At 38.4% G+C, this 72089-nt stretch overlaps 2 protein-coding genes across 3 annotated transcripts in view; both read right to left on the reverse strand.

Moving 5' to 3' along the window:
* Positions 1 to 9849: 9849 nt before the first annotated feature.
* On the reverse strand, positions 9850 to 43918 carry npffr1l2 (neuropeptide FF receptor 1 like 2). The gene is made up of 4 exons (XM_058374562.1): positions 43678 to 43918; positions 22094 to 22487; positions 16356 to 16455; positions 9850 to 14523 (listed from the first exon to the last, which is right to left on the reverse strand). The coding sequence occupies exons 2-4, from the start codon at positions 22461 to 22463 to the stop codon at positions 13536 to 13538; spliced, it is 1458 nt and encodes a 485-aa protein (XP_058230545.1). The 5' UTR covers positions 22464 to 22487; positions 43678 to 43918; the 3' UTR covers positions 9850 to 13535.
* An 18919-nt stretch (positions 43919 to 62837) lies between these two features.
* The window catches only part of tet3 (tet methylcytosine dioxygenase 3), a 42762-nt gene continuing 33510 nt past the window's right edge, over positions 62838 to 72089 (reverse strand). For both annotated transcript variants that reach the window (XM_058374422.1, XM_058374424.1), the window contains exons 6-11: positions 70337 to 70545; positions 69195 to 69345; positions 68993 to 69082; positions 68509 to 68646; positions 67853 to 68180; positions 62838 to 67619 (exon numbers count right to left, since the gene is read on the reverse strand). In XM_058374422.1, coding sequence (XP_058230405.1) covers positions 65914 to 67619; positions 67853 to 68180; positions 68509 to 68646; positions 68993 to 69082; positions 69195 to 69345; positions 70337 to 70545 — 2622 coding nt within the window. In that variant the 3' untranslated portion in view covers positions 62838 to 65913. The remainder of the gene's footprint in view (positions 67620 to 67852; positions 68181 to 68508; positions 68647 to 68992; positions 69083 to 69194; positions 69346 to 70336; positions 70546 to 72089) is intronic.

A 72089-nucleotide genomic window follows, 5' to 3' on the forward strand; every position in this document is an offset into this window, starting at 1 on the left:
AATTGGATTATTTATTTTAAACAGAAAACGTATAGAATCAGGACTGATAGCACAAATCTCTCACCTAGAGTATATACACTGCCATATATATTGCGAAAAGTATTGGACACCCCTCCAAATCATTGAGTTCAGGTGTTGTTTTTCAGGGGTTGGGCTCGGCTCCTTAGTTCCAGTGAAAGGAACTCTTAATGCTTCAGCTTCATACCAAGACATTTTGGACAATTTCATGCTCTTTGTGGGAACAGTTTGGGGATGACCCCTTCCTGTTCCAACATGACTGCACACCAGTGACCAAAGCAAGGTCCATAAAGACATGGATGAGTGAGTTTGGTGTGGAGGAACTTGACTGTCCTGCACAGAGTCCTGACCTTAACCCCATAGAAAACCTTTGGAATGAATTAGAGTGGAGACTGTGAGCCAGACCTTCTCATCCAACATCAGTGCCTGACCTCACAAATGCTCTTCTAGAGGAATGGTCAAAAATTCCTTTTAAAAATTTTCTGTGAATAATTATGATGCTAAGTACAATCAATAATTACTGTAAAAAGCATTACTCTGGAATTTAAACACACACACAATAAAATGGACATTATTCATGTTAGAACACCATGTTGATAAAGGACAAGGTGCTGGGGAACCTCCTCACTCATCCAGTTACAGTGTCCCTGCTGGTCATTTCCTGAGCTGAGATATGATTAAGCTGTTTGCTTCAGACTTCATACAGATTTCCAATTTTCTGAGTCATAGAGCATTAAGGGAGATGACCACATCCTCCCACTCAGGTACGATGTGTCATGCATGCTTTTGACCGCTGAAGCGTCTCCGTTTCCTACTCGATTAATTGAGGTTGGGTTAGAGAGCTGTGCCACACTTCGCTGACATTTTAATCATTCCTCAGAGACTTTGCACAGCAAGCCCTAAGATCTTGACACCTACTTTAATATTTTGTGATGATGCTGATGACACATCTGTTAGAAAGACACCTGGCACTACAGTCTGCAAGAGAGACACCTTGTTCCAGCAGCCTGGACACAATATGGGCCTGAGCACATCAGGGATAATAGTTTATTTCTTCTCAGTTAAATGAAAAGACGAATCACTAGTGCTTTAGATCAGGACGGAGTCTTAAGAAGTCAAGATCCAGTCCAAATAAAAACAAGACCATGACAAGAGACCATCGACATCAAAAACCATTAAATCCTCCTTATCCAGAGCCATGTACAAAAGTGCTTTGACGTCTCTATCAATGAACACATCAATACTGGATGCTAGGTTGCACACCAAAGATACCATGAGTCTGAAAATTATTTATTTATTTGGCAAACAAACTGAAAAAAAAAAAAGAAGTACTTCAGCGAAAGGGTAAGTCTTCACCCGTCATTTAAATATGGCCAGTGACTCAGCTGTTCTGAGAACTTGTAGGAAAATCTAAGAGAAGTTCTATCCTTCACCTCGGTGCCGGATGGTGGGTCCAGTTGAGCAGTGCTAGAGGATCTGAGAGAGTGAGATGCAGGGCTGAGGAGTAATAAGAGCTCAGAGGTAAGATGGTGCTGGTCCATTTTTGGCTTTGTAGGAAAGCATCACTGTTTTAAATCTGATGAGTGGAAGCCAATGGAGGAGTGCAGCAGTGGGGTGGACTGGGAGAACTTCGGCAGGTTGAAAACTAGTCATGTAGCTGAATTTTGGATCATCTGCAGAGGTCAGATTGAGCTTGGAGGAAGATCTGCCAGAAGAGAGTCCAGTCTTGAAATGACTGAACAAGCACCTGAGCAGCCTGTGTGGATAAAAACAGCCAAATTCTTCTGCTCAGGATGTTTTCTAAGAGAAGGTATTACTTTTTGTGAAAAGAAAAGACAAACTTTTTTCCCAATACCCAAAACTGGGACAGCCGGTCTCAAGATATTCTGCACCCAAAATGTTCAGTTTCTCCCCCAGTGTTTGTTTTTGACTGATCCTCCTTCAAATACTTTTGTAGAGCAAGAAATACTCTGCATACAATTTCATGAATAACATACCATTTATTTTATGGTTATTGTGCCTCTCCTTCCCTCCCTCAGATACCACGGCTTCTGCTCGGATCTCAGAATGTCTGAAGGACATATCATTATGGATGATGGCTCATCAGCTGAAACTCAATCCCAGCAAAACTGAACTGCTGGTCATTCCAGGTGATTCACCCCAAGCCCAGGATCTTGAACAACTCTCTGATCAACTCTCTGATCTCCCCTTTAGCCACTGCTTGCAATCTTGAGGTAACCATGGACAATCAACTGTATTTTCCCTCCCATGTTACACGCTCATGTCAGTTTCTTCTGTACAACATCAGAAGGATTCAGCCATTTCTATCCACACAGGCTGCTCAGGAACTTGTTCAGTCTCTGATCATTTTGAAACTGGACTACTGCAGCTTCCCTACTGGCAGGTCTCCTTTTGAATGCATTTCATCCCTTGTGAATGATCCAGAATGCAGCTGTGTGACTTGCTTTCAAACTTCAAAGTTCTCCCACACCACCCCACTGCTGTGCTCCTCCACTGGCATCCACTTGCTGCATGCATTAGATTCAAAACACTGATGCTTGCCTAGAATGGACCAGCACCATCTTACCTCAAATCTCTTGTTACTCCTCACACTGCACCTTGCTCCCTCAGATCTGCTAGCACTGCTCAACTGGGCCCACCATCTCCCAGGGTAAGAGGTAGGTATAAATCTGGTGGAATGAATTTCCTCTAGATGTCCGAACAGCTGAGTCACTGACCGTCTTCAAACGCAGGGTGAAGACCTACCTCTTCCTGAAACACTTAAAACTTGCTCTTATTTTCCCTGGTTGTTTTATGTATTGTTGTATATTGTCCAAAAAAACCTACCAACACAGTTTTTAGGCTGATAGTATCCTAAGTCTGTGACCTATTGAACCAGTGTTTAATGTATTTATTAATAAAGCACTTTACTACGTCGCTCTGCATCTGCCAAATGCCAGAAATGTTTTGTACAGCAGACCATTTTCCATTTGAGTGGAAAAATTCTGGTCATTCTTTTAAATCGTTTTTGGATATTTTAATGTTTTTTTGTAGCTCACCAGTTTCTAACTGTTTAAGACTTCGCAATCTGTTCAATTCTCCTTAAACATGTAATTCATAATTTAACTCTTGTACAGCAGAATTTCTGCTCAGTGAAGATGAGATCAGCGGAGGAACCAATGAGCATTAACATGTGAACATTAAAATGCACACAGTAAAATGAAATGCATGAATCTCTTAAAAATCAGTAAATACTGACAGACGCAAATGACGACACAGACATACGGATCGCAAAAACTCATTTCTTTTTGTTTTATTTTCTTTAGTACGAACACTGTGTTTCACAATCACAGATACTTTCACACACATGATCAGACACCACAAAACTTTTGATCAGACAAAAAACAGCTGGATTACATTTCCTACCTCATGAAACAGACAGGAAACTAATGAGATTTGAATCAATAGCAAAAGTTTAACTAAAGAGACCAAATATTTTCTTTGCTGGTGCCATAGAGAAGAAAGCAAAGTAAAATGCACTGGAAAAAACTCTTTTGAAGGTGTTTTATTCCAGCATATTTGTTTGGGAAACTGTAGCAGGAAGTAAAGGTTTTTATTACAGATCTTTTCCCGAACGTAATAATAATAATTCAAAACAATAGAAAAAAGCAGTTGTGGTGTTTGGGGGGAAAAGCTTCTCGATATAGAAAGGTTTTATAAAAGGGATCACAGAGCAGGAGGGAGTTATGTAAGAAATAAAGCACTGAGTCTCATGCTGGGTCTCGAGGAAGATAATCAACAATAGAACGGTGTGAAAACTGCTGTTTTAAAACAACACCTAATAATATACGATCTATTTACAGGTAAATTTCATGTTTATGAAACAAGTTAGGTCTCGTTCTCAAAACTGACAAAAAAACACATCTGGTTGCATCATGCTACAGAGAAGATGCAGTAACAGCTTCACCTCTGACACTGGAGACTCCTTCTGTAAATGATTTTTAACGTTAAATGAATTGATGTGGACCGTCAACCATTCAAGTCTCTGCATCTGAGCTGTTACTATGGAAATGATAAGATTGTAGAAGTGTTTGTTGTGATGCCTGCTCGATCCTCCAGCAGGGAAATTTTGCATTTAGAAAGAAAGAATTGATTAAACAAACATGTTTGTCGGTTGTTTGCGTGCATCGAGTCTAATTTATAGTAGAATAAAAATAATAGTGTAGAAGTCGAATAATATCTGAACATTTGTTTGGTTCTGTTCTTGTTTCAGGTGATTTAATGATAACAGAATAATACAAATATATCGACTGCATTTAATAAACTAGTATGTAGTACAGAAGTCAACCTGTCAACTCTTTCCTCATGTTCCTCCTCTTTATTTCTCTTCTTTTATTTTTGATTAAAAAATTTGATAGAATAATTCCACCACTTTTCAGTGTATCAATAACATACAGTGGAACCTCGGTATATGAATGCCCTCTCTTACGAATTTTGCATCGTCATATGAAGCATCTTCGGCATATGAACAAACCAAACTGAACTGAACGCCGGCTAAGTTGCGTGTACATCCGGGAGCCATTCAAAACTTGTTAGTGTCAGTGGAAAGCCAAGCGAAGCCAACTGAAGCCAGTTCATGAATTTTACGGATTTATTTTCAGTCAGTGAAAGCTGTTTGGAGTTGACCCACGATACCGGTGTTGCCTTCGCAATGCGTTCAAAAGCTAGGTGATTTTTCAGGTGTTTTTTTGTTGACAGATTGGTGGCGTGGGCGGTCTGTTCTATTTTTAGCCCAAGCTTGGTGGCACAACTTCCTGTGAGGAGCCTTGACCTGGAATGCTTGGCTTGGGTCAGTTCTTTGTAAACAGCCATACAGTTTACATTCGCTTCATATTGGGAATATTGGTCATATTTTTGGCCGGCTGGAACGAATTATCTACATTTACATTTTTTTACATTGTTTAAATACAAATTTTCACCTTAAGAACTCGCCTCCAGAACCAATTAAATTCCTATGCAGAGGTTCCACTGTATAATTTAATATAGAAAACACAGAGATTTTATAAAGATTAATGTTTATATTTATGTTAATATTAATAATATTAGCAAATTTTGGAAAAATATACTTTGCAAATCTAAAGTCACGTAATTGAAAAAGACCAAATTATTTATCTAAGTGAGCGAAGAACTTGCATAAAGACAAGAAAGTGCTTGTGTTAATCAGCTGCAATCAGCAGAAACTAGTATCCTTCCTCATATTTCCTGTGATCTGATGTTTCATTACGGTTTGATCACCGTTTCTGGGATTAAACAATACGACAATGAGAGCAGTAATTAAAGAAAACCTGCGAACTTAACCGCTCATGCTCAGATCCTAATGAGACAGTAAACGAGTGTGTTATTGATGGCGGATGCGTCTGGAGAATAAACGGCTGTTAATTAAGTGATACACACAACGAGTCTTAACTGTGACATAAATACGTTTCTCTTTGTATAGAATAAACATTGCTTTGTATACGGGGAAAAAAACACTGGTGGAGAAACATGTAGTGCTCTAAAGTTGATTATTTTCCTTTAACAGCACATCCTGTCGTGAAACCACAGCAATATGCTAACAGTTATAGTATTATATTTATTAAAGAATAATGCATCATACTTTTTACTTGTTTCTAGTTACAGTTCGTTTTGTGAAATGACATTCTGTTCTCACTTCCTCTTGACAACAAAAAAAACAAAAAATGTCAAAACACGCCAAAGAATCTGGAAAACGTTACTGACTGATACACAGCGCTGACGTCACCACATCAACAAATACACAAGTTTGTTTGTTTGTTTAAATCCGTTTTTTAAAAACGATAAAATACACTGAGAACAACGACACTGAGCTTTTATTCCTTTTTTTTCCCTCTAACAATAAACCTGATGTTGCCTCATGTAAGCACAGCAGCTCTCAGGTCTTTCATGCACTTGTACTCATTATTCACTGCTTGCTGCTTCAATTAACAACTAATTAAAGACAGTCCTGCTTTTGTCCTGAGTTTGACAGCTCTGTGCTATACAAAGCACAGCGTGACATCTTGAATACTTGCAGAGAAATTAAGGGAATCGTTTAATTAAAAACAACTTGGCTCAAAAAAGAAACTGCATTTTTTTTTTATAGTGCGCTACATCCACAACACTGTCATGCATATAATTCAACTTCAAACCCAGTTTAATGGAATTTGAGAGAGAAGAGAGACTGTGTGACATTGCTGCTTTCCGGCTTCAGGGTTCGATCCTGAGCTCGGCTAAATGTCCGTGTCGCTTCTTCTCCCTGAGGCTCTGCAGGTTTCCTCTGGGTTCTCCAGTTTTCTCTCAACTCCCAAAAACATGCCTGTTGCTTCCCTAAAGTGTCTGTGTGTTTGTTGGTGCCTGCAATAAACTAATGTCTCATGTTGGATATGTTCCTGCCTCAAGCCCAGCATTCTCTGGATAAATTCCAGATCCATTGCTATGCTGACCAGCATAACCAGAATTTTCTTTAAAAAGACCATGCTACAACATTCTAAAAGCTCATGGGGTAAATTTGATTCGAAGATATGTAGAAGATATGTACACACACAGTGTCTCCAGGGATCGTTTATTTTCAACCATAGCTGGTGACACAAGCAACTAGATGTGGGCATGTCTGGACACATTTCATTTCAATTCAGTTCAACTCCATTTTATTTGTATAGCGCTTTTAATAATGGAGATTGTCTCAAAGCAGCTTTACAGAACAAAAATACATAGTACAAAAGTTCAAGATTAATGTTAGACTTATATGTAAATTTAATTTGTATTAATCCCTAATCCATGACTTGACAAAGTTGAGAAAAGTTTAACTTTATGCGACTTTATGCGAATATGGAGTGACTTCATGCTAATATGGAGCGGTGCAGTTACTACCAATGGAATTGAAGACAGTAGAGCTCATGTGATCATATGTCGCTATTACTATGGCAACCAGTAGCAGGAATGCCTACTACCACTCCATAAACATAACATTCGGAGATGTGGAGATGACATTTATTATTTGTGAAGTTTATTCAGTTTAATTTATTTGTCATTGTCTCAAAACAGATTTACAGAAGTGTAGAAAAATAAAAAAAATTATAAAGTTTAATGTTAAGTTACTATTTATCCCGAACATTTAACCCTTACAGTTATGAAAAGGACCTCGCTGAAGCTCATCAAGCCAGTATTTATAACTAGTTTTGATTTGTTTAACACTTTCCATATATGAATAACAAATTTAAAATAAAATTGTTTCATAAAAGTTTAGTTTAAAGCAGGCATTGTGTACAGACACAGTAAACACATTTTTATAAATGAATCTCTGTCAAAATATTTTAATTATTTTTTTAAATTATAATATATGATTCCTGTAGCTCCGGGTTGAAGTTGCATCTAAATAAATATAAAACTTCAAACTCGTTCTTCATATGTTTCCAAGTTGTAATTAGCTTCTTACTAATAGTTCTCTTAAATTCCTCATGATAATCAGATCACTGTGTGTGTAGAAAAATCACGGTATAATATTATGCAGTTGTGCAGTAGTTTATCAGTAATGAAACAGCTTAATTAACATTAACAGTAATCACTTTTTTCTTCAAGGTTGTGCTGGATCTGGAGAGGAACACTGGGTGGAAAGTGAGGGAATACACACTAGTTGGAAAACCTGTCCATGTCATAGCACCACAAAATCATTCCCAGCTTTAGGATCTACCTGCTGGTGGGATTTCTGATGTAAGAACCTTGGAGAACTCTGAGAAACCTCCCACAGTCACTAGGAGAACATGCAAAGGAGCTTGAGCTATTTCCAAAAGCTGCAACAATATATGCAAACAGCCAGGTTAGCAGCGATATATATACTCACACAGCTGCATGCTAGTCAGTGACCTGGTCTCATGCAGATTACCATTTCCTCACCTAGCAACCTGACGTGGTCTCTTAAACACATGCCTACATGTTAAACGAACAAAAAATAGACACTTTTGATCATAAACTCAAATGAAAGCTAATTCATGTGCATCCGTTTGTCAGATGCGTTTAACCATAGCAACAAGTACTGCAAGCAACTGCAAGTACAGATGAAGTTGCAGGTGAAGTTTCAAAGCCTTGCTCAAGGGCACAGCACTGGCTCTCTCGACTGTCAAAAGCCATGGTGCACCAAGCAGATGTCTAAAAACAAGCACCAACCAGGAGTAAGTCTCTCTCGTGAACAGTTGTGAAGGTTCCATCGTCACAAAGTCAAAGGGTTTTTGGTTAATTGCCTGAATTAACTGTCTGAGGTTAACACAAGCTGAAGATCTTTTCATGTTTTTCGACAACTTTATCAACTTTTTTAACGTTTTTAAAAAGCCTGTTGCTACCAAGTGGCTAAACAGCAAACACCATACAGGAAAACTCCTGGTTGTGTTTATACTAATAACACAATCCTGTAAACATCCAACTCCAACAGTTCATTCCTTCAGGTTCCTCCACAAAAAGATCTCAGTGGTTCCTTATCAGGGGACATCATGTTTTAAATAAAGACTGAATAAGTCGGAAGCTTATTGGTAGTGGTGGTGACGTTGAAGTCATGTGACTGCATGCTGTAGTTCATTTATAGTCTTTATAACTTCAGCATTTCTATTTCTGTTCAACATTTGTGAAAGTTGTGCAGATTATCTTGAACAAAATGTGTATGAATCATCAACCTTTTGAGTTTATTTATTTTCTGAAGTAATCCAAAAGCTAGAATAGAGAAATAAATACTGACTTTTTATTGACGGAACCAGAGAGATGATCACTTTGGGTTGGTCTACAGAAAAAACATCATCCCTTCAGCACTATATTGTGTGCCTATGTGAAAGGAGATAACTCAGCATGCCAGCAGGGGGCACTGTTCTGTATACGTGAAAAAAAAAACAATCGAAAACATTTTCACAGAAAAAAGACGTTGTCACTAACCACACAGTGGTGCAGTTATTTTCTCTCTTGTTATTCGGCTTGGGATGGAATCGTTTTGACACGTATAACATGCTGTACGATTCTTTATAAAGATGGACTACAAGGGATGACACGTCACACCCTAGAGAGGATGGAAATTTAGTACAGCGATGCCGATTTCAGATCTCCATTTTGAACAGTTATATCAATATTTATAAGAAAGTTCCCTGTATTCAGAATCGGGTTACGCATGCAGCTTCACATTCAGATGATTTAAAATGGAGGGACTCTGCATCTACATGCCTTTCAAGTTTGAAGGATTTTTGCTTGAGTAGAAACGTCTGAGTCGTTGGTTTCTATAGCAGAGTTTTCATCTTAAAGCCTGTAATCTGGACTGGAGAAAAAAACTGAAATTTTCCTTTGCTGTCAAATATCATAAAGGCAAGTTAAAAATAGAAAAGAATATTAACTAATTAGACTAATTTGTTTCTATATGAATGAGAAAAGCATTTCAATAATATACCCAAACCTAGTCTCTTAACATATTGGCAATATTTTGTGACATGAATAGTGCTAGTTGTATTTATCACATTAAAATTCATTTAATTGTTAGGACTGGGGGTCGAGTGTGTTACCTTGTCATTTACCTTGCCATTAATTTTAGTGGTGTCCATGGCTTGGTGTGTCAGGGCTTAAAACGCCACTGCCCCTTTCGCAATGAAGCTTACTCTATATATACATATATATATATATATATATATATATATGTATATATATATATATATATATATATATATATATATATATATATATATATATATATATATATATATATATATATACACTATATTGCCAAAAGTATTCGCTCACCTGCCTTGACTCGCATATGAACTTAAGTGACATCCCATTCCTAATCCATAGGGTTCAATATGACGTCGGTCCACCCTTTGCAGCTATAACAGCTTCAACTCTTCTGGGAAGGCTGTCCACAAGGTTTAGGAGTGTGTTTATGGGAATTTTTGACCATTCTTCCAGAAGCGCATTTGTGAGGTCACACACTGATGTTGGACGAGAAGGTCTGGCTCTCAGTCTCCACTCTAATTCATCCCAAAGGTGTTCTATCGGGTTGAGGTCAGGACTCTGTGCAGGCCAGTCAAGTTCATCCACACCAGACTCTGTCATCCATGTCTTTATGGACCTTGCATCACTGGTGCACAGTCATGTTGGAAGAGGAAGGGGCCAGCTCCAAACTGTTCCCACAAAGTTGGGAGCATGGAATTGTCCAAAATGTCTTGGTATGCTGAAGCATTCAGAGTTCCTTTCACTGGAACTAAGGGGCCAAGCCCAGCTCCTGAAAAACAACCCCACACCATAATCCCCCCTCCACCAAACTTTACACTTGGCACAATGCAGTCAGACAAGTACCGTTCTCCTGGCAACCGCCAAACCCAGACTCGTCCATCAGATTGCCAGATGGAGAAGCGCGATTCGTCCCTCCAGAGAACGCGTCTCCACTGCTCTAGAGTCCAGTGGCGGCATGCTTTACACCACTGCATCCGACGCTTTGCATTGCACTTGGTGATGTATGGCTTGGATGCAGCTGCTCGGCCATGGAAACCCATTCCATGAAGCTCTCTGCGCACTGTTCTTGAGCTAATCTGAAGGCCACATGAAGTTTGGAGGTCTGTAGCGATTGACTCTGCAGAAAGTTGGCGACCTCTTCGCACTATGCGCCTCAGCATCCGCTGACCCCGCTCCGTCAGTTTACGTGGCCTACCACTTGGTGGCTGAGTTGCTGTCGTTCCCAAACACTTCCACGTTCTTATAATACAGCTGACAGTTGACTGTGGAATATTTAGGAGCGAGGAAATTTCACGACTGGATTTGTTGCACAGGTGGCATCCTATCACAGTTCCACGCTGGAATTCACTGAGCTCCTGAGAGCGACCCATTCTTTCACAAATGTTTGTAAAAACAGTCTGCATGCCTAGGTGCTTGATTTTATACACCTGTGGCCATGGAAGTGATTGGAACACCTGATTCTGATTATTTGGATGGGTGAGCGAATACTTTTGGCAATATAGTGTATATATATATATAGCCTCTGATGTACAACAATACAACAAACAAGTTGGCTAACAGCTGATGATAGAAAACTTGTGAGAGCTTTGAACATGAAGAGAAGCCCAAAGATGGCAGTCAGTGACCTCAACAACCACAGTGCAAGGGTAAGGGTGAAGTTCTTTCAATTCAGCGTTCAAAGAAAACTTTCAGAGCAGAAATATAAAAACCAGAACACAAAATGAAACTCTGCTAAAATGTGAAGAAAGAATGAAAGGATCTAATACAAAGGATCAAAAACATATGAGCTGATCTGTGAAGCATGGTGGTGGTGGGGTCATGGCTTTTGCTTGCATGGCTGCTTCTGGAACATTCTCACTAGTCTTTACTGATGACAGAGCTCATGATGGTGGGAGCCAAACGAATTCAGACGTCTAGAGAAACGTTTTGTCTGAGCGTTCACAGAGAAATGAATCAGAAGGAACTTCATCATGCAGCAAGACAACGTTATTTACTTTAAGACCCAGATACTTCCGATACTTTTGCAGGGGACCGTAGGTGTCTGTGCTTCAGTGTGTATAAGCATATAAGGGATATTTCTTCACATTCTAGCTCAATTTCATGATTTATACCTGAGTAAACTGTTGTTGTTGTTTTTTTGTATTTTTTTTGTATTTGTCTGAATAAACCAGATACAAAGGCATACACCAAATAACAGCTGTAACTAATGATCACTTGTGCTGCCATTTCCATTGTTAGCTTTTTCACATGATGGACGCGAGCTCTATAATCTACATACAAGTAAATGTCAGCATATTGTGATGCACCACAAAGCTCTTTAAAATGTAGAAAAATAGAAAATACCACACAAACTTCAACAATGCTCTCGCTTTTCTGTTATTCTGAAAAGATATGTTTATACCATCATGCTCCTGACAAGATAGTTCAACATATATGAAGACTATCTCTTTAAGTTAATGAATCACTTTAAAATGTGATTCCTATGTATAGCTGATGTCTACAATATTATACCTTTCTTTTAGCATCCGTTTCATCTTTTTGGAATATAATTCAGAATTAACCAGCTGATTTACCTCAGAATTGCTGCCATTTGGCAAACAAATCTCTGCATTTGTTCAGTCTGCTTGCTGAACTGTGAAATTGGGTCCTTTACTGGCTCCAAACCTGACTCGTGGTCACAGCAATGTGAATGAGCATGTCCAGGTTTCTCCATCTGCAGTCCTGTTTATCACACAACCCCTTTTGTCTTTCTGGACACCTCGGACTTGGCATCATCCCTGCCGACGGAGCCGCTGAACCCGCAGCTGCCGCTTTCTGCCAAGCCGTCCTTGTTTTCTAGTTGCTCAGGTTACAGCTGATGTTTACTGATGGTCTCTGAGCTGATTCGTGGTCATGTTAATTACATCGATCTTGTAAAGGGGCAGTCTTTACAGAACCTTTTTTGCTTCATGACCTTTTAAAAGTAGAAATGTTTGTGCACACTGATAACGTTTACTCATCCCAGGAATGAGGGTCAGACAGCACACTGTCGCATACATCCTACAGTCTGAATGGGGTGGAAAAGGTGAAGAAAATTGTACTTAAGTAAATGTATAGGCACTGTATCAAAAATGGCGGCAATTCAAATTATGGAGGCAAACTTGATAATCTACTCCAGCAGCAGGCTCCTGCGCTCTCATTGTCATGGCTCAGGTTCGATTCCCAGAAAGGGAGATAACCCAGCCACTAAAGAGTTAACCCTCAGTGCAGGCCCTAAGCCGGATAAAACGTGAGGGTTGCTTCAGGAAGGGCATCCGGCATAAAACCTGTTCCTAAATATTATAATATTTTCCTAACTTGGACAAATTATGATAGCATTTAGCTTACTGGTTAAATAATATTTAATAATCCTGTTGGAATGAAGTCTAAGAACTAAAGAACTTAAATCTAGCTTGCTTCTTTATATGTGATTGCAAATTTTCAAAAGTCAATATTTCTTTTTTACATAGGAGGCACAAAGGAGTGAATTCTTTAATCAAGCCAATGAATCACTGATGCTTGATCAAAGACACAAATTAAGCTTGTCTGGTTTCTTTGTGTCGATTGTAATTTCATGCAGCTGAGTGTAAATATCAATATCTCGATATCTCATGGCTTTTTTCAGCAGTGCTTTAAGATCAGACTGAAAATGCAGGTTTTATAAAATGTTTTTGTGTCTTGAGTGTTTACTAATATGTTTATAATTAAGAATCCAATATTTGCCTGTTTGGTTTTGGTTCTGTAGTTAAGCTTGTGTCTACAAAATATAAGTAACAGGCTGAATACTGAAATCATAAAAAATTTCCATGTGTGACTCCCAGTTATGCCAATGGGATTGATCTTAGTGGTCCTTGATCTCCAGGCCCTTGTGGTTTGCAACCCTGTTTGCATCCTGGTGATGGCTGTACACAGTTTTAGGCTTTAGTTGAAATATAATCTACAATTTTAATGCTGCATACTGGTCTCTACTGGTCCCAGGCCTGACTCACGGTCATGCCAATGGGACTGATTTTCTCCAGGTCTTCCATTTGCAGTCCTTTTTGAGTTGCAATCCCTTTTGTCGGGATGGCCATCTCAGATCTGGCATCATCCATGCTAGCAGAGTTACTGAGCCTGCAGCCACCCCTCTTTTGCCCCTCATCCATGCTGGCTCTGCAGTTATTTAAGTTCCCATCTGTGTAAACCCTGTTTCTGGCTCCAAATGGCAGAGTGTTTGAGTTCCCCAGAGTTTCTCTCTGGTCTTCCCTGCCTGGTCTGTGAACCCTTCTGTTCCCTGTGGGCATGATAAAACAGCAGCAGCATAACGAATGGGTCCTGCAGACAGCCTGGAATCCTCGCTTGAAGTTCTCATTGTAATAGCCGTAGATGATGGGGTTGACGCTGGAGTTCGAGAAAGCTAGCCAATGTGCGAATGGGAACACGTAGCCGGAGAGGAGCTCGAGCTCATCCTGTTCCAGACCTCCATAATCTGTCAGGAGCATGAGGATCCATAAGGGTAACCAAGAGAGTGTAAAAAGGAGGGCAACCACAATCAACATTTTGATCACTTTGATTTTTTTCTGCGAGATCAACGGCCTGGCGGCGTTCTGACCCCCACCGCTTTCTGGCTGTTCGTTCACAGAAATGACTGATGTGGTGTAGAGCTTGATGCCGATGCGCCCGTACATGAGCGTGATTATAGTAAGAGGGATCAGGTAGATGTGGGCAAACAGAATCGTGGTGTAGACTTTCCTCATGTGAGGATCAGCCCAGTTCTCGAAGCAAGACAAGAGCGGGTATGTGTGGTTGTAGTCTAGGTTGTGCACCATGAAGTGATCCTTGACATGTTCCACAGTCAGCGTCGCTGCAGATGGACACATAATCACCAATGCCAGGACCCAAATCATCGCTATGGTCACCTTGGCGACCAGCAAGGTCAGTTTAGGCTGGAAAGGGTAGACAATGCAGCGAAACCTGAAGGGAATTATAAAACACACCGGTGATTAATAAGATGTTCTACAACATTCTTATGAAGACAGACAGAATTCACAGTTCAGAGATTATCTGGATAAGTGAAATATGAATAAGAAGCGAAAGTAAGCATTTCACCCATAGTGACAGAAAAATAGAAATGTTTTACGAGGTGGAAAAAAAAATCTTGCAGTAACCTGGTTGTAAAAGTATGTCCACTTTTTTTGTATCAGGTCTGACATTTGACAGTGTTCAGAATAAATCTATCACATTCACCATCATGCTCAAAAAAATAATAATCCTACACCAGTCACCAGGTTGGTGATCCTGATTAACCCCAAATACAGTTCAGCTGTTTCTTAGTTTCATATGACGGCTGAAGTCAAAGATCTTATGAAACATGTACAGCACTAGTGTCCACTCTTATCAGCATAGGGCCTATGTGGTGCAGGTTTTCATTCCAACCGGACAGAAGCCACACCTGAGTCTATTGAAGGCCAAGATCAGTTGATTAAACAGGTGGAATCAAGTGTGCCTCCTGCTTGATTGGAATGAAAATCTGCACCCACACCAGTCCTTATCCACAGCCCTGTGGATATGATTGGACACTCCTGTTGTACAGGATCTCACTGTTGTTAGGCATCAATCAGGAGAGGGATTCATAAGAATTCCTAAAACATTAAAAACACCATGAAGGCCTTTATCAGCAAGTGGAGAAAACAGAGCAGGAACATTCCTCAAAAGTTTACAAAAGGATAAGAAGGGATCTAATCAAGGAGGCTGCTGAGAGACATGCAGCAACATTAAGAAGCTGCAGGAACTTCTGGAAAATACTGATCTCTCTCTCTGCATGCTCTCTAATTCTTCACATGGCTGGAGTTACTAAAAAAAATCTTTAGCTCAATCACCTAAACCATGCGATAAAATGTGTTTGGGTCTGAGGAGGGCATCTTATCAGAACAGGACAGGAACAGGACAGCTCATCACCCAAAGATCACTGTTCCCATGGTGAAGCATAGTGGTGGCAGCTTCACGCTATGCATTTACTTCTCTTCATCTGGGACTCGGGTCAAGATGGAGGGAATCACAAATAACTCGGAATACTAACACACAACCTGCAAGCCTGAGTTAGTTGAAGATGAAGAAAAATGTCACATTCCAGCACAATAATGAGCCAAAGCACAAATGCAAATGAGTAAAGGAATGGCTTCAGAAAATGATTTGGAATGGCCAGTTGGTAGAAAGAAAATGCTGAGTGCTTTATTGCAAGCAAAAAGTGCTTCCAAAAATGTTTTAAGAGTTATTTTAATCTCTGGAACCAGGTTAAGTTTTCACATTTTCCCCCCACCATTTCTAATACATTTCTACTTGTTTTCATTTAAATTTTTTGGGTTGCTTAATGTTGCTTGGGTTGCCCCGTCTCCACCCCTAAAAATTTGCATAGACTTTTAACATCTACTGTATGGTCCTGTATAATTTTTGTTTCTTGATTTTATTACACCACCACTATACCATCTGCTCTTCTCTGATTTCCCATCATCAGCTGTTTTTAATAATTAAAACCCTCAAACTGAAACAACAAGGAACCTGGTGACTCATTACAGACCTTAGAACGTTTGACAAATAACCTTGCTAAAAAATTATTATGCATTTTCTGTTATTGGAAACGTTTTGCAGACCTAATCCAATTAGCTTTAAGGAATGTGTGATCTCAATTAGGTGCAAATATTATGGTCATAGCCCCCCTTTTTGTCCTAGTTTCCAACCTCTTTTTATTATTTTAATATCAAGAGCAAAAACTTGTCTGAACTTGTCATGATGAAGTCAGAACAAACCTGTCCACAGCGATGGCAACTAGTGTGAAGACGGAGGCTGCGACGGACATTCCCTGCACCAAGCCACTCAACTTACACACCATGTTGGAGAAGGGCCAACCTGAAAAGGAAACATGAAAGAACATGGAAATATAAACAGGCTAGATTTTGTTTCTGGAGAAAACAGTTTTTCAAAAGACATGTTCTAGCAGAAGGTAAAAGCACGTGTTTGGAGATTGCAGTCTGATGTTCTTCCACTTGTCCTTTTATCACTTCTAATAAAGACACACATGGGATGGAGATGAACACTTGTATGAATCGTATTGTATAAATCACTTGTGTGATTCAGCAGCTGTGGCTCGCTCTGCACTACATCATCCATAATTTTCAGTTTAATACCAAGTGGAATGATGTTTCTTACCTCTCAGAAATAAACATACTGGTCATTCGAGTTTGTTGACTTCTGCTGTATGCTACTCATTGGCAGTGTTTACACCGGGCAAATCAGATCATCAGCCAATCAAGACATTTACAGCATTTGTCAGTCTCCCTTTTCCATGGTGACTTATATTTTATCCCATTTTTATACATTTGATGGTTATGGACCCAGCAGTGACAGCTTGGTGGACCAGGGATTTGAACGCACTTACGATTGGTAGTCCAAGATCTTAGCCAACAATATCCCCCGTGTCATGATGCGTTTACACTTGTCAACATCATGTGGCTTCTGTATCTGGATATCTGATCAGATCTGTCTTTCCTGTGCAATATTTAAATAAGTCTGCAGTGGAAAAATAGTTCCGCAAACTATCCGCAAAATAGTTTCGACCTGAACTTATGGAATGGAAATGGAATGAGAAATGGAAACAGAAAAAAAGAAACCTATGGGTCCTGGATTGTTGCCAGCTGTGGTGGGCAAAATGTGCGTACTTTACAGAGAATGAAAGTTTCTGCAACTTTCGTGTGCGAAAGCAAACTTTTCATTATATTTGCAATTTACTCCACTCTCTATCGCATCGTTCCACAAAAATATAAATGTGCGAGTCTCAGAAATGCTCCACAGCCTCTATCTTTCTGACAGTTCGGGAGAGAGGAGGGGGAATAATGATAGGGGGCGGGGTTTCGTGTGACATCGACATGTGAATGCAGACAAAACGTCTGGATTGCATTTACATCATACTAAAATCTGATCACAATGTGTCCTCGACTACCTCTGAACCATGACATTACAGTCAGATAACTAATCCGATCACTAATGTGTTTACCCTCGAATGTGGAAACTATCCAAACACAGGTCACATTTTAATGCCAAGTGTAAAAACAGTCATTGGAATTTGACACTTGGTGGTCAAAGAGAAGAACTTCTGAGCTAGTCAAGATATCAAATATTTTGACTCATCAACCAACAATCCAAAATATTACATGCTGTGATTGAATTTTTTTGCCTCCATTAGATAAGTGTCTGGAATATGAACTATTTCTTCGAGGTCTTCATTTTTTTTTTTTATTTAAATGAAGTCTTACCTCTACAGTATGAAATGCAGCATTTCTTTGTACAGAACTCTTCTCTGCACTGAAGGTTTTCTCGGGTTAGACGATTAACTCTTACTTGTCTTTTCAGAACGTTATAAAAGAAGTGCAAGAAACTCTGAAAAGGCCTTTGAATGCTTAGATCTACGATTCCTTTGAAAAAAATACATATATGTACATGGACTAGCTGTGGAAACTGAAAAACGAGGAAATAATGAAGCTGAAGCTGACTGTTAGATGTAAGGAAGTTGTTTTTTTCGGATGTTGAAAATTATGAATTGTACAAACAAAAGTGGTGAGCTAATATCTTCTTAAATAGATTACACAAACAGTTCCACAGAAATCCAACGTATTCCACAAGCCATACAATGTAAAAATATATATATATATATATATATATATATATATAATTAATTTACAAAAAGAAACCTTATAAATGCCGTCTTACATCAATAACCTTATATTAATGTCTGCTAGCATATTTAGGTGGAGTTATTATACCATGTTATCATGTTTGAGTATTTTTTTTTAGTATTTGTGCAAAGAGTATAAATTGTATAAACTGACACTTTTACAGCTCTTTCATTTGAAAAAGCTTGTTGAAGTGTTGCTAGTTTGCTGATATGTATTGACTGAAGTTAGAATGCTTTCTTTGCTAGTGAAGTGTTAGACTAGCATCCATTCAAGTACAATAATCGGATAGGCAGCAAGTCAAACTTTAGACAATGATAAATATTGGATATTGACATTAATCAATTAGTCCTACACATGACCAGCAAATCTACAGAGATAGAATGATGATATCAGGCTAATTAGTGTTACTTTGAAATAAAGATTTTGACACATTAACTACTTTCACCTTAAGTAGAAATTTTGTAGTACTTTTTTCCACCATCTAAAGTGAACCTAGAGATACTTAAAAATTGTAAACTTTCTCATAGCTTTTAACCAGTATTTTACAGCACACATCATTTCCTCATAATTTTAAAGGCTTGTGAAATCCATTTAGAACAAGAAGAAGAAGAAAGAAGTGAACCTCTGAGAAAAATGGAAATAAAAGCTGTAATTCATTATCAACTAAGTCAGTCAGAATATTCTCGGAGGAACGTTGAAGTGGCTTGGAGCTCATCTTTTAACAGACAGGTCGCTTATTCATGATGCCTCAGAACAATAATTGGTCCTAAACGTCACCAGAAAGTGACACAATGTTCTCAGGTTAACACCATCACATTCTTTCCATCGTTTCTTTTGCACTTTAATTGCTTTGGAAAGTTTGAAAAAGTGAAGTTTCTCAGTTTTACACAATATGGGTCGATAGAGTCAGACAAATAACACCTCTTCCACATCAGGAAACAAGACAAACAAACTGAGATGAAATTAAGACTGAAATTGCGCTAATTACTATAATTTGTATTAGTGGTGTGTCAGCGCTAATCAGCTGGTTACCACCGAACTCCTACAAACGTATTATTATGAGAGAAACCAACAGAAGAGTTTCTGTTTTGTGAAACGATTACCAGTAAGGCACGACGGGAGAATAGGGTTATTTATTAAAATAACAGATATCATAATTAATCTTTTTTTCCACATGTTTTATTAAGTAGATTTTGTATTAAAACTTTTGCAGCATGGATGCAAATGAGGACTTTAGAGAACATGTTAGAATTAAAGAAACTATTTCCTTTCATTTTTCCTTAATAATCTATTCAACTCTATCTTTCAGTCTAAACTCTATTGCAAACTCCAAAGAATTACTCTGTAAAAGGTTTTTAAATTTGCTGTCCGGTTTCACCCATGGATGAGGTTCCCTTCTGAGCCCGGTTCCTCTCAAGGTTTCTTCCTCATATCATCTCAGGGAGTTTTTTCCTCGCCACCATTGGCTCAGGCTTCTCATTAAGGATAAATATTCAGGAAAAAAATTAATTTAATTTTAAACTTTGTAATTTCTACTCTGTTTTTTTTATACGTCTTTAAATCAGACAATATCCATTGTTAAAAGCGCTATACAAATTCATTTGAATTATGACTGTTGGCCATCTACAAACTTGGATATATTTCTGGTCCTAATGTGGAAAACATTGATTCTATAGTATGAAAAATACATTGGGACATATAACATCTTTACCTAAAGCTTGTAACTTTCAACTTTCAACTATGGAAAAAAACCAAAGTGTACATCTCGATCAGTTCTCTAGATCAGTAGTCAGGGCATTGTCCAGGAAGTCGGCCATTTTAAGGGCTGTTTCTCTCTCAATCACAAAATCCCTCTAGTGCACTAAAACGTTCGATTCCTGAAGAAATCCCACAGTGCCCAACTAAAACAAAACAGGAGCATCTATGACCACTAAGTGGAAATGACATATCTTATGAAGCCTCTTAGCTCTTAAAAAAAGTATCACAATCATCCACAAATGTATGTATATTGTTGTTGTTAAGTGATTACTGATATATGTTTTTTTATATAGATTTTTTTTTGTTGAAGTTTTTTAAAGTTTTGCTAGTTTGCTGATATGATCTGACTAACTAACTAACTAAGATTTCTTCGCTAGTGAGTTGTTAGGATAACATCCATTCAAGAAGCTACCATAATCGGCTAGGCAGCAGGTCAAACTCTAGATAATCAGTTAGTCCTACATATAACCAGCAAACCTACAGAGATAGAATAATGATATCAGGCTAATTTTAGAAATATCTAGTAAGATTTTCACACGTTAGTACTTTTTCCACCAACTAAAGTGAACCAGCTGATTGAGACAAATCCTCAGAGAATTCCAGCTCCAAACATCGGGCTAGTGTCTTCAAACTCAAATAGCATCAGTAGGAAACAACAATGTACATCTTTTCTTATAAATGAGTTTTGGTTTTTATTTTGCGAGTATTTAATTTAGAGCAATTATCATACAACTATATTAGCTTGTAAAATCCTGATCACTCACTATAAGTTGTTGTAAGCTGGATAGGTTTTTTGCTGCCAAATTATGAACATCCATGTTTTTCTTCCCACTTTGTATCTTATCGCAGCGTAATTGTGCCTAGAGGCAAAAAATAAAGCCATCTTCAAGATGGCCGAGTTTCAGAAAATGTGATTAGACACACATGGATAAAGAATGCTGTTTATAAGAAGTCACGCTATTGATGCAGTTTATTCAAAGAATTTAAATGGAAAAAGTCATTAACAAGATCAAAATATTTATGTTTACCTTTAGTAGTCTAAGCTGCTATTTACATCAGACTGATTAAAGATTAGAATAGCATCTATCTAGGCTTACTCATTACTCCCAGGCTGTTAATTGTTTTTATTTCGGTTTAATAAGTGGTGTGTCTGAACGTTGGAGATGAAGCATATGATAATCTTTCAGCTTTTCAGCCATTCGATCTCTGAAGTGCTTTGCCCTTGAATGGGTTTGATGAGTGGCACTGTGTAGGATAATAGTGTTGAAATTATTCACAAGCTTGTCACACAGCAGGATCTGACACCTGCAGTTTGCTGTTTCTCTCAGTCACACATTCTCTTACCCAAGCCCTCACTTTATACTTGCCCATATTTAGCAAGTTCCAACACATTTGTTCTACAAAGTGTGCTAAAAAAATCCTAAAGGAGCACTTTTCCTTTAGAATCGGTGGAATAAGACTCGATTTGAAGGCGTCTTGTGTAAGTTTGTAAATCGTTTATTTGTACAGCCTGAACTCAGAGAGGTCATGATTAGTTTTTAACCAAAGCTAGCAAGCTTCTATGTAATTCTGTAATAAGTGAAGTAAGGAGTTTGAGTTCGATTTTAAAATTCAAATCTTTGGAATTCTTGATTCTGATTGGTTGTTTTCAAATCGTTCTAATACGTTATCGTTTGTATTGCAGTGGATTTAAATAATGTTGATATTTTCTGTAACTTTTATGCAAATGAATCTCCAGGACTCAGGACAAATGATTTTTTTTTTTATCCTTAAAATTATTAAGAAATAAATGGTAAGACAATGACTGTTTATAGCTAATATTTCTCAACTAATAACATTTACAGCTATAGACGAATAAATAGTATGTTTATAAATAAAAGTTAATCTTGTAAAATCGTTGTTGTGGTATGAAAGGAATAAAACACTTCAGGAAATGTAACTGTATCCACGCTTCACTATGCCGTTGATTATATTCCTGTGACAGTGGGTTTTTGTTTGTTGTTGAAGTGTCTTAAGTGGTTAATTCTAAATATTTGGGATTATTAGCCGAATCTTACCTGTGATTAGATTATCCACCAGTGTAGTCGGGATGCAGAAGACCCCCACCAGCAGGTCGCTCACAGCCAGATTAAAGATGAACAGGTTAGTGACTGTTCTCATGCGCCGATTCTCCAACACAATGAGGCACACCAGGCCGTTTCCCACCATGCAGAGCAGGAAGATGAAGAGGTAGGCTATGGTCAGGCTGGCTGCCACAGGCAGGGAGTGCTGGTAGTATGGGTAGTAGGTCACACTGGTGAGGTTGGTGATGTTGCTGGTGGAGGTGTTTAAGAGACTAGAATTCATATAGAGATCTGTGCGGTCTGATAACACCTCAGTTTCTGTGAAGGCCAAAGGCATGCTGTCCCAGATATCCAGCGAATTCATCACTGTGTGTGTACCAGACAAGACCTGACAACACACACACACACACACACACACAGATCATTCAATAATAATATATATATATCTGCACCAGTGCTACTAAGAAGTGCATCTCACATATGCTTTGGTGTGGAAATTTGTCCTGACTGAAGTGGAGACAGACAGTGGTCTCTGAAGAACTCCTGCCCTTGATGTATTCATGTTGTAGAGAAAGCTTCACAGCTTTCCAATAAGAGTGAACCAGTCTGTCAGTGCTTCTAAGAGACCTTTGACTGAATTTGTCAAATTTTAGGATACTTTGAAGACCAATAATTCAAACCGTAAAGGCATGTTTTGGGGTCTGTTTTGGGTCTGATTTTTGGTCCTTTTTGTGTTTGTTTTGTTGTCTGTTTTGGGTATATTTGGGGTCAGGATTTTGGGTCTGTTTTTGGGTCTGGTTTAGGGGTCTGGTTTTGTTTCTGTTTTGGGGACTGTTTTGGGTTTGGTTTTGGGTCTGATTTGGGATCTGGTTTTGGGGACTGTTTTAGGTTTGGTTTTGGGGTCTGTTTTTTGGGGTCTGTTTTTGGATCTGGTTTTGGGGACTGTTTTGTGGTCTGTTTTGGGTTTGTTTTTGGGGTCTTTTTTGGGTCTGGTTTTAGGGGGCTGTTTTTGGGTCTGTTTGGGGGCGGTTTTGGGGTTGTTTTTGGATACTTGGAACTTCCTCTTTGACAAACAGCCCTCAAACCTAAACATAACCAGTTATACCCCATAAATTATATTCTTACAGCATCCTCTATACCGCTTATAGCCAGAAACAGGCATGTGAAAAAAAGGTTGGTCACATGGATAAAAATATTTTGGTCATCATGTGTTAACTTTTTTTTTTTTTAATACTCTGCATTGGTAAGTAAATTTGTTCTCCCCATTTTGATACTGAGTGTTTACAACAAAAAAAATTAAAAATGTTAAAAATTGGATTTCACACAAATTTGTATCTTATGATTATTGTTCTTAGCACACAAAGACACAAAACCACCAGGTCTAAAAACTAACCAGTTTTTGTTATTCAGAGCCTTCACTGAATTAAAAAGCATTCCCTTATACCTATGGAGCCTACGTGTAGAGCTAATCTAGCTCTTCAAACGTTTATATTCAAACCTCCGAAAACATCAGGAAGCTGAGGAACGTACACACAAAGCCACCTCAGGCATTCTGCCCAGTTCTGACCTTACTGTAGATCAGATGTGATGAATAAAACAGAGCAAATCCCGCTTGACTGACAGCGCTGTCAACTTACATGAAAGATGGGAAGAAAATGCAACAAATACGAGAGTAAACTAAAAAGAAAGGATTTTGAATGTGTTCCAAAGGGCTCATTTGTGTTCAATCTGCCACTCTAGTAAGGATCTAACAAACAGTCAGAAGTGTTTCATGGTTAAAGGTTATTGAACATACCAATCCATGAATGCGAAAGCAACTGAAAGCTACAATCTTCTTCCGGAATGATAATTGGCTTATTATGAGTTTCCTTTCGTTGTGTCTAATCACCTCACTGACATTTCACAGAAGCTCAGATAAACAACTCAGACAGATGATCATTAAGATTTTTATAAGATTTTATACAGATTCATGAGCATCAGTGTCTCTGAAGGCTGACAATTACCACATCAACACTAAGAAAAATAAAAATACAGCTGCTGAATTCATTATGTAGCCATACATCAAGTGTCATTGAATGTCCTTCTCTGGAGTATTGCAAATGCTAGCACGTCTATCGCAAAAATTATGCAGCAAATATTGTCATTTCTGAGTCAAACATTTTAAGTGGAAAACTATGCATTTCAAATCCACTGAGTTTAAGTTCATTTATTTCATTTGCATAAACAATCCAAACAATTTAAATTTAAAAAAAGGACATGCTGATATTTGTAGAGTGCTTCTCTGGTGATCCGTCCACTCAGCTACTTATTTTCAAAAGTATGTGCACCCCGACCTTCACACCTTTTGTGTGTTTGTTGAAGATCCCATTCCAGAGTTATTGTCTTCTGGAAAGCTTTCCACTAGTTCCTTTGTTGGACTGTGGCTGTGTGGATTTGTGATCATTCACACGTTCTACAAGAACATTAGTAAAAAACAAAAAACAAAACTGATGTTAGGATGTTAAGGAGACTCCAGGTCTCAAAGGTGTTCAGCGGGGTTGAGTCAGAGTCAGGGCTCTGTGCAGAAAACTTGTGTTCTTCCACACCAACCTTCACCTCCATACCATGTCTTCATGGAGCTCAGGAGCTTTGTGCACAGGGACACTGTCATGCTGGAACAGGGTCTGAGAGGTGTTTTTTGGCAGTTCTCCGGAATTCAGTCATTTACAATGGATTTTCCCAGGATGCCTTACATTCAATAAAAAATCCCTGCATAACATTAATACATAATTACAGGCTACATTATACCGACATAAGACACTGCATTCGCTTGTTTCCTTTTACATCATGCCCTTGGAACTGATGAAACATTTGTGAGAATTTCCACCTGTAAAGTTATGAATGCTTAATGGAAGGGTAAGATGAATGAATCTTAAGGGTTAGTTAGCATTCATAGCTTTTCTTAAGACTTATGAAGCTTTATTTGAGTTGGCTGTCATTCCTGTCACAGAGACGTCTGCCTTAATGGGATTTAGAAGATCTGAAACAAATCTGATTGGTGTATAAAATCTGAGAAGATGTGTAACAATAAAATGAGACACTGTTGACTGGAGCTGGAGAAATGCTCATGAAGGGTTCTTTTTAATATATATATATATATATATATATATATATATATATATATATATATATATATATATATATAATTCAATTTGAATTTTCTGTCCTAATTTTACCAGCTGTCAGAGTTTCTACATATTTAAAACTGCTGGGTTCAAAAGACTGATGAGATTCTTAAGTTGTACCAAACTAATTAAGACTGCAGTCGGAGACATGCTCATCTTTCCACACCTATCAAATCTCCACTGTTGCTCTTCACAACATGAAATCTGTGACTTGTTGGCAGAAAGAAAAGGAAAGACAAAAAGTTAAATATAATATTAATCTCTGCTCAACTAAATCATTCTGTTTGATGTAGGCTTTTACCCGAAAGTTCTCTACAGGCAATTTTTTTTTTTGTTTCACGAGTTTAAAAACTGTAAATGTTACTGAACCTCAGAGATACATCCGTTATCATTAAGGTCAAATTATGTGCATTTTAATTATATTCCTCTAAAAGGACAAAGGATGTAGCTTTTAGTAGAAAAATACAATTTTTTTTAAAGACTGGACATGCAAAGAAGAAACATCAGAGCAGTTGGAGGGTATTAGCTCAATTAGCATAATTGGCTTCACAAGAGTAGCCCTTCAAGACACTAATGCAGATTTCTGAACCTCCACTGCTTCAACTCAACTTAAAGAAATGACAAAACCTTTGTCTGATTTTACTGAGAAAGTAAAAAAATGGTGTGCTATAGAGGGTTTTTCTTTTCTTTGTTTTAATATATATTATTTATTTATTGCTAATAGCCACAGAGTTAGGATGTAATAGAAAGTTCCAGAAGTAATTTTACATATAGTATATAATGCTGACTAAATTCAGTAAGACATGACAAACATCCTTCTCAGATATGAAATGAATGCTTAATGAAGCAGTCTTAAGACCGTGTGTATTTACTGAAGTAACATTTGACCATAAGCTATAGGAAATTTATCAATCAATGTGCTAAGTCCTTAATGATCTTAGAATTTACGCTGACCTATTAGTTCCTAAGGAGCTCTTGGTTGCACAATTCCTCGTGACTATAAACTGTTGAAGAAAGGACATTATTTACAGGTACATCATTTCCTGTCCAGTGTCACCCAAATGACGATGAGGTTCCCTTCTGTGCCTGGTTCCTCTCAAGGTTTCTTGAGATATATATCATATATACATATCATCTCAGGGAGTTTTTTCCATACCACCAATGCCTCAGGTTTCTCATTAGGGATACATGTTAAGGACAAATATTAATTTAATTTTAAACTTTATCATTTTTATTGTATGTTTCTATACTTTGGTAAAGCTCCATTAAGACAATGCCTTTGGTTAAAAACACTATACAAATAAATTTTAATTCATTAGTTAATATTTAATTCATAAATAATCAATAACAATAAATAAATAAATAAATAATTACTTTAGTTTGTTTCAATTCACAAAAACAGGCTTCCATAAACTTTTATACCTGACATTTAGTTGCACAATTTTACACATATACTCAAGTTCCCAAAGCATCACCATTCCCAGATGGACGTTGTGTTCTTTCTACACAGTTTTGTCCCTAATTTGGTCACCTGAGAGTTCCTTCCTACCAGCCAGCTCTCATAGCACAGCATCACAGGATGACATGACACATCCTGATGAAAGTGCTATCTATTCTTTTCTGTACACATAAGCTGATAAATGCCCATGATTGACATCATCAGGGGATTCAACCCACTGAACGCATCTCCACGGTAACCCAGTACTGATTAATATTGATTTAATGGTCTCCAAAAGCTCTTACCATCTCTGTGCAAGACATGGCCAAAAGTTAGCTATATAAATTTCTAGCATTTGGCAGTCACTCTTATCCATAATTGGCTCATTTTATACAACTGAGGGTTTAAGGGCCTTGCAGTTGCAGACCTGGGATTTGAACTCACAACCCTCAGAGCACTAGTCCGACACCTTAACCACTAAGCTAGTGACCCGCTATATCATGTACTATTGCATCAGTGGACATTATGGAAATGCCTGATTTTGTAAGTTATTTTCATTAATACAGTTTTCTAGAAGAGATTTATAGTCTTCATTGAGTTTGCTTTGTGCACAGGGGCATTGTCATGCTGGAACAGATTTGGGTCTCCGGTGGGAAGCTACAGCAAACAAAGATGTTCTATACAGTTGTGTGCTTCCAACTTTGGGGAAGTTTGAGGAAGCACCAGCAGTCAGAGGTGCACATACTTTTGGCCATATAGCGTCCACCCAGACTTTCCATAAACTTTGATATTCTTTACACAAAACAGATGCAGCTAAATTAAATTTATATGTCCACAATATTACTTAATACATCAATAATATGTGCATTATTATTATTGTTATTATTATTGTTATTGTTATTATTATGTTTTCACTGTAAAACTCCGTACTCTGTAAAGTTATTAATCAGATAACCTTCAGTATTCATCCTGGTTACTTTTCTCTGCTCTTTTGATCCCTGCCATTGAATTGGATCATAATTGTTTTCTTTATAAATAACCCCCCTGCCGAGATTTATTCATTTCCATTTCTTCATCAACACATGGCATGTTATTAAGGCTCTGCCTGACATGTGACCTCTGATTGCGCGTAAGGTAATCAAATGATTGTATTGTTGTAATCTCGCTCGCTTTGACAGCAGACATTACATGAAATTGCTGTTTTTGTAACATAACTGTGTTTCTAAGGACATTTTAAAATGGTGTGTAATTTATTCATCCAAATCACTGTATTTGGAACCGAAGACCTATTGGAGATCTGTCGGTCACAGTGAAGTGCTTGTTTTTCATGTTGGAGCTACTTGTCTGTTTCGAAAAGAATAAAGTGCTGGGGAAAATCAATCTGGTGCATATGCATAAGCATCCACCTGCTGCATATTCCTCTTCATAAACCCCTAGCAGATTTATATTTACTTATTTAGCAGATGGTCTTATTCAGAGTGTGGTAAAAGTGATGGAGTCCAAACCAACCACATGGCCAACAGTTCCAGGGTTAATTAAGGATGGTGTATTGATATTTATAGTGATGTTGAAGTACAAGTTATGGCCAAAGAAACATAACCCTCACACCAAAGCACAGAACTGCTAAAGGAATATTTTTTCCTCCATTATTTAGTCACATGCCAGTTTTCACTCACACACTATTATATTAACATGGTGTATGTTAACATGCTTCCTCTGAGACACGTGAAGCCAGCCAAGCCTCATCTTTTCAATCTGTTGCTCATGCAAACTCATGCATACCTGAGCTCACAGATGCCCATGATTGCCTAGGATCACTGTGATTGGCAGGAGAGAAGGTGTATGCTCCTCCCACCCAGAGAGCACAGCAGGTTGTGGCTCCCAGCCATGGACAGTCCCCAGTCGACCTTGCAATCACCTGATGATAGTGGGGTTTATTTCCTGACAAAACTAGACAAGATTGTGAGGAAAAACTTTTGTTTTCATTTCTACACAAAGTAAACAGTGTCTTATACACCTTCTGAAGAGCCAAAGGTTTCCAGAGCTTGGTGCTACATTGACTGAAGTAACAACACCATCGTCTGTTCCAGGGAAATGATAGCTCAGTGGTTATGGTGTTGGAATAACACGGAGAGTTGTGAGCTGGAATGCCAGGTCCACCAAGCTCCTGCTCTTGGGCCCTCGAGCAAGGCTTTTAACCCTAAATTGTTCAGTTGAATAAGAAATAAAATAAATGTAAGTTACTTTGGATAATGATGTCTGCCAAATGCCTTACATGTAAACATGTTTTGGGGAAGTGTTGGCTTAGTGGTTAAGGCATTCCTCCTGACAGGACTCCTGACAGGAAGGTTGTTAGTTTGAATTCCAGGTCTGCCAAGCTGCCACTGCTGGGCCCTTGAGCAAGGCCCTTAACCCACAATTACTCAGTTGTATAAAAATGAGATAAAATGTAAGTCGCTCTGGATAAGGGCGTCTGCTAAATGCCGGAAATGTAATTCTTCTTAAATTAGTGTAAGATGCCCAGCATTGTGGACAATCTTGAGGGCCAGGTATCTATAAAATTTCTAAATATCCAGACAGATCATTTATTTAGTCTGTGATTGAATGTGGACTTGAATTTAAATCACACAGACAGTCCGTTTTCATGGATAATGTGAAGTTTGCTGATATTTCATAAGCGGTCATAAGGACATTAATTCACTATATAAGGTGATGTGAAATATTGCATGGCACAGAAATGGCTTTACAGAGCTACCATGCTCCTATGAAGCCCAACCAAAATTGATATTTCATTCATAATTCTATGGTGTGGAGCATGACATTTACCATCCAATTCTAATATTTTTATCATCTCTATGTGAGAGAAAAGACCAGGCAGTGACGGGATCCATATGACTTTCAGATAAGTCAGGAAACCCACTTATGCTGTTAAATAATGAGCGATGTGATGAAGCGGACATGCGTGCCATGACCACATCAATGTTGATTGATAGTTGATGCCAGAATCATGTGTTTTGAATTGAAAGTTCAGACAACCGAACATATTGTGGATCTGGTGGCTGAGCGATGGAACGTGGGCTCTGATTAACAATAGGTTATTTAATGAACGTTTTTTTTACTGTTAGCTGCATGAACAATTCAATATATCCAGAATTAAGCTGCTATTTTTTTTTCACCAATCGTTCAGCCTATGTCTCACCCACTCTCTTCAATTAGACTGGATACTCATTCCTTTCCTCTGTTGACCCCCTGAGAACCCCCTGTGCTGCACATTATGATGTCCCTGTTCCCAGCACACCTAATTAACAGCCATTCCTCACATGAAGTGGGTGTTTTGGAGCACAGAAAACATTCATGTTTTACAGAACAGAAGGTTCCCCATGACCACAATCCTAGAAAGCCATAAATGGTTGTACCCTAGGTTCCCCTGTGGGCTATTACACCCAAACATCCCTGTTTGTTCAGGTTTGCTAGTTCCAGTTCTCCTGTGGATCATGGATTTAGACTTTCTGTGGGTGGGATCCGTGGGTGGAGGTTAGAGCTTCATGTAGCATGAAATTTTGACATTTTGGCTGTAAGCTGTGGTGTTCGGTCAATTACATCAAGGTGTGGTTAAATTCTTGAATCTGATTGGTCAGAAGTTGAGTGTTATATTTGTACAACTACACAGCATGTATAATAATCCTGATCTTGACATAATCAATAAGGTTATATTAATGCACTTGTAATATTTTATTGTTTCTATAGTAACAGCTTATACAAAGAGATTATATGGTGGATGGTACATCTATGGAAGGATTTGTTTTTGTTGGTCTTTAATCATGTCTGTAATGTGATAGCAGGAACTAATTTGTTTTGTAAACATTCCACAATATTAAACATTATTAACAACCTGATACTTAAACAGTATATAATTCAATTATAAAAATATACAGTTCTATGAAAGGAATCCACTTCAGAGTGTTATCACACCATCTAGAGAAGAATAAAGATGCTAGCCAGACACATTTGAGAATGCTAAGCATTTTTAATTTTCTCTAGCTATGTTTAAGTGCATGTAGTAAGCTTGAATGTGTTATAGTGGTTTTTTGCCGTGGTTTTGTTCAGTTTCTTCAGCATTTCTTTGACAAAACTGAGTGTTTCTGGTTCTGTAAAGGTTAAATGCCATCTCCCTATGCTTATTACTCTGCCTAGTGCTGTATCATCAGCCAGATCGGGTGTAGGGTGTGAAGTTCAGCAGGTGGTGGGATTTAAAAGCATGTGGTAAGTACAGAGTCAAAGAGTGTCACTTCACTGTTTAGTGCATTAATTTTAAACAGCCAGAAACCAAATCAAAACCATTTACTTTGCTTTTTTCCCCATATATTTCCTGTTCTTGTTCAGCAGTCTGTTTTCCCCAGGCCCTTATCCAGCTTTTGCTACAGCATTCAAATGATTGTGTGATTAAATCAAGTGTATTGTTTACTATATTTGCCATAGTTGAATGGTAGAGTTCATATGCAGATGTGAAATTGTGTCCCTGCAATTAGGGAAAGCTAGATAAAAAATAACAAATGATTATTAAACAGAGGTGTGAAAGCCACACACACTTCACCTCTGAGGACTTTGAGGACATTCGCAGGCAGATCGTGCATTTGATGGAAGATTCTGTTTGAAATTCAACATGTATTTTGTTAGCTACTCTTCTGTGAGTACCTTTTCATATGTTAATGTTTGTCTGATTGGCTGGGATGGTTCTGGTGCATGCTTTGTTCTCATAGCACTGGAAGATGATGAGTCTTGTTTCCCCTGATCATAGACAAGTGCACTGTATAGTACGCAGGTTAAAATTAAACTACAAAATAATTCGGTGAATAACGGATATGGTAAACATTTAAGTATCAATATTCATTATTATGCTTTTAAAGTCATAAATATCTTTCAGATATACGCTGATAATTTGGTGGTCCTCTCTAAGAAATGCTTCCAATTATTCTACTGGAAATGAGACCTGGGCTTAAGAGTACCCTTTGTAGTTTGTGCATTATAGAAATATATATGTAAACAAATAAATGATTAGAACTGAGCAGATAATGCAGCACAAGGTACTCTACTGGATTCTGCTTTACATTAATGAACCATCCACTTTAAAAAAAATAAAATAAAAAAATTGAGGGATTGAATGTTTATAGTTAATTGATCATTCATAGTTGGTATAACATACACTAAAGTAAGTTCCACAACATTTAATGCAACCGTAAATAGATAAAAAAAAAATAAAACTATGATGTGTCATTCTTTAATAAATAACAAAATGCAACCGTTCGCAAACTGCTTGGGGAATGAGGGACATGCTGTTATGGAAAAATATATAAACTTTTGGATGGTAGCAGTAACTGAGCTTCATCACCACACCCCATAGGAGTGTGTTATTCCTCGCTATCATCTCAGTTCAAACGCATCCAGACTGAACTGACTCGACTCAGCATGGAGCAGAGAGCAAACTTTTGCATGCACTTACGACACAATAAAAAAGGCAAAAAAGTTTAAATTCTAGCATTTTAAAAGGAAATTATACATTATTTTATCATGTTTGGTTTTACCAAACAACTTTTCCATGCATTATTGCAATAATAATAATAATTACTCTTTGTATTATTACATCATAAAACAACAAAAATATGTATGTTATTATATCAAAAGTAAGCATTTCTATCTATGAATGTAATAAAAATATCTTCAGTGAATACACATCCATGATTTTTCATATGATCTGAGCAGTTCTGAATAATTCTCAGTGCAGTTCTCACCCCCATTAACTCTCTCAGTGTGTGTGTGTTTGTGTGTGTGTATACACACACACATACACAAATGTATATCAAAAGCAACTTCCCCATACATGTTCATCCCACACATCTATTATACCTGCAGGATGAGATAATTCTCCATCATCGTCCTTATGGAGTCTCTTTCTTACATACCATCCTGCTTTTCATTCTTCACACACTCACTACAATTACAGTTTTGACACACTCCCATCATGTTTCTGGTTTCTAATGACTACAATGAAATTGGGAGAAAAAAACAAAAAATAAATAAATATTTATTTCTTTTTTTTTTCAAAAAGAAAAAGAATTGCATTAACCTTGAAAAAAAAAAAACAGAACTCATTTCTCTCCTGAAGCTGAAAATGTTGTGTGGTTTGTTCTTTCCAGTGCTCTCATTCATTTCTTATAAAAAACAATCAATACTTTTTTCATCTCGCTTAAAATGTACAGCTCCATTTCCACCCTTTCCAGTTCTCTCTGGGAAAGTCTTCCTTCAGTGTTAGCTAATTAATATAGGAGATGGAAGGAGCGGGGAAGACTATGACTTTTATCTGAAATAGTGTTTTCTGAGCACTTATAATATCCTAATTATACTGCACCGAACACTTAATTACACCTAATTATAATTATACTTATCTCACTGAACTGCATCATGTTCACTGAACTATACACATCCTAATTCAGTTTAAAGTCTTCATTCTTTCTCCAGTTCTGGTTTAATTACTGAGGACTAATGTATGAGGATGCATGGTTAATTTCAAACCGGGCGACGCTATCATGAAATGTCATGCCTCCGACTGTGGTTTTCTCAGGGGTGGAATATCAGGTGTCAGCATCACCAGCTGACTTTTCCACTGGCACCTGTTCTTCATTTCCCTTACAGCAGACTCTAATCAGCACCACCTTGTCAGTAGTTTCACTTTTTTTTTTATTATTCACAGAATTTTGCTTTTTTCTATACCAATTGTTTCTGTGCCTGCTGTGTTCTATTATTTGACCCGCTCCTTGTCTCTATAAGTTGTAAGTGAAAAGATTCTGCTTTCTGCCACAATTGCATCTATAGATGATTGAAGACTTCACCTCCCAGGGATGCAAAATACTCATGAGACATCAACAAACCAACAGTGGCTGGTTATATATTGTACCCGTCCCTGTTGCTCTGGTGGTTCATCTTGTCTGTATCTATTATGGGCAAGTGTTTTTTTTAACATGGAGCTTTTCATTCATCCTCAGTAACAGCTTCATTCTGGTCAGACTGGTGTTGGGTCTGGAGTCTAGCCTGGGAACATGGTGGGAATATAGCCAAATGGGATGCCAATGATGGATCCAATAGACACTGTGTGTGAATTAAGAATACCCCCTGGATTGGTTGCCACTGGTGGATACAGGGGCTATTCCAGGAGCACCATGCATAAGGGGATGTGGTAGATTAGTCATGAAGGTGCTGGACTACTGATTGGAAGATTGCGATTTTGAATCCCCTGGGCCTGGGCAAGGCACTTAACCATCAATTGCTTAGTTGTATAGACCCTTTTAGGACCAACAACACGATTATGTCACAGCAGTAGCTGGAGGCAAAACAAAGGGAAAACTGGAGGCGACCACAAACCAGTACAGTGTCGGCTACACAAGGAACACAAATGTTGTCTTGTTGTGTTGTTGAGTGACAGAATCAATGGAGTGCAATTTGAAGGCTCCAATTTGAAGTTTTATTGCATACCTGCTACCACTGCCAGACAAAAAAAACCCACGATAGCTATGGTTAAACTCAATAAAACAAGCGGACTGGACAGAAACAATCCTCAAAAATGCTCATGTTTGCAGTGCACACTTCATATCACATAAGGTTAATGAAACGATTGTTTTTCATTGGTATTGTTTATGGTTTGGTTATGAGTCTAAATATTTCTTATGCATGCCCACCTCATCAGAAATTGGGGAACAAGTTAAATTATTTCTCATGTAACGCTAACTTTTTAGCGTGTAAGTTAGCTAACTGGTAGCTAGCGACTGGAGACTAAACAAAGGAAACTGTTTGTGACATCTCCCTTTCTACAGTTGCCAGAAGCACTTGGTTTTTCTATCAGATAGGTGTAGATGTCAGGTCACTCAACCGGAGGTCATCCGGTCACATCGTCCATGCATTGAGTGAGTGTGTATGGGGCAGCCAATCTGGTTCCGTCCGTTAAAGTTCATTCATGGTCCTGGACAGTGAGTGATCTAACATAGTCAGATAAATTTGGATTTTGATCAGTCATTGTTTAAAAACAATCTAACAAAATTTGATAACTACTGCTTGTAAAGTAGTCAGAAAATTCTTTCTGCCTCCACTTAAGCTCCGCCCACAAAAAACTGCACAATGTTTACTAACAAAAATTCCAGAAATGTATATGACCTTATCATAGGAATAATAGGAAAAACCAGACACCAGTCCATTGCAGTCCATTGAAATTAGTTTAGTCAGTTCACTCACCGGCATAGAAGATGTGAACAAAAAACCTTAAAAAAATCTAAGTCCTAAGTACAACCTAAGGTACATAAGTCCACTTATGTACCTTAAAAAAATAAGGTACACCCTGTGCATGTTTTTAGATGCTACCGTACAACCGTTGGTAATATATAGACCTAAAGCATTCTTTAGTTTGCATTATAGATCCTATGTAAGAACTCTCCATCAGGCTGCTAAGAACCCTTCAACTATCCAAAGAACACTTGAAGGACCCTTTTTCCCCCTCTAAGCATATAGGAGGTGCCTTGGAAGATCTGTAAAGTTGGCCTCAACAGCCAGTCAAAAGTCTAAAAAGAAATGGCTAAATGGCAGAACCTACAACCAGTGAGTCCAGTCCTGAGGAGGCAGATTCCAACAGAGTTTAGGCATTTTCCTGCATTTTATAATAAAATTGCCGGTTGTGGCAGTAGGTGTGTGGCTGACTGCCAACTGCAGAGGGAGAAGAGGCAGGTACCACGTGATTGAATGTCCCCGTGTGTGATCACCTCCAAATTACTTATGTGCTTTGTTTGTGCTTTCATGGAGAATGCTGTGAGTCAGAGCTAATGCAACCAACACAAACACCAGCACAACACAGTCACATTGAGCTTGAATGTGACGGTCACACTGAGTTTGAACTTGGGCATAGCTGTGAGCGGCTTAGATTTTTTCATTTGGATGTTTATTGGTGACACGCATTCGAAAGGTGCATGCTGAAAAGCACTTGCGGCTGAATGAAGAGATCGAAAAATAAAAGAAGCACAAACCTCTATCAGAAGTTGTGTATCTCACCAGTCCCTCCTCTCTCTCTCTCTCTCTCTCTCCCTCGCTCTCTCTCTCTCGCTCTCGCTCTCTCTCTCGCTCTCTCTCTCTCTCTCTCGCTCTCGCTCTCGCTCTCTCTCTCTCTTTTTCTCACTCTCTCTCTCTCCCTTGCTCTCTCTCTCTCTATCTTTTCCCCTCAAATCACTGCCACCTAGATGATTTATTTTTCATATACGGAACTTCGTTCAATATTGGTAGTTGAGTCACTCCACACTCAATCCTGTGCTATTTTAATACAAGTCATCAAATTCTTTTGAATCTTCTTTCAGATTTAATCTCCTGATTTTGATGAGCAATTATTTCAGGAAAACAGGTCTCATAATTAGCTTATGTCCACCTACAGAGAGCTGCGAGACAACACATCAGCCACGTGAAGTGAAGTATTGTAAGTCTACAAAGCGGTAAAATAATTACATAATTCAAACTAACCATAGGACAGAACAAACAGCAATATGTTACTGAGAAATTCTGTTTACAGGAACGCGAGATTTCAAACCTCATACAGGTATATTCATTCATTTCAAGTAAATGTTCTGAAATGTCAAGTGAATTAACATATTCTAAGAAACGAGAGAATGGGGTGTTCACAGCTATTCATGCTGGCATAAATGACGTTGCCCTGGAGCTGAATGAAAAGTTAAAAATATACTTCAAACCCCATCAAATTTTGCTCTCAATTTGGATATGGACATGTTAGAAAGGCTCTATGGTGCTTCTCAGCAGATGGCTCAGAATACGAGGTTATTAATAAACGGAAAACCTTTTAGACAGTGACCAATGAACAAATATTTCAATTCTGAAAAAAAAATATAGACAATTCAGTTTTTCACATTCGTTCACAAAGTTTAAGTATAGACAGTGATGCAGACATTAATGGTGTTAATTATGGTATTAAGTCCAATCATTTAGATGAAACCATTTAAAAAAGGGGCCTTGGATTTCTCTATTTGAAAGCGGGGCTTCTACTCCCTAGATGAACTTGACACATTAATAGATTTATATCATAGGTCGAACCTGAGATTCTTGAATATTCACCTTCTGAACATTTTTATTCCCAATTTTCTCACCTGTGAATTCACAACCACCTACATATCTCCCCTATCATGTGATTAATACCAACCTGGCAGAATGAAGACTAACACTTGGTTCCTCTGAGAGATGGGAACATTTTGATTACTGCTGGATCACAAGGCAGCATATGATTGGCTAGTGTCTGTGTGATTGGCAGGGAAGAGAAGTGGAGAGAGAGAAAGAGAGAGAGAGAGAGAGATGGGGGGATTGCTGTCTTGACTGTTAGCCATGGACAGCTGTGACATCATCAGATACCCTGTACATGTGAAGGTGTGTACTGTACCTCTTAGGTGTGACAAATCATTTGTGTCGATTGGAGCTTGTCTCTTGTAGGTGTGGAGTGAGCTCTACTGATGTTGCATGTGGGTGGACGTTTATCCAGTGTTTTTATAGCTCAGAAAAGAGAGAGAGAGGGTAGTAGGCAAAATGGACGCACATCACATGATTTACTACATTCATCATCATAGATGTGTGTCACTCACGTACATAATAAATGGTCACCTGTCACTTGCTAGCGTAAACACACCTCAAGAGCATGCTGAACAGTTTTCAAAGTGCTCTCGGCTGGTTCTGCAGACATCATATTCATATGTTAACCGCATTTGTAAGTCATAAATTCTGAACATGGCTGACCTAGATCCTAGCTGGCTATTTCAAAGAATTTTACCCCTGGTGAGTTGTAAAGTATGGAAATATTTAGAAAAAGCAAGGTCACTGAATTTCACAGGAATTACGTTTTGAGAAAGGTCAGAGCGAATGATCATGCATTTTGCACTGTATTTAACTATTCATGAATTCATGCATACAAACACATAAGCATATAAAGCATATATATGCATATAAGAGCTATGAGAATTTATTTTTGAAGGCATGTTTAAATCCCATTCAGTCTATAGATAGAGTATTTTATTATTTATTTATTGGAATTACCTTGCTATTATGTGTTGGGTATGGAAGAAGAATGTTTATATTCTGGCATACATTTCATCACAGTATAGAGTTATCTATAGAACACGATGCCTTCACAGATAATTCAGTCTCTTTAAAGAAGCATTGACTAATGCAAAGTTAAATTGGCTCAATTCTGAGAAAAAGTCTTAGAAATCTTTCCTTTTTGAACAACAGAGTATTTTAAATTGGATAATTTTGAGGAAAACAGAACATGAAACACAGTTGTAAAAGCATGATACTGCAAAGAAAGTTCATCTATTGACACCAGACTTATCTTTTTTGTTTCTAATTTCAATGTCATCGTTCTGCTTGCTTATATGGTGAAAATAACTTTTTGTAATAGATTGGAAGGAGTATTTTCACCCAAACATTGAACGAGATCATTTCACTACTGAATGTGGAAGGTTTTAAATTGAGTGGTGTCAGTGTGAATATTCCTTATTTATTGCACAGGTAAAATAAACATTATTCTTTCAGACATTCAAACATAATTGGTTCTATTTCTATTTACTGAGTGAATAAGGTGATTGTTGCATTTATATACTATATATATAAAAAAAGAAATCAGTTTTCTCGTAATATTTTTAAGGCAACTACTTTGGCATTAACAGGAAATTGTGCCTTGTATTGTGAAAGTAGTTGGAGGTGTTTTAAAAAGATCTGCTTTTACACTCGGCTAAAATGTACCTCAGCCCAATGCTTTTTATTAGAACTCAAAACCAGAAGTTTACACTAAATTCTCTTTCTCTCTATAACCCATTATTCACACACACGTCTGGGAGTCGCTCAAAACTTCAGTGGAAAGCAAAGCGAAGCGAATTTACGAACTTTACAAATTATTTTTTCTGTTTGGAAAGAGTTACCCACAATACCAACATTTTTTGTTGACAGATTGTTGGCGTAGGTGGTCTGTTCTATTTTCATCCCAAGCTTGGTGGCAAGCCTTGACAAGGCTTGGCTTGGGTCACTTTGTAAGCAAGTGCTTCGTTTCAAAATACAAACTTTCCCCTTAAGAACTCTTCTTCAGAACAAGTTACATTCGTATGCTGAGGTTCCACTGTACTTAAGATGTATAAAACAAGCAAGTGAAAACTGTGTCTAAGGAGTTATTATTGTGTCTTTATCTAGCCCCTTAAATAGACCACTAGGTGCTGAAGAAAGGCGTGAGGCAAACACTATAATTATAAGCCACATTTAGCAAAGCACCTAAAGGCAAGACACTCAATCAGATAATGAAAGCTTATAGTCTGACTCTTCACAGTAACAAATAGAGATGGTCATCTGAATGGAGTCTAAGAAGCAGACATTGCAGTATATTTGGGAATTAATATAAACCCAGGCAGTACTCTCTGTAAGCCTGAACACATTCCCTCTGTTCAAAGAAAACTAACACAAGAGTCTTATCTTATCCGCTAAAGAGCCTTTCTGGTTAAGATTGAACATGCTCTAGAATGTAGAACTTAAGAAAGTCTTGTAATCCTGTTAAAATTAGATCAGTGTGATTCTGCACAGCTTGACCCAGGATTTTTTTTTTTTTTTTTAATTCAAGCAAAGCCAACAACTTCTCATGAGGATGGAAAAATCTGATACAAATCTTCTGTGAAAATCAAGCTATTTATTTTGTATAACATCACTGCATTTTTCCCCTTTGAAGGAACACAGTGTATTGAGACAGTTTAATTGCTTTTATTATTTTATTTAACCCTTATATAGGTCAAGGTAGAGCCTCTATTCTTGTAGGTTTTTCCTAAGCTAATACAAAATGTGTAAAATTACTTCTGTCATTGTACTTGAATATGATCTGTAGCAAATAAGCATCGCACAATACCAATTTTCTGATAATATTTAAACCCTGATCAATTTTGAAACCCATTTATAAATTATAACTATATGTTCCTCTTTAGAACTACTACACTTCAAAAACATTTCTATTAACTGAACCGCTGCACTTAAAAAACACAGAACAACATACAGAACAAAAACAGGACTTTTTTCAAAGCCGGATCATTTTTATTCTGTTTTTAACACTTGCACACAAAAATCACTACAAGGCTGCTATATGGGGTTCAAGGCTTATAGGTAAAGCATGATACCAAGCATGACACAAAATTAAAATTAGATCCGTTTGATCTTATCCACAAATGAGATGTCTTATCTGGCAAGTGGCTCAGACTGTATTGTTCAGCGCTGCTAATCAAGCAATAAGGAGGTGCATAACAGCATACAGGTATTCCAGGAAATGGAATCTGAAAGGCTAATTACCGTGGTATGAGCTCATAAACCTGTATCAACAATCCATCTTGATAAATGGTGCAATTTCAACATGCCTAACAGCTGATTAACAGCATGCACATGTAATTATAGTTTTTGTTAAACCTGTGTAAAATAATCTAGATTCTAGTATGGGAGTATCTAAGGATACAAGGAGGAGAGGATTTAGACTAGAAGACATGGTATTCTGTGGATGTCACTATTGCTCATGGCACTGAATACAACTGATCAGGTTTTGCTTTTGAAAAGCACAGCTTCTCTTAGCTTTGATCAACAGGTACTCTCTTTGATTTTATCTAATCATTACTTGTAGTTTTGTGCTGAAGGTTGTGAGAAACATTTACAGTTTCCCAGATGTTAATGGACATCTCTTTTTTTGTTGTTGTTGTTGATATTGCTAGCTAGATATCTCCTATTCACTTGTAGCAACATAGCTGATCGTTTAAGACAATAAGCTCCTTGGTTGGCTATAAATAAACACGTATTGTTAATGTAACTCTGTAACCCGTTAATCGCATACTCCAAGCATGACGATCTATTGCCATTCTATAGAACACATAGTATCATGTAACAGAATTCAGAAATAAACAACTAAAAACATCAGAACTTACTAAGATTCAGTGGTCTTACTGGTGTCAGACCAGTTTAAGGAAGAAAGGAAGATATGTCCAATATTTGATCCAGCAATTGATTGTAGTACATATTATAGTTTTTTTTTAATTACAAAGCATTTCTGCAACATGGACCTTACAAACATTTTAACCATGGTTACATTCTTCCTTAAACCATTATGTTAAAAACTTTGTATGTGGGGTTTTTTTTTCTAGATTTAGACATAGTCATGTAGATATTATCAAGAAAATTACCATATTTACTTGAGGTACTGTGGTCAAATATAAGCAAATCATTTTCTCAGTAGACAACACACACCACTTAATCAATAATAATAGTGAATCAGCTCCAGGCTTCAGAAAACTGGAAGGGAAAAAGACTTTACATAGCAGGGATCCCTTAAGACTGTGAGTGAAAACCAGTCCAACGCTGAAAGCACAAGGAAGGACAGTGTAAACAAACTAATGCTTGTGAATACCAAACAGACTGAGCATATCGCAAATGTGTACTGTTAGAAATTGGACTTTTGTAATTCGATCAAACAAGCAACAGTTGTTGATTAAATTGTAAAGAACACATTGTTCAAAAACATTGTGTACAGACACTCTTAGTTATAAATGCTTGACATGATGGTCATGATTCAAATGCAGGTGATAACTCATAATTTAGAATGATAGGTTTGTAGTAGTATTATGTTATGTAATTTTAGCCTGCCACATAACTATTATCATTCATTCCAGGTAGATAAAAATGCTTTCTCTGTAACATTATCTCAGATTAGGGGTTAGAATTGTAGGCTGCTTTTAAAGTAGGTGTTGTGTAGAAGGAAATGCACTATTATGAAGAATAATAGCTGACAAGTAGACGGAAACCACAAGATAGTAACTTCTGTGTGTGTAGCCCAGAATTGTCATTTCTTTACCAACTTGTTGGGATAAAAATAAACCATCCCAGCATGGAGGGTCAATATATACCCCAACATCACTGGTTAAAATAATCCATATATATATATATATATATATATCCATGCTGGGTCAGTCACTACTGGACCCTGTGTTCGGTTTCAAATTTTTGAATTTTTGAGCTACAGTGCTGATTCTAAATTTGAAAGAGTAATACTATACATATATATATATGAATCTGCACTGTAGCTCAAAAATTTGAAACCGAACACAGGGTCCAATATTGACTGACCCAGCATGGATATATATATATATATATATATATATATATATATATATATATATATATATATATATATATATATATACAGCTCTGGAAAAAAATAAGAGACCACTGCAAATTCAAAATATAATTATTGTTATTTAGAGTGTATATTTAAAGGAAATGACAACACATCAAAATAACCCAAGATCATGCAGTATTTGCAGAGCTTTAATAACTTCAATGGGTTCAAATCTGGAGATTGGGCAGTGGTCTCATTTTTTTACAGAGCTGTATATATATATATATATATATATATATATATATATATATATATATATATACACAACATATACCGGTAATAGACACACACGCATCCCAAGATATACCTCTACCCAAGGTATACATCTCCCACCCAGTATACCAGAGCCCACTAGAAGCTTGGTAATGTCCCGAGCATCCCAGTGATCCTGTAAACATACTTTCTGATAGGTTTATAGCACCGGTTCGAGTTAGAATTGAAGTCACACTAGACACAGTGCATTCCTCAGCTTAGACAGCTTAAAATACTTTCTGTTCATTAGCATGTTTTGCCAATTTTACATTTGACCACTTTCATAGCCCAGAACTGGATGGAGAACTGAAGACGAACTGACTGATTTAACACTGAAAATGTTGATAATTGATCACAGGGTGCTCTGGTATTATTTAATAACTTTATAAATTATTAAAAATGATAAAATTATAACACTATGTACTGGTACAACACAGTAAACTGTTCAAATGCTCTTTCCACAAAAAGGAAATCCGATCAAAATGTATTTATTTTTTTTAGTAATGTTTTCTTTTCAACCCAAATTAGACCTCTGAAAGGACATCGTGAGCTACTGGAACTTTCTCAAAACAAAACCGTTAAACGTTTTTTTTAATCAATCAGGACTCAACCATTACCTCTAATGGGCGTCGAACAATTTCTCCAGTTATCCAGATATCATTATTGCTTCAATATATTATAAGATGCACTGACGCGATGTCTGATCGCAATATTTCAATAATCACCGCTTCTTCTTCGACATTTGGATGCTTTTGTCACAGTAACTACCCCCCCCATTCCATATGCTGAATGGAACGGTCCGTCTCTGCGAAACGCATTTTTAAGCGCCAAATACAGCGCGCGTGACAGTCAGTCAGTCACAGCACCTGTTGTGAGGAAGGTGGCAGCGCTCGAGAAATATTTCTCCGTCGTGTCTAAGAAATCCAAGGTATTTTCCCTGATTATGATCATTTCTCTGTGCGAAAGGGGTTATATTTTGACTACGGGCGATTAAATGAATCACGAACACATTCAAGTCAGAAAAGTTTCGATATATAGTGTGAGAAATTAAATTAGCATGTCGCTAACGTCACTCTCTATCTCTCACTCACACACACTCTGTCTCTAGATTAATATTAGAAAACTAAACTAATAGGTCACTATTTTATTTTATATATACATATAAATGAATATTCTATTAAAAATAAATAAATAAAATAAAATTTTTAGCCGATTCTGTTAAAAATCACCTCAGGATCCAGCACGAGGCTCTGCCCCAAAATCTCCTCTAACCAAATAATCACCTCAGTTATTTCATTATACTTCAATTTGTGTTAAAAATTAATGGATAATAATGATTACTTTGCTCAAATTCCCTTTAGTTAATTTAACTTATTCAATATCAGTAAAAATAATATTAGTATATGGTCAATAAATAATAGTATATGGTCAATCAGGTTAAGATTTTTCAGCTTACCTTTAGTTAAAGCAAAAAAATGTCGAACTTTCCAGAGTTGCAGTGTCCTTTGTTTAGTTTCTCCATCAGATCTCCATCAGATCATACCATGTTCAGATCTCCATCAGTCTCCATCACTGGCTGCTTGAGGTGGATTTCATCTTCCCCTATGCGCTAAATGACTGTGACTATGCACAATTCCTCAGGTCAGTCTTTAACTCCCTCTCTCTCTCTCCCTCTCTCTCTCTCGCCACCAGTTGTCTTTCTGCCTCCGTTTCTCTCGCTACCTTCTCTCTCTCTCTCTCCCTCCCTCTCTCTCTCTCTCTCTCTCTCTCTCTCCCTCCCTCCTCTCCTCGTCATCTCCCTCACACACTCTATATACACACACATACAGCAGCACACTCACTTGCCTGAATACAAACACACACATGCACAGCCTCCCTTCAACACCTATGAACAAAATGTCCCTAATAATATAATAATAAATCAAAGCTTAACTACACCCCAGAGTCACCATTAATGACATGCAGATTAATTTTTTAACATTAATCTAATTAATCTATTAATCTTTACTGGCAGCCAGGATTTATTTTTATTAAACACTGTTTAATATTTAGTTCTGTTCAAACGTCTTTCTTCAGCGTCCACTTGTTTTCAGGTAAGTCAATTATCTTGGTCAGGGTGATGTTGGAGCTGGAGAGTTTTCTGGGAAAAGTTTTCCACAAAGCAGGAACACATCCTAGGTGAATTTTTGGAGGTGGTGGAAAGCCTGGTGGGGAAGAATATGAAGGAAACATACATGGGGTTGGAGAGGATGCAGCTTGAGCTTGAGGATCATACCAGGCTCCTACATCGCCCCAAATCTCATTTGACTGCCTCCTGATAATGGTTCGGTGGCTTTAACACTTGTTGGTTCTTTAAAGAGAGTGAGACAGCAGCGCTTTAGTCCTTTATGCCGAGTTCATGATGCATGATTTTCAAAGTGGTTATATCACGGTTGTTTTCACACTGCACGATTATCTAGAGTAGCATTCAGTTGCTGCCATATTCACACTGCACGATGGATCGGCGACAGGAGCTTTCACACTGCATGACTTCACAATAGGAACAATCGCTGACAACTCTGTCTGGTCCGCAAATTATGTTTCACAATCAAACGCACATGAGAAGCGATAAAGAAATAATGCAAGACCACACGTGAGATCAGAGTTCTCATGCGAGTCTGGAAATGGAACCCTGCAAGAAGTTCGCAGTCCGAATGGTCTATGTGGGGAACAAGGTTTGTGTGTTCTGCATAATTGATCGAATGAAAAATTTTGCAATGGTCAAGCAAATGTTTCTGCTTTATTTCTGTCTGATGCTATTGTAAAGCTTATTTATTCTGATACAACTATATTTACATTTTTTTCTGTAAATGTCTATAAACTATATTGAACTATATTATGCTCCAACCAAAGCCATGCTTGCTGATATTGTGGTCTATAACTCCTGTATCTCGCTCTGTCATTGGCTGTAGTTCATCAATGATGTGTTTTCAGTTAGAACTCCTTTCACACTGCAAGATTTTGAGTCGCGAACAGGTCCAGATATTTAGCATGTGAAATATTTCACTGGCATCGGCGATTCTCTCAGATTGTGTCTTTGGTAATTCATGCTGTGCTCTTGTCACTCATGTGCACAAGCTCCGATTTGCCTGCGATTTCAGGCATTTGTCTGCGATTTCGCGAAACGTGTCGGCGACTGAAAATCAGGGCTAAAATCGTGCAGTGTGAACTCTGCATTAGTCTGTCCAGCTCTCTTACCTCCTCATCTCTACTTAAACAGATCAGTCTTCAGAGCTTTGCCTTTCATGCCCTTCCATAAACTCTTGATCACCAACTCCCTATACTGTGTTTCCTCAGCTTGTAACTTAGCTTTGTAGAGCAGCGTTGCACTTAAGAACATTGTGTCCAGCGTTTACATCATGGTTTTTTTTTTTTTTTTTTTTTTACTAATTTCATGCTTCGCTTTGTTTCAAATAGAGATTTAAACATTATTGGAAAATAGCGAATGGGTAAGGATTGAGCTTCTTCGGTTTTTGGTTATCAATTAAGTTTGTCACTAAGTGGTGTCAATATTGTAAAAACATATTTAATGTGTTTTAGCTTAAACCCCTAATAAAAAAAAAAAAAAAAAAAGTTTAGGGCTTAAAAAAACAGAAAATATTCTGCATTTTACTATAATACAAGGTTAGGCAATTTCTTTTCTCCTGACGAGAATAACTCATCCTTTTTAAATATCCCATTCTACAACCCCAAAATGGCACATCTGGAATTATTTCCTCTTTTTCATTTGCAGGAAAAAACCTATTCCTCACTTATTTGAACAGTAAATCAGTTTCAATAGCTGAGCAAAGGGAAGTAATTCCAATATCCTACAGACAAAAAATCTTCATAAATTGCAATAGAGCATAGACGCACAAAAAAAAAATCAGTTCAGCAAGTGCCCTCTTACCTTCATGCCTTCAAAAGACACTGTCTTTCATTTAATTTCCTCTTCTCTTCTTTATCTAATTTACAATACAATTCACACCATCTCATGCCATTTCATACCTCATGATTCAACTAGGGTTGCACAAAAAGATCAAAATAAAATCAGTAATTCAATTTGAATAAAGAACAGTGTCACGTATGCACTTGTAAAAGAGAGAGCAAATATTTCTCATTTACTTTGGCCAATGGACATAGCTGTTGTACCACATGACTGCTGTCCCCTGTAAAGCATGATGAGCATGCATTGATGTGACAACACATCAATGCATGAAACCTCTGAATGGATTTTCAATGTCTGGTTGTAGTGTGAAACCCACACGCAAGTGGCTATGAATCATTCTTGAAGGAAGAGTTTGCAATGACTTATTTAACCAGCAGATAATATTGCTGCTTTCCTTGAGCATAATGTTGTGTTACAGATTCATGATAAAAACATGAGCCAAAAAAACACTTGTGATGGCTGTTTGCAAAAAAAAAAAGCGTTTTTGAAGCATAGCACATGACATAGTTTTGCTAATTGGACTTGGTCTTAGAGTTTACTCGAGTTCATATCTTGAGTGGGAAGGTTGAGGAATAAATGCTTCACCCCATGCTTGTTGATGGGTCCTGCTTCTCTTGGCAGCATCTAACAGTGATCTTGGCTTGCTAGGAAAGCTTGTCCTCCTATTCCCAGCTTTTTCAACTGCAAGCTTTCAACTCTGTGTGGATGTTATCTTGTGCCAGACATAGCTCTAGAGTACACCACATATGATAGCAACATTTGTATGTGGAAATTATGGTAGGGTTCCTCATCTCCCTCATGCTGCTATTGTCACTACATCTCTGAGCCTGAGAGTGGATTTTTCTTGCTGAACAGCTTAATCTGGGTTCTGGTCCTTACTCTTGGAGTTGTAGGAGTGGCTGCTTAAATTAATGCTTTCTTGGGTCCTTCAGAGTCCTTAGTGATGGTGACCTCAGATTGTCTTAGGCCACATCAGGCAGCGGAGCAATCAAAACCTCAGGCACTTTACATTCAACATAGTTGTCTGTGCTTTCAAGGTCTATGATGGCTACTTCCTTCAGTTTGTCACACTGCTATTGATTCTTGAGACCTACCAATACTCTTAAGCTCTTAACTTTCATGATGTTGAAATGAAGTTCAACATCATTGAAAACAATGAAGTTTTTCCAGCACTCACTTTGTGCATGAGATTGTAGTTGTCAGAGTTGTCACATCATTTATATAGGCACTGATGCGGGTAACTGGGTAACCGCTGTACAGACTGACGATACTCTCTTCCTGCTATCCATCTGGATGCTCGTCTCCATTGTGGTTGTAAAACCTGTTTAACTGACCGATGCCTTGTCCAGGAAGTGATATCTTCAGGTGATATTTAGCCTTGACATGACACCCTTTAATTTTCTGGTTTGCAGTGGTGGCCTATCATCTTCTGGCTTCAAGCTTGACTCCTCCTTCTTTTTGCACAGCTTCCAAGATATCACATTTATGGCAGACACACTTATCCAGAGCAACTTACATTTTATCTCTTTTTTTTTTTTACATCTGAGCAATTAAGGGTTAAGCGCCTTGCTCGGCGGCCCAGCTTGGTGGACCTGGGATTCAAACTCACCACTTGCCAATCAGTAGTCCAATGCCTAAACCACTAAGCTACCACATCCCATCCCATATACCGCAGTGAATGCTTGGAAAGCCTTTTCAAATTTAGCTGATGGCTTTTTTCAATGTGAGGGGAAAAAAAGAAAAGAAATACACAATTGTACATTTCATTTCATGTACCAGTTATCCAATTTATCCACAGCTAGCCTGTGCCTATCTCGGGTGTCATCGGGCATCAAGGCAGGATACAACCTGAACAGAGTGCCAACCCATCACAGGGCACACGCACACTACAGGCAATTTAGAGACTCCAATCTGCCTAGAAGCATGTCTTTGGACTGTGGGAGGAAACCCACCAAGCACAGGAAGAACATACAAACTCCACACACAGTGAGTGGGAGCGAGACTTAAACCCAGGACACTGGAGGTGTGAGGCGAACATGCTAACCACTAAGCCACTGTGCAGCCCACCATTACTGTGTATATATACTGTGTATATTTGTTACAATTTTATGCTCGCAGTTAAATATACATACATTCATGATATAATATGTTCATATTGTCACTGAATTAAGTAAATATTTTAACAGGCTGCATTTTTCAAACGTGCTGGAAACACAAACCCCAGTGCGAGTTATCCAGTGTTGGTTTCCTTTTAAATCTGCACTCCTGGTTTTCTAATATAATTTAAGTCTTGTACTTTAATTATACAGCAAAACATGCAGAGTACAAAGTTATTACACAATTAAAACACACCAGAAAAATAAATAACATTAAATAATTATATAAGAAACAGAATGAACAGGTTGAAGTGTTTTAAAACCAAAGTGAAGCTTCATCCGTAAGCAAAATATACAAACCAACAATTTTTATTCATTTTAAACAGAACATTAAATAACGTGCTTTACAAGACGAGCAAAAAATTTTATAAAAAAAAAAATTAACTTGGTTAACGAGCGATACATTGCAGGACAAGCACCATGCCATGAGCATCACACAATGAGCTCATGCAGGAACTCTCACAACTGAGCTGGTGGTTCTTCTCTCTCGCTGCGTAAAACAATGGAAGCTCGGGTAAGCTTCCCTTGTACTTGTCCTCAGTCAACGTGAACCTCTCGTACAGGCAACATCATTACGCTCAAGCGTACTGTTTACTATAGCATTGTACCTGTGTGTGTGTGTGTGTGTGTGTGTGTGTAAAACTTTTTCATATTCTGCGTCCAAGTGTAGTGACTGTTCTTTAGTACTGCAACAATGGCCCCAATGAAGAAACATCCAGAAAAGGAAGGTGGTAAGAAGGATATGATTACCCTAGAAGTATATTAATCATTGTTATTTGTTTCAGATATTAGGGACAGTAATTTGTATATAAAATACCATTAAAAATGATTTTTATATGAATACTTTTGGGTGTGTGGAACGGGTCATCCGACTTCACATTATTTCCAACGGCAAAATTCGCTTTGCTATACGAGCTTATTGGATTACAAGCAATTTTCAAGAACGAATTATGCTCGCAATCCAAGGCTCCACTGTACATTGTTTGCTATGCTCTCAAATGCAAAATTTAGAGATTGAAAATAATGAAATGCAATGATATATAAAAATATTATCAGAAATAGTCAGGAAACTTTCTTATTTAGACAGTTTTTGGTTTGTAACAAACTGCAAGCCAGCACCAACACATGAAGTGAACGTAATAGCACGCCATTGTCTCACATCACAGAAGTGTTCAAGTGGTGTTCAAGTAAGGTAGATGTTTTTACAGCGACTGTGAGTTGTACTTGTTTTTGTATCGATTGCTGTGTTTGTGAATCGAATACTTTAGTGGTTAATTTGTAAGGTCATTTGTTTATTATTGATTATGACCAGTCCTCTATAACCTTTTGTGACCAAGTAGACTGACCGTTTGCTCAGGAGATTTTTTAGGTGCTCGAGGTGAATTGCAACCTGGAAGCAATCTCAGCAGCATGGCTTCATGCCCAGGTTCACGGTGTTAAATGACGCATATTTTCACCCTCTGTGAGACAATTGCACTGTTGAGTGAATATCAAGTTGGGGCCAATCAGGACCTCTTGTGGCCAAAAATGGGACTGTGCTGCATTATTACCTGTATTGATGAAGACTAGGTGTGCAATGATTTTTCTGCGCTCGAAATTTACCATTTAAAACATTGCTGTTAAACCAGTTTGCACATATTCATTGTTGTAATTTGAATGCATAATCGGTATCACCAGTGCTACTCCTCTTCAATCCAAGGCAAATGCCTGTGTGTGCATGCCCCTGTATGTATTGGACAAGCCAAATCAAGGACCAGTTGGTCACCTGGCTTCAAATATAAGACAATTTATTGGGAGTCTGCAGCTAACTGTTGTTCAGATTATTTAATAAAAAACTTTCACATTGATAATCAAAAAAGAAATTAAAGAGATTAAAATAATAAAATGAGAACCACATATAGGGAATCAGCATTTATTTAACTAAATAAATTGTTGTTTTAGAAAACAAGAAGCTAAGCTTGTATGAGGTGAGTGCTACATCAGCCCCAATCTAGGCTACATGCTAAGCGCTGTCAACGTTTGAGTGTGAGCTGTTGCTCATTCTTTTTCAGCCAAAACAATGGAAAATTTGTAGAACAAATGTGCTGGACAAACAAATCTGACCCACGGAGATCCTACCTCTCAACTTACAGGATCCACTGCTAACGTTTTGTTGGCAGATATCACAGCACACTATCTGAGGTTTTGTGGAGCCCATGTCTCAAAGGGTAAGAGCTGTTTTGGCAGCAAAATTGGGACTTACACAATATTAGGCAGGTGGTTATGGCTGATGGATGATCAGTAGGTTTCTTTATATTTTCATGTATTTTTTTTAAATTAATTTTATATTTTTATCAAAAAACTTTCAAAATCATTTGCAGTTGCAATCAGAAATATTCAACCCCCCAAAGATTTTAAGGATTCATCAATTAAAGTTTTTTCAAAGAGCAAGATTCTATCTTAGATGACTCCTTATGAGTTGAGTGATACATAAAATCAACACAGATAATGCATGATGTAGTATTAGTGTGTAACAGAATATTTTGTTAAGATAGCAATGTTATATTATTCAACCCCTATATAATGTTGTTTTTAAAGCTTTCTGAAAGTGTTTATGGCCTAAAGTGGAGTTGAAACATAATTAAGCCTTTGAGAACTCAGCTGTGATGTGTGTGTATATATAAGCTCCACCCATTAAGGTATTCAGAGTGAGTTGCAATCGTGGGAAAGACAAAGGAGCTTCCACAAAAGCCGAGAGAGGAGATTTTCATCATACCTTAAGGGCCTTGGGTATAAGAAGATTTCTAAAAACTTAACATTCCATGAGACACCATTAGGAGCATTTAAAAGGAATTTCACAAGTTTTCCACAGCCAGACAGGTTTGCGGCTGTTACATAGCAATGTAAGAAGCTTGTCAGGACTTACCGAAAACGTTTTTTAGAAGTTATAAAAGCTGAAGAATGCTCTTCAAACTTCAAACAAAGTTAAGTCAACTTCTGTTGCCAAGATAACAAATATGTCAATAATTGTCATTTCCTGTCATTATCGTTCATCAGCATCACAGCAATGTCTTGAGGTGAGGTGGTTGAATATTTCTGATTGCAACTGTATGATTATTCTCAGTTGAATTGAAAAATTGCATTTCATAAGCCATCATTTTGTCTCCTGTTTCCAAAGGCCTTGCCATCAAAGAATTTAATAAGGTACATTGTTTTACAATACTGTAGTAGTACTAGTGTTATATTTAATGGCAAAGGAAAAACATGAAATATATTTACTGCCAGCAGATCCATATGAATCTGAACTAAACAATGTCAGTGGCTCAGATGATGACCAAGATTACATGCTATGGAAAGGAAAAAGAAAAAGGATTTCTTTTTAGAAAATTCACTGCCTGTGTCTTCGGGACATCCAAAACACACAAAGGTGCAAAAATAACGTCTTTTGGTTGTGCCCCAACATTCTCCTTTCCCCTTCCTCTAAAGGAAGATGAGGAAAGACATAATTCTTTGAAGCTTTTGAAGTTGCCTTTTCAATTCCTTTCACCATTAGATGGTCTCACACATTGTGGAGCAGACAAGTCTTTATTCACTGGGTGGGTGAAGCATATTTTTATTATTATATCATATAGTTATATTGATTTGTCTCACCACACAGTCTACTCATCAAATATTGATAAATCAAATTTAGAAAAAATACCAGTGCAAGTCATTTAATCACGAACAGAGTAAACTTTAATAAATGATGTGTTGAAAATGTGGCATTTAGTCATCATCTTGGAATAGGGTGATGGTAAAACAGGATGACCACCAGATGACCGTGTTTTGTGATCTCAAATATATCTGAAAAAATTCTTTATTAAAAACCTATTGTTTAACTTTTTATTACAGAACCTTTTTTTTGTGTCTTCAGCCATGACTTAAACATTGAGACTGTGTCTGAATCCCAAACCCTAATTGGAAGGCTGTTCCATAACTTTGGGGCTTTGAAAGAGAAAGCTCTGCCCCCTGCTGTAGCCTTTGCTACTTGAGGTACTACCAAGTAACCAACACCCTTTGATTGGAGTAGGCGTGGCGGATCATAAAAGACTAAAAGATTGCTCAGGTACTGTGGCGCGAGACCATTTAGTGCTTTATAGGTTAGTAACAGTATTTTATAATCAATGCGAAATTTGACTGGGAGCCAATGTAGTGTGGCTAAAATAGGAGTGATGTGCTCATATCTTCTGGTTCTGGTTAGGACTCTAGCTGCTGCATTCTGGACTAACTGGAGCTTGTGTATGCACCTACTGGAACATCCAGACAGTAAGACATTACAATAATCCAACCTATAGGTAACAAAAGCATGAACTAATTTTTCTGCATCATGAATCGAAAACATATTTCTTATTTTAGCAATATTCCTAAGATGGAAGAAGGCTACCCTAGTGATATTATCTACATGGGCTTTGAATGAAAGACCAGAATCAATAATCACACCAAGATCTTTTACTGCTGGACAAGATGAAACCAAAAGACCATCCACCATTACTCTGTAATCAGAAAGCTCACTTCTAACTGCCTGTGGTCCTAGTACAAGCACCTCTGTCTTGTCCGAATTAAGCAGGAGGAAGTTAGTGGCCATCCAATGTCTAATGCCCTTTACACATTCTTCTATCTTAATAAGCCGGTGTCTCTCATCTGATTTAGCTGAAACATATAGCTGTGTGTCATCTGCATAACAGTGGAAGCTAATACCATGTTTACGAATAATTGCACGGGGTAACATATAGCAGTGGGCCTAAGACAGAACCTTGGTATGCATGGAGAAGTCACAATCTAGATCTACAAACTGATAACGGTCAGTCAAATAAGACCTGAGCCAGGAGAGGGCTGTTCTTTTAACACCAACAACATGTTCTAGTCTATCAAGTAGAACAGTGTGGTCAATGGTGTCAAAAGCTGCACTAAGATTGAGTAACACCAGTAGGGAGACACAACCCTGATCATAAGTCAGTAACAGGTCATTTACCACTTTAACCAGTGCTGTCTCTGTGCTATGATGAGGCCTAAATCCTGACTGATACATTTCATAAATGTTATTTCTATGCAGGTATGAACAAAACTGCTGTGCTACAGCCTTTTCTAGGATCTTGGAGATAAAGGGCAGATTTGATATCGGTCTATAGTTAGACAGCTGACAGGGGTCGAGGTCCGGTTTTTTAATCAAGGGTTTGATAACTGCTAGCTTAAAAGATTTAGGCACATAGCCAGTGCTTAGAGAAGAATTAATTACTTTTAGAAGGGGTTCAGTAGCTACTGGTAATATCTGTTTAAGGAAAGATGTGGATAAAGGATCTAAGATGCAGGTAGAAGATTTTGAAGAAGAAATTAGTGAAATTAGATCAGGCCCTTGAAGTGGAGTGAAGCACTCTAAGCTCTGATCAGAAATAGCTATATTATCTAAAGGATTATCTATCAAATAATATGGTTTTAAATTAATAGTCTGAATTTTTTGCCTGATATTGTCAATTTTTTCATTGAAAAAATTCATGAAGTCATTGCTGCTAAATGTAGATGGTGTGCACTTTTTTCTACAGTGGTTTTACTCCTAGTTAGTTTTGCTACAGTGCTAAATAAAAATTTTCGATTAGGGCAGAGAGATACGCTGATCTAGCAGCACTAAGAGAATTTTTGTATCTCAGAAGGCTTTCCTTCTACACAATCTGGAATACTGCTAATTTAGTTTGACGCCATTTACGCTCTAGTTTCCTAGCTGATTGTTTTAAAGCTCGTGTGTGGTCGTTGTACCAGGGTGCTAGTTTCTTGTCTTTAATTTTTTTCCTTTTAAGTGGAGCTACAGTGTCTAGGGTGTTCCGAAATAATGACTCCAAGTAATCAGTTGCCTGGTCAAGTTCTGTAGGGACAGAAGGTGAACCAATCATGTGAGAATTCTGGGAGACTATCGGTAAATCTCTCTGCAGTAGCAGACGTAAATATATGCTTCATATGGTAATGCAGCAAGTTGCGCATCTCGTGACTAAGACGCATTCTAAATGAAACTAGATAATGATCTGAGATAGCTTCCGACTGTGGAAGAGTGACTGTTTTCTATATTTAATCCGAATGTAAAAATGAGATCCAGAGTGTGACCTCCATTATGAGTGGGTCCTATTACATTTTGATTAACACCTAATGAATCTAAGATGGACACAACTGCTGTTCTCAGAGGGTCTTCTGGCTTATCAAAATGAATGTTGAAGTCTCCTACTATTAGTGCTTTGTCTAAAGAAACAACAAGGTTTGAAGTAAAATCTCCAAATTCACTAAGGAATTCAGAGTATGGCCCTGGGGGTCTGTAAATAACAATTAGTGGAATTGACTCTGTGAACTTATTATTAGTACTTGCATATGTTAGGTTAGTATAAAGAACTTCGAATGTGTTGAACTGATGTCTGGGTTTTTGTTATTCATTATCATGAATAACTGCGACACCTCCTCCCCTGCCTGTTAGACGCGGTTGATGTATATAGCTATAGCCAGGTGGACAAGCTTCATTTAATGCTACGTACTCGTTTTGTTTAATCCATGTTTCTTTTAAACAAAGAACGCTGAACTCCTGATTAGTAATCAGTTCATTAATTATAAGTGTTTTAGTTGACAGAGATCTTATATTTAACAGTCCTAGCTTCAGATCAAAGGTGCTGGCTGTACATTCACTATCATCTAGTTTTATGTTAATCAGGTTACTAAAACAAATTTTCTGATTGTTAAAACATTTTCGTTTGGTTTGGGGAATAGACAGTCACAATGTTATGAACCCTGAGTGACAACTCATTGCAGCCAGCAGACGGTCGGATTAACCTGCTTGTCTGCTCCCTGGCCCTGGCCCTGGCCCTGGATTGTCACCGATTATGCATTTGTATGCATGCATTGATCAGTGTTTTGATTTGAGAGTAAAAAATGGCTGAGATTTTGATCTGTTCATCATGCAAGGTGAGGAGACTTGAAATATACCAGTTGAGGCATATGGATTAATTTTACTCTAGTTTTGAACACTAGTGACCTTTGCTGTATGGACAACAGCTGAAAGATTCTTCAAAATATCTTTTGTTGTCTTCCACATATGCAAGCATATCATGGGAGTTTTGACTATTTTTGATTTTCTGTTACTTTCAATTTGGAATAATGAATTTCTGACTTTTCACTCATGCTTCATCCGTTTCTGGCCATTTTTGATGGCCAACTATGTTGTCACTTCCCTTAAATCTAGCTAGCTCACGTTAGCAAATATTGAAAACATGAGTCAAAAATGTACTACATGGTTAAAAGTATATACAAACCTGACTATTACACCAAATGAGCTTGTTGAACATCCTATTCCAAAAACATGGGCAATAATAACTCAGCTCAGTCACTGAGCTTCTCAGTATGATCCCTTGTACCACCAGGGATTGTCTCTGGTGCTTACATGGATACAGTTGAAAGCAGATATTTACATACACTTCAGAAAAAAACAAACTTTTTTTCTTTACTGTCAAACATTAAATCAGAGTAAACTTTTTCTGTTTTAGATCAATAAATATTAACATATTTTTTGCATTTGTTAAATGTCAGAATCGAGTGAAAGAGAATTTTATGGAATTTTTTTTTATTACTTTCATCAGTCAAAAATTTACATACACTTCCTTAGCATTTGGTAGAATTGCCCCGAAACTGTTTCACTTGGGCCAAATGTTTCGGGTATCCTTCCACAAGCTTTCTACAATAGTTTGCTGGAATTTTGGCCCACTCCTCTTGACAGAACTGGTGCAACTGGGTCAGGTTTGTAGGCCTTCTTGCTCGCACTCGATTGAGATCAGAGCTTACTTCACAGTTGGCATGGTGTTCTGAGGCTTCAAAGCTTCACCCTTTTTCCTCCAAATATACTGTTTATCATTATGGCCGAACAGTTCAATTTTTGTTTCGTCAGACCACAGGACATGTCTCCAGAAATTAAGATTTTTGTCCCCATGTGCAGTTGCAAACTGTAGTCTGGCTTTTTTATGGTGGTTTTGAAGTAATGGCTTTCTCCTCCCAGAGTAACCTTTCAGCTCATGGTGGTACAGGACTCGTTTTACTGTAGATAATGACACTCTCACCAGTTTCAGCTAGCATCTTCACAAGGTCTTTTGCTGTTGTCCTGGGGTTGATTCGCACATTTCACACCAATAAACGTTCCTTTCTGGGACTTAGAATCCGTCTCCTTCCTGAGCGGTATGATGGTTGTACATTCCCATGTTTTTTATACTTGCGTATTATTGTCTGAACAGATGAACGTGGGACCTTCAGCCATCTGGAAATTGCACCTAAGGATGAGCCACACTTGTGGAGGTCCACAATTCTTTTCCTGATGTCTTGGTTGATTTCTTTTGATTTTCCCATGATGTCATAGAAAGAGGCTCTGTGTTTGAGGTGTGCCTTTATATGCATCCACAGGTGTGCCACCAATTAACTCAAATGGAATCAGTTAACCTATCAGAAGCTTCTTAAGCTCAGAATAGAATCATCTGGAGTTTTCTTTTTGTTTAAAGACACAATAAACTTAGTGTATGTATACTTCTGACTTTGATGAAAGTGATAAAAAAATTCATAAAAATTTTCCCTTACATTAACAAATGCAAAAAAATATGTTAATATTTATTGATCTAAAACAGAAAAAGTTTACTCTGATTTAATGTTCGACAGTAAAGGAAAAAAAGTTTTTTTTTTTCTGAAGTGTATGTAAATATCTGGTTTCAACTGTATGTTTGATTTTATGTACCTGTTAGCAATGGGTATGGCTTAAACTACTGAATTCAGTCATTTGGAGGAATGTCCAATTGCCTTTGTCCATATAATGTAGAGTGATAGCTTTATTTCACATTAATCAACTTAAAACAGAAAGTGAAGAATCTGCATTCATGTTTTGTCTCAGTAAATGTCAATTTATCATAAATATTTTGTCCATAATGTTGCATTAATAAGAAAATCCCAGCAGGCAGAGAAAAAATAATTTAACCACAAAACCTCAAGTGAATTTCAATAGGCAGGAAAGCTACATGTGTGTGGTGTAAAATAACAGACCTAGGCTGGTGAATTTCAAAGGGGTGTGTTCTGGGAAACATGTACATCTCTTATGTAGCTTCTGAAGGGCAGTACTAAAAGTAAAAACAAGAACCCTGTACTGTAATATAAGTGACACATAAAGGCTTCTTTCTTTAAATGGTCATATGTACCTGCCAGACTCACCTGTCCATAAAACCCCCAAGCAGGGCTATCAGGGAAGATGGTTCCATTCTGTGCATGTAACAGACTCCATTTTGAAAAATACAAGATTTAAAACAATTTGTGTTTTGGGTGTAAATGGCTTGTGATTGTGCATGGGAGTGCAAGAGTAGTTACAGATTGATTAATACCCACTCACACAGTAATGACTTGTGTTGCCATCACATGGCTGCCCAGGGTCGTACACCTAACTACTCATGTGCTACAGGGTTTAGCACTAATGTACTGTGGAAAGTAATACTAGGACAAATAAATTAAACATGAGGTGAAAAATATAGGCCATATAAGTTTTTAAGTTTTATATATATAAGATATAGTGTTGTTTTACTCTATAAGCATATGCATACAGATTACTGTATAGTAAACATAGATATACAATTTTTATGTTTAATGAAAATACAACACAGTCCATTTGCAAAGTCTTTTTACATTTACTCTGTTTGTAAAACATCTAGAACTATAGCTTCTGGTCTGTTCTACACAATACCCACTACCTCATCCAGATATTTATACAGCACATATTACATATATTTCACTTTGTACACATCTGTACTTTATTCACAAGTGATACTGTTCTCTCATCTATCTATCTATCTAGTAGATAGATAGATAGATAGATAGATAGATAGATAGATGAGAGAACAAAATCTTAAGACCGGGGAAAACATTACAAGTATTTGCATTTTGCGCCGGTTGTAAGTACTGCTTCAAAATGCCAAAAGAAGAAACTGAAAAGGCTGTTCATAAGCCGCTCAAAGGTTTAAAACCACAGCCTTAGAAAGTTAAAATCTGCACAGAAAAATGGATTTCATGTCATTGTCCTTCAGGCAGTCATACTGTCATGCTCTCCTGATGGCAAAAAGGCTTTCTGTCTTTGGACGTATTAGGATTGTTGAGTCATTTTAACTTTCTTAAAAGATCCTGAGAGTTATGGGACAAAAAAGTCAAGTGGTAGACCCAAAAAATTTCACCTGCACTCAGGAGGAGGATCCGGCAGGCTGTCCATCAAAACACAGGCAGATCGTCGACCCAAATTAAGGCCCTTACTGATGCTGACTGGAGCCCAATAACCATAAGACTGCATCTGCGAGAGAAGGGCTTAAAGAGCAAAAAATGTCTTCAAAGGCCATGTCTTCTCCCACTCCAAGGGAGCACCAAACATGGGATATTGAAAGGTGGAAGAAAGTTTTATTCTCTAACGAGAAAAAATTTAACCTGGATGGTGCTGATGGTTTTCAACATTACTGGCATGTCAAGGAGATCCCACTGGAGATGTGTTCTACACAGCACAGTGGAGGAGGCTCCATCACTATATGTGCTTTTTTTTTCTTCAATGGGAAAAGCTTCAGGTTGTGCAGGGGCGTCAAACGGAGGCTGGCTTTGTGGAGATGTTGCAGAAGGCATCCCTCTTGACTGAGGGCGCTCGTCTGAATGGGAATGACTGCGTCTTTCAACAGAACAACGCTGCAGTTTACAACACCTGCCTGATGAACTTCTTCCTGGAGAATAACGTTGCTCTTTTGGACCATCCTGTGTGTTCCCCTGAACTAAATCCCACTGAGAACGTTTGGAGATGGATGGCAAGGGAAGTTTACAAAAACAGATGTCAGTTCCAGACCATGGATGCTAGGGCTGTCAAAAAGCTTTTGAATTTCTTTCTTAAATATTAGTAAAATTCGAATTATATTCAAATTCTAAAGGCAATTCTTAATGTTGGAGGAAAAAAAGTACAGTATTTGTCTGCTATGCCCACAAGAGGGTGCAAGTGAGCACAATTATCAATTATAAACCAAATCTAGCATTGGATCTTGTATTGAAATGAAATGACATTGACTTTCTAAAGAGCATAACTTTTTAAACAACTGTTCTTAAATAAAATATAATTTCCTTAATGTGTTAACTGTATTGTGTAAGTGCATCAGTAACCTGAGAAAACCCACTTCAACAGACAGTGTAATGTTTGTACTACATGAACACAAAATAACAAACTGTCATTCAGGAACAATCTGCTCACTACACATGTAGCCTACATATTGCTTGCTCAGCCTTTTTTGTTGACAATGTTTCCAGCTGATGAAAACATGTGCTCATCTCTGACTGCTGTGCCAGGTATGGTCAAGTATGGCTTTGCAAGCTGCACAATATGTGGATACATGCTGCACGATTTCTGCCACCAACTGCCAAAACAGCCCTGACCCATCGAGGCATGGACTCTACTAGATCCCTGAAGATGTGCTGTGGTATCTGGCACCAAGATGTTAGCAGCAGATCCTTTAGGTTGTCCTGTAGGTTGAGGTGGGTCCTCCATGGATCGGACTTTCAAGTGAGATCTGGGGAATTCGAAGGCCAAGTCAACACCTCATTGTTGTGCTCATCAAACCATTCCTGAACCATTTTTGCTTTGTGGCATGGCGCGTTATCCGGCTGAAAGAGGCCACAGCCATCAGGGAATACCATTTCCATGAAAGGGTGTACATGGTCTGCAACATATGACATGGTCTCTGTCGGCTTGCCTTCTTCCCATGGTGCATCCTGGTGCCATGTGTTCCCCAGGTAAGTGATGCACATGCACCAGGTCATCCTCGTGATTTAAAAGAAAATGTGATTGAGACCAGGCCACCTTCTTCCATTGTTCCATGTTCCAGTTCTGTTGCTCACATGCCTATTGTTGCTGCTTTTGGTTGTGCACAGGGGTCAGCATGGGCACCTATGTTCGAATGCTGTTCATAGATTTCAGTTCAGCATTCGACACAATCATCCCTCAGCAGCTGATTGAGAAGCTGAGCCTCCTGGGCCTGAACACCTCTCTCTGCAACTGGATCCTGGATTTCCTGACTGGGAGACCTCAGTCAGTCCGGATCGGGAGCAGTATCTCCAGCACCACCACACTGAGCACTGGAGCTCCTCAGGGCTGTGTGTTCAGTCCATTGCTGTTCACTCTGCTGACTCACGACTATGCAGCAATGCACAGCTCCAACCACATCGTCAAGTTCGCTGATGACACGACCGTGGTGGGTCTCATCAGCAAGAACGACGAGTCAGCATACAGAGAGTAGGTGCAACATCTAACAGCCTGGTGCAGAGCCAACAACCTCTCCCTGAACGTTGACAAGACCAAAGAGATGGTTGTTGACTTCAGGAGAGCACAGAGTGACCATTCTCTGCTGTCCATCAACGGATCCTCGGTGGAGATCGTCAAGAGCACCAAATTCCTTGGTGTCCATCTGGCGGAGAACTTCACCTGGTCACTCAACACCAGCTCCATCACCAAGAAAGCCCAGCAGCGCCTCTACTTCCTGAGGAGGCTAAGGAAAGCCCATCTCCCTTCCCCCATCCTGACTGTGTTCTACAGAGGGACCATCGAGAGCATCCTGAGCAGCTGCATCACTGCCTGGTTTGGGAAGTGCACTGTCTCGGATCGCAAGACCCTTCAGCGGATAGTGAGGACAGCTGAAAAGATCATTGGAGTTTCTCTCCCCTCTATCACGGACATTTACACCGCACGTTGCATCCGCAAAGCTAACAGCATTGTGGCTGACCCCACACACCCCTCACACACACTCTTCACCCTCCTGCCATCTGGAAAGAGGTACCAGAGCATTCGGGCCCTCACAACCAGACTGTAACAGTTTCTTTCCTCAAGCCATCAGGCTCCTCAGCACCCTGGACTGAACTGTTCTACACTCGCTCTCACACACACACACACACACACTCTCACTCAGGACTGAACTGTATATCAACTCTCTGTCTCTCTCACACACAGACACACACACACACACACTCTCTCTTGACTGTGTGGACACACACACACATAATTTATATTGTTCATTACTTATTGCACTACGTCTACCTTTCATCTGCTGCTGTAGTCATATTTATGTTTATTTCTATTTGCACTACCTCAACCGCTGCTGTGTATTTTTGCACAATATTTTTGCACAATACTTTTTTACATCATTTCACTTTATCTTATTTTATTTCACTTACATTCCATTACACATGTTCTTTTCTTTCTTTTCGGCGCTAAGTGTCCTGTGTTCTTTTGTGTTGTCTTTCTTGTATTTATTGTCTTTTGCACTGTCTTGTCTATGCTCTGTTTGCACCTGGCTGCACACTGTGCACTTTACATGGCTAAGACAAACTTCTGTCCTAGCTCTGTGGTGGTGTTTTGTGTTGAACTTTGTTATTGTATGTTTATGTAGCACCAGGTCCTGGAGAAACGTTGTTTCATTTCACTATGTACTGCGTCAGCTGTGTGTGGTTGAAATGACAATAAAGCTTCTTGAATCTTGAATCTTGAACCTAGACTGGTCTGTGGCTATGCAGCCCCCTGCACAACAAACAGTGATGCACTGTGTATTCTGATGGACAAGCTCAGTATTCAAAGCGAAGATGCCAACCCTTTATGGACTTTAAAGATGACAACAACCTCCTAATGAATACACACAATAACATTCTACACATGCTGTGCCCGAATCACAAAACTCCAACTGACTGTATATGATAATTTATAGTCAAACTCTCCAGTGTCACCCAAATGAGGATGGGTTCCCTCTTGAGTCTAGTTCCTTTCAAAGTTTCTTCTTCATATCATGTAAGGGAGTTTTTCCTTGCCACAGTCGCCTCAGGCTTGCTCACTAGGGAAGATTTTGTCTAACATTAATCTAGGACTTTTGTACTGTTTGTTCTGTAAAGCTGCTTTGAGGCAATGTCCATTGTTAGAAGCGTATCAATGCAATTCAATTCAATTTGTATAGCACTTTTATCAGAACCAGCATTAACTACTTTAGCAATCTGAGCAACAGTAGCTTATCTGTTGGATCAGATCACACGGGCCTGCCTTCACACCCCACATGCATCAGTGAGCCTTGGCTGCCCATGACCCTGTCGCCGGTTTTCCACTGTTCCTTCCTCGGACCACTTTTGATAAACTGACCACTGCAGATTGGGAACACCCCACAAGAGCTGCATTTTTGGAGTGACTGGACTGAGCCAGTCATCTAGCCATCACAATTTGACCCTCGCTGAAATCCTTACGCATCTATTTGTATTCTACTTTTAAGACAAATGTTGATCTATGTGTGGTTGTGTACGTGATAAATAAAATTTGAGTTTAAAATATAAACGCATGCTGTGAGTAATTACTAGGTGATTTGGCATTGGTTTAGCTAGTGTTGGTGTTGATACAAATTTGTAAGTATGAAAGCATGGGGGCATTATAAAACAATGTGAGAAGGCAAAGGTATTTTTTATTTATTTCATTTTTTTCTTTTCTTTTTTTTTTTTACTTTTAAAGAACATAAAACAGTATTGTGGGTTTTATCCCATACACTATGTATTCACATAATACACCATACAGCTACAAGGAGAGACCAAACAAAAGAAATCTTTTTAAAACATACTGCATACTTGACATGAAACAATAGAACCAATAACAATCTTTAACTAATAGGAATGTAGCTGCCAGTTATTTGTTTTTGTTTTTTTTTGTTTTGTTTTTTTGTTTTGTTTTGTTGTCATTTAATAAGTAAAACTGGGCATGATTTTGATGCTGAATGCTTAGAGAGGGGACAAAAAGCATTTGAGCTTGAGTGTGTTTGTGTGAGACAAAAAGGAAGGAATGCCTGGGTATAATCAAGAGAATCGTAAAAAGGTTAACAGTCTATTCATCTCCATAGCATACACATTTTCTACCAGTATATCACTGATTCTAAATATCTGCTTCAAGTACCATTTTCAGTTGTTTTGGATTAGGGGTTAAAAAGAGAGAGAACTTGTGTGTGTGTGTGTGTGTGTGTGTGTGTGTGAGAGAGAGAGAGAGATAGAACTGCCAAAACATCTGAGTGCTTTTGAAGTCAAGATAATCATAAGATTCTTTCAACATGATTGAGGAAAATTTGAAAATGCAGTCAGCACCATAGATGTTTCCTATACACTTAAAACCAAGACAATGGCTCATATAAAGATTTTGAAAATGACATAGCTTTTGCTATGCTCTGCGTTTCTACAGTGACCTCTACAGGTAGCACCATGTTTAAAAATTTAACTTCTGTCAAATATGAAATCAAGTGGCTTCAAGGAAAAAAAAACACAATGATCTAAAAAAAGTTTCGCACCATAAGAAGAATAATTGTATGAAACTTGCTAAGGTGTAAAATCTCATGTCCTATTGAAAATCTGTTACAGTGCAAGACACATGCACAGCCTTTCACTTGAACAAGCGCTTTTTAAATAGGAAATCAATTAGCTTTTTTTTTTTTTCTTTTAACATATCTGTGACCAAAGGTGTACATGATTATAATTATATCATGTCACATGATCTTGTCCTGTGAAAACCCCCAATTGTGTGGTGGTGTTGGTTTTGTTCTCAAGTCTGTCTGGATCATGTGATGCAAAAGGAAGCTGCTATAGGTGCTTGTTTAGAGGTATCGGTCTAAGTACAGTACTTATTAAAAAGAACAGCAGTACACTAAGTACAGAGGATACACAGCAAGGTCCATAAGTGTCAGAGAAAGAGTACTGACCAGGACTAGCTTTCTTCTTCTAGTATTGAGGGCTTAACATGCTGACAACTTAAAGGAATCATTCAGGATTTATTCCTCACCAGTTAAATAATCTTACCTAAATATTTAATTATTTACATTTCTATCTCTCCCAATAAAATTCCATAAAAAAAATTAGGATTCAAGTTGTCAATATTCCATTATCATCATTTTTCCTCCTTAAAATCAAGATTAAAAGTGCTTTTATAAAATCTTTTCTTCTATTTACAATTTGCTTAAAATGAAACAAAATTACAGCAAGCACAATAACAATAATCATCATAGTCATTATATGTAATAAATAATTAAAAAAAAAGTAGATAAGTATGTGGATGTAGGCCAAAGACCTACGGTCTCTAGAGCCCATGTATTAGTAGCATGTTGTGACTGGGTCAACGTCTCAACACGAGGTAAAGAGCTAGAGGACAGCTTCAAAAGCACCAGACTATCTGTGATCTGTAAGCACCAAGAAGCCTGCTGCCTTTTGTAAACCAACTGCAGCCCTTCAGCTCTCCCCACATTCACACATGAGCAAAAGTGTTGAACAGAAGCACCTAAATTCCAGGTGTTATGGGGAGATCAGCTGTCAGGGCAAAAGCAAAGAGGCATGGAAAGACTAGTGAGTAGCACCAATCCTCTTGAATGAACTCTCTTTCACTGAAGCTTTAGCCTGTCAGCTAACTACCTCACATTTGGAGGAGAGTTCTACACCTCCAGCAGTTTACAGGTTAAAATAGCTAATTTGTGCTGCAGCACACAGGTCCACCTCTAGGTCATTTTAAGGGCATTGTTAGGGTGGGCTAAATTGCAATAGCACCTCAGAGCGAGCATTGACTTACTGCTGTCTCATGGATAGGAACTAGATACTGCACCATAAAGAAATGAGTCAGCACCGTCTGGTTGATGATGAGAAAGCGTCAGGCAATGACATCTAATCAGGTCAGCTGGTTGCTTAACTGGACTTTTTCTGCTGTTAAAGAGCACCTTAGTCCAGTGCCAGCTGCAATGATGATGAGGGCAAATGACAGCTAAGACAGAAAAAAAGCACCAGGAAAATGCTCGGTATTTATGAGTGGCACAAAGTAGAAAGGTCACCACTGGTGCCACAGATTCTGTCAATTTGTTTTGGTCTTTATTCTGTGACCACAGAATGGAACTAGCCCACTGCCAAACACTGTCCTTCTCCAGAATATCTTGTATAGGTTGTAGACTCTTGGCTTGCAATGATGTGAAGGTGCTGTTCTATGAAGAGGTTGATGGGTAAAGGCCAAAAAAGCAAAATTCATTCATCTTGTTCACACATTCATATCGAACAAGGAAGAGTGACGAAGACAAGATTGTTCCTCATCAAGAGGGTAGGGGGCTTAAAACAATCATAATAATGACACTGAGAAAAACAATACAATTAAAATAAAAAATAGTCATCTTCATAATATAACAATACCTGTAATAACATCAACAGTAACAATAGCAATCATAATATTGATAATAGAAATAATATTAAGATCATTAAATTCACTTAGGGAGGGTAAACTATGAAATCCCTTCCATTTTGGAGAGAACAAGAGCACCATAGGCAGCATGTTCATTTGGGGGTCTCCCAAACTGCCACCAAAACATGAGGTAAAAAAAAAATAATAATAATAATAAAAAAATGAGTCTCTTTATCCACCATCTCTCTGGTTGGTCTCGGAGGAGATACAGAGTAGGGAGAGATTTTTTCCATCCTCTACTTCCACTTCCTGCCCCCTTTCTTTCAGAGGTCACATGAAGTAACTGTAGGGCCCTGTGACACGAGTGAAGGCGTAGGGTGACACTGTGACTGTGGTGGTGGTGTGCAGTGTTGGGGCCAGCCGTGTAACCCATTCCCGCTTGTCTTTTGTTGGCTCAGAGGTTGAACTTAATAGTCCATCAGCCCACTTGCGTTTCTTGGTGTAAGCTTTGATGTCTTCCTGTGAAAGACCTAGAAGAGCTGCCTCCTGTTGCCTCTGCCTTGCTCTCTCAGCTAGCAACTTCATTTTGGCTTCCCATAGTGCCAGTCCATGACAGGGCTGATTCAAATTCTTATGCTGGTAGAACACCAGGGAGATGCGGGTCGGGTGACTTCGATCTGGTTTTTTCAAGGGTGTGGTGGCATGCAGTTCCCGTCTGGCACATTCAATGAGAATGGAGCCATGTGCAGGAGCTACTGCTACTCCTCCAATGTTGGGATCCAGGAAGTTGTGCTCACTGTCTGACCACACCTCCTCCTCTTCATGCTCTCGTTCACTTTCTACCTCACTGTCCCAGCATGCTTGTCCATTCACTTTCTGCAGTGCGTCTGGAAACAGGCGACCTTCTGGAGCAGGGGATGGATTGCTTCCTGCTGCAGAGGCACCTCCAGATTTCCATGCCTTCTCCTGGAGGCCTAGGGGAGTGGAGCCTCGGATCTCTGCTGCTTCAGCCAGCATCTTGTCTGGGAAAGCCCCAACAGGGGTTCCCTGTCTAAGTCCACCATGCCCATAATTCAAGGACCCTGGTTGAACCCAAGTCTTGGGCTGTGGACTGGGTGCAGGGCTTCCCCAGTGTTGTGGGGTAGCTGGGTGAGGGGAAGAAGCTGGAGATGGACCTGTCTTAAGGGCTGGAGCAGGACTAGGGGAGGCTACTGGAGTACAAGGGTAGGAGCGCCATTGTTGCTGCTGTTGAACATATTTCGAATGCTGAAGTTGGCTATGGTGCTGCTGGTGGAGCCTCTGCTTTTCTGGAGTGAAGGGTGAATGAGCTTGGCCTGGTCTGAGATTTACATCCCAGCCCTTGGATGCTAAGCTGCCATTGGGTGTGTGCCCCAGCCAGGTGTCAGGTTGTGGGGTGACACTGGGAGTGACAGGGCAACTTCGGACTTGCCCATCTGTTCTGCTTTCATATAGAGGTACTTCCATGGGCTCCTGCTTGATTATTGGTGTGACACGGTGCATCTGATCTGGAGGTGCAGATGGAGCACGTTTAAGGGGTGCTGTAGTCTCAGAATGCTCAGACTGGTGTAGGTAGCTGTGGTTGGCCATGCTGACCCCTTGTTGGTGGTGGTGGTGATCAGAATGGTTTGGTATCAGCCTGGCCTGCAGACTCTGGATATTGGGTTTCTGTTCTTCTCCAGCAGCCTTGTGACAGGTCCCATTATGACCTACATAACCTAAGACTTCAGGGGGCAAAAGTCCTTTCTGAGCATAGTTGTAGTAATTGTAGGGCATCCCTTGGAGGTTAGGATGGAAGCCATTGATGGGGCTATGTGTAGAAGACTGGCTGTTGGAAGGCAGACTACCTCTTGCATAGGGACCAGGAATGGAAGAGTAGGCACCATTCATACTGTAGGGATCAGGACACATTTTGGCATTACCAATGGGCGGATAGCCATTCAAGGCTCCATTGACAGCTTGAAAGTGGTCAACCGATTCTTTTTTGATGGTGGGCTTCACCTCTTGTTTTGGAATTGCTAAAAGAAGACAAAACAAAAACATAAAAACATTATATCATGTTGAGAAACTAGATATCAGGGTTGTTTTGCTAAAATGGATACAGGATTTAAATTTTAAATTTGGGCAAACAAAATTGTCCTTACACAGACTTTTGCATACAAAGAACAATGTTTGTTTACTAATGGCTATGTGTTGTAGGATGTGTGGTACATCCACACGATTACTGTGTCTGCATATGCAACAGTCTCACCTTTATTGCCATGCAGAGAAACGTCTTTCTTTATTGTCTTTTCGGGTGTTTCCGACAGATGCTGTTTCTTGTTCTTTTTCTCAGACGCAGCTTTCTTGGCCTCTAGCCGCCGCTGCCGGCAGGACTTGGCAGGCTCTGGAAGCTTCCGTACCTCCCGGCGGAACTTGCTGAGCACCTGGATTGCACCGTTTTGCATCTTCAGCCGCTGGTTCTCTTCACTGCCAAACTCATCAGTCAAAGACATCTTATAAAGCGGAAGCACATGAAGCTGTTCATCCTCTGGGATTACACCCACTGCCCGATTGTCCTCTTTTGTCAGAGTGCAAACCTGAAACAAAAAATTAGTTCATCAACTATTATTCTTAAAACAGTTATTTACATCTTATTACTTCCTTGTGCTTGGCAGTATGTTTCAAAGAAATCTTACTATAGAATTGATTATTGAAGTACTATTTAGAATGACTTGTTTACTATGGTCTCACATTTAGTATGTTTACCAAAGTCAAATCTTGGTCCCAAGACTTGTTTTTAATATTATTTGATTTGCTACCAAAAACACCAAAATACATCAGCTTTTATGTCATTGGGAAATGTCAACTCTTTTAATACATATCCTGAAACTAACACATACACACACCCTCACTCGCAGCACGTACCACAGTGCAGCCGTTGTAGAGGTTATGTTGGTCTTTGTGAGCATGGGCACAGAAGTCCATGCATGCAGTGATGCCAGAAAAGGGCCGCCCTTCTTTGAGCCCCAGCCGACAGTCTAATGCCATTTTCTCAGATGCACACTGTGTGGGGAAAAAATGGAATATGCAAAGGTTTGAAAACAGACCAGAACACACTTTTTTATTCTCCCTTATCTTTCTGCTTTACTTGCAAGAAGCAGCAAGTTGGCTATGAGGTGGTGGTTCAGCTTTCTAAGTAGTTTCCTTTTAATAGTAGCACATATGTGAATCTATGTTACTACTCACTACTTTCACACAACATTTATGGCAGTTCCAAAGCCTGTATGTGCTCAGGCTATTGGAGCAGGTCTGTGTATCTTCTATATATTTTCTGGTTAAGTTAGAAAAAGGGGAGGGCCTAATCCTGGGACAAATATAATGTCTGAGAGAATCCTTTGGCAGCTCTTACCTGGTTTTGGTATGCCTGAGGGGCCAGCTTCTTGTATACAGGTGCCACCTTAGTAGCCAAATCTTGAAAATTATCCCTGAGAAGTTCCTCCTGTGGAATTAGAATGCAATGAGAATTTTCAGTCATTTAATTATATTAATAAGCTTCATACAACTGTGTACAATGTAATGAGAAACTTTATAATTTAGGTACAGTCACCAACCTCTTTGGGGTGTTCTCCCTGCAGTCTGAATTTGCGGGGGGTCTTGCTGCGGGCATATTTACACCCATTAAAGTACATGCTCCAAGAACACCCGAAAGAGAACGAAGCACCACAGGTCTCGGGGTCTTTTCCCTGGCACGCACAAGTACGGCTGCACAAAACAAAGCTGCACGTCAGAACACAATCAATGGGCCAAAGACAAAGTGGTAGAGAGCCACGGAACAGCAGAGTTTCTTTTTTTTTTTACTTGATAATGCTGACATTATTTTGTGATGTTTACAATGATTATTATTATCACCCAAATTTCTAAACGCAAGTCCAAAACCTTTCAGACTACAACCATTAAGGGTTTTCTGACTTATCAACTTGTATCTTTTTTTAACCAATCAGACTTGCAGTGGTTACTCTCTTATGTCCTGGATTTATCATGATTCAAACTTCAACTGTCAAAACTCACCACTGTGCACAAGGCCTGAAGTACCTCTTTTTTATGTCACTTTATCAGTGTACCTGTTCCAGAGACACTCACTTCATCCATGTCACTATCAGTGCTAAACTCTCCATCTATCTCTCTGTCAGTCTATCTGTATCACTCTCTGACTCCTTCTGTCTTTCAACTAATAACACTCCCACTCTTATTTCAATATCAAACTATCTTCAAGCTTTCAGACATTGGGTGTCAGTTTCAGACTTTAGACATCAAAGTTTGTTGTGATGAATTTTACCTGTCTGGTTCAATCTATAATATTGTTTTAACAATAGGATTAAGCTTAGTTTTAGTCTAAGCTTAGTTCATCATTCATTATTGCTAAAGCAAAATGTTACCTGAATAAATGAATGATAGCTGAAATAATGCAAATTCTTAAAAACTGTATAACTTTATAAGTGATAAAACATTACACACTGTAACTTTTGGTTCAGTGTATGATTGATTGGTTTGATTTTGTTGCTAGAGATGATACAACTACATCAAACTGGGGACCCTGCAGCTAAGAGGCAACAAAGCTACCTGCTTAAAAAAAATGTACATAATAAATGTTTAAAGAACATATATCTTTGATTATATATCTATATCTTGTAAATTTCATTCAAGAAGCAGTGTAGAATGTGCAGGAGAAAAATACACATTTTTCCTCACTCACTCTTCATTGAGGCCACAACGGCGACTGGTAGGATTGCCGTATTTGGTGATGGTCTCAGTGATCTCTCGATACAGTTTATCACCAAGAGCCTTTGGGATACCCTCCCATGCTATAATGACGACTATGATAACAGCGTTGGCACAGTGGTGCCCGGCCCGTTCTCGCACCAGGCACAGCAACTTCTCTTTCTCACTGCCACGTCGGATCACCTGCAGGGGGCAGACACGGACTGATCAAAGTTACACCTAGATTCATTACAAGCATATTGTTCCAGTCTTTAAACTAACACCAGTTTTTAAACTCTCCATAAATCACTAATGATGGATCTTCTGAAAATCAGAATTCAATAAGTAATGCATGAAACACTTTTGGGCTGTCATGTTACTAAAATATTGCAAAATAAAATGTACTTCATCATAAAGACTTTCCTGTGTCTGAAAAGTTGAGTTAGACCAGACTTACAAAGCACTGACACTGGACAGCCTTCAACAACAATGGTAAGTAAACATTTAAGTAAATTTTACTATAACATTTACACACACCTTAACAAGTCCCGGGTCAAAGTATATACAACCTATATAGTATATAGAATTTTACAACCATTAATATGTCAATCCACCAATACATTATTATAAAAGCATATTAATATAAAGATGTTATTCGCCTGCAATTTTATATTATATTTAATATGGATGTATTGCATTGCGTCAGACAGATGTGGATTTGTATGAAAGAAAATCAGATAAAATGCCCATATATTCATTTAGCTATTCACAGGCAACATATATTATATGTATACAAGTATATATACTATAAATATGGACACCTGACAATTACACCCATATGCAGGCTTTCCCCAAATTATTTCTGCAATGTTTGTAGCACACACCTAATATCTAAGTGTGTTTTTATCACTTTAAGAATTCCACTTTACTAGAACAAAGGGGCCTAGCCTGTACTACTGTGCAATAATTGAGGTTCATGAGTTTGACCAAGGTTGGCATGGAAGAAACCCGAGTGTCCTATGCAGACCCCTGACCTCAACCTGAAATTAATTGGAATGCTGTCTGCAGGCCAGGTCATCTCATCTGACATTAGTGCCTGACCTCACTAAGGGTCTTGTGGCTGAATGAGCACAGATCCCTAGTCTTGTTCCAAAATCTAACAGAAAGCCTTCCCAGAAGAGCAGCACATATGGGTATGATTGGTCTGGTGCCCACATACTTTTGGCAATTGTATGCACCTATATGTGACTCACCTATACAAGTACAATGTAATGTATATGCTTATATGGAAGTAGAGACTAACATAGGATGAACTGTAAAATACCTCTCCATATCTATTGTAGCATTTGTTTTTGTTTGTGTATGAAAAGTTTTTTTATTATTATTATACTTAAACCAGTGTACACATTTTAGTGAAATATGTTAAAACAGTTGTTTATACAGTAGAATATTTTAGCATATACTGCTTATATGCAGCAGAGGGATATCTGGGAGTGAAATGTTGCTTCTGGTACTATGACTGATTTAATCTGTGAACCACTGAACTATAAACCCATGCTAAGACAGTGCAATCCCATGCTGCTTTATAGCCTTTGGCTAATAAGAACAGGTTGTCTCTCAGTGAACTTATCATTGCTACTTCTGAGTGAAAGTTTAATCTTTGTAATTCCAATTTTTCTAAAGGATAAACCATTTATGGTTATATCAGTTAGACACTGGCATGCTGGTACATGTCTGTGACATTTCAG

This window comes from Hemibagrus wyckioides, linkage group LG22 (assembly GCF_019097595.1).
Source record: "Hemibagrus wyckioides isolate EC202008001 linkage group LG22, SWU_Hwy_1.0, whole genome shotgun sequence".
Classification (NCBI taxonomy): Eukaryota; Metazoa; Chordata; class Actinopteri; order Siluriformes; family Bagridae; genus Hemibagrus; species Hemibagrus wyckioides.

Excerpts from the sequence above, each read along its gene's own strand:
- npffr1l2 (XM_058374562.1), bottom strand. The coding sequence starts at position 22,463 with ATGAATTCGCTGGATATCTGGGACAGCATGCCTTTGGCCTTCACAGAA. Across the intron at positions 16,456-22,093 it reads GGTGGATAATCTAATCACAG|GTTGGCCCTTCTCCAACATG; the intron begins GTAAGATTCGGC and ends TTTCCTTTTCAG. Across the intron at positions 14,524-16,355 it reads GTTGCCATCGCTGTGGACAG|GTTTCGCTGCATTGTCTACC; the intron begins GTTTGTTCTGAC and ends AATTCCCTTCAG.